General features: G+C 43.8%; 1 protein-coding gene, 1 long non-coding RNA gene and 1 pseudogene across 2 annotated transcripts in view; all 3 read right to left on the minus strand.

Moving 5' to 3' along the window:
* LOC122231228 overlaps positions 1-2,636 on the minus strand; it is a 29,940-nt gene extending 27,304 nt beyond the window's left edge. The window contains exon 1 of the long non-coding RNA XR_006208418.1: positions 2,568-2,636. This is a non-coding gene — a long non-coding RNA (uncharacterized LOC122231228). The remainder of the gene's footprint in view (positions 1-2,567) is intronic.
* A 20,503-nt stretch (positions 2,637-23,139) lies between these two features.
* Positions 23,140-55,267, minus strand: TRIM36 (tripartite motif containing 36). Its single transcript, XM_042982497.1, has 10 exons — positions 54,933-55,267; positions 52,643-52,877; positions 43,714-44,039; positions 39,412-39,558; positions 37,236-37,331; positions 33,221-33,474; positions 32,886-33,010; positions 28,481-28,771; positions 25,339-25,636; positions 23,140-23,582 (listed from the first exon to the last, which is right to left on the minus strand). Exons 1-10 carry the CDS (start codon positions 54,957-54,959, stop codon positions 23,231-23,233), a joined length of 2,151 nt encoding a protein of 716 aa, XP_042838431.1. The 5' UTR covers positions 54,960-55,267; the 3' UTR covers positions 23,140-23,230.
* Positions 55,268-56,393: 1,126 nt separating this feature from the next.
* On the minus strand, positions 56,394-66,064 carry LOC102963858 (annotated as a pseudogene).
* Between the last annotated feature and the right edge of the window lie 6,025 nt (positions 66,065-72,089).

A 72,089-nucleotide genomic window follows, 5' to 3' on the forward strand; every position in this document is an offset into this window, starting at 1 on the left:
AAGATAGTGAGTAAGTCAACAACTTATGTGTCTAAGGCTCAGGCAGAGGTCCAAGCCAGGGGTGTGAATATGGGAGCCATCATTTTATAACCAGTACATACAAGGATGAGGCAGGACATGATCACTCTCAAGAGTGAGTTTAAACAAGAAGCTGCCCGTGGGCCCCTGGGTGGCTCAGTCAGTTGAGCGTCCGACTTTGGCTCAGGTCATGATCTCATGGTTCCTGGGTTCGAGCCCCACATGTGGCTTTGCACTGACACCATCTGCTTTGGATTCTCAGTCTCCTTCTCTCTCTGTCCCTCCCCCGATTGTGTGCGCGCACGTACTCTCTCTCTAAAATAAACAAACATTGAAAAAAAAAGTTTAAATGAGAAGAAGCACAAATACCAAAACCCTGTGGCACAGAGTAGACAAAAAAGGAAGAGTCTATGACAAAAGAAAAACCTAGGAAACTATGAACTCGTAGAAACCAAGAGAAAACCTATTTCCCTGAGAAGGGCGTGACCCAGTGCTGATGAGTAAAAGCAGGACTGATAAATGGCCCCTGGGTCTGGCAATCTGCACAGTGAATAGTCACGCAGCAGAAAAGAGATGAAATTTGAAATATATTGGAGCAAGAACCTATCCATGCAAAATTCGTCATTATAAGCAAGCTATTTGTTCTCATCCACACATTGTCAAAATGAAAGTTCGCTCCTGTCAAGAGTAGATGTGATAATGTTGTGAATGTACTTATTAACATATGCCTTTTATGTCCTTTTGTATGTGAATGTGACTCATGCAAAACAGTTTGAGAGCTCCCGTGTTTGTTGGGTACAAACCTGCAGCAGTGATACTAAGGAGGAGGATATCTTTGTGTAAAGTTTTAGGTTTTATGCATCCCCATTATCAATAATCAAACACAATGATCAACGATGCTAGAGGAAAGACTAAATTATCTTTATGTTCTATCTTTAGAAGTTTATAAGATTTTATCATAGGAGGAGACCAAGAGAATGCAAAACCCACAGATGTCGGGGAAAAGTCGTGTAAAAAATATATGTCACTTACCTACTAAGATACACTGCTATTTTCCTGGAGTTTGTAATATTCGTGGTATTTACCAGCTTTGAATTCATAATTTGTCATCACTGTTTTCATTCCACACATTTACTTCCATACCTCCTTTTGTCTCATAATCTGATATTCTTTTTCTTACAGAGGTTTCCCCACCAAAGACACTGTACAGTAAAACCTTGGATTATGAGTAACTTGTTCTGGAAGCATCCCACAAGACGAGCAAACGTTTCTAATTTTAACTTGATAAACGAGAAATGTCTTCAATACGTGACGCCCAACGTCGCACGATCACAATTGAGCCAATGGTTCTTTAAATTCGGTTTGATATGCAAGTGCTTTGGATTACAAGCACGTTGCCTGAACAAATTATGCTCGCAAATCAAGGTTTTACTATGTAAGCTTCAGGTCCAGAAGACCTGCAACCATCTGTGAATGGAGGGGGTAAAAGCTAGAAGGCACCATGTTTAAGACACAGTTGGAAGAACAAAAAAATAGCAAGTATAGAAGCTCTTCAGCAGTGTGTTCTAGAAGTAAGAGAATGGGGGAATTTCCATCAAAGAAGTGAGTGAGAAACGATACGAGATAGTGTTTCACATATTTTTCTGTAGATCCTTGGCTACCCTATCTGGTGGAATGCTCAGTGATGTGATGGATGCTAAGGCAGTTAGGAGCTTGGGAGATCCACCAAATACATGGACCCTGTATCTCCAGAGTCTCTCCTGGGACCAGCCCTCTACTCTGATCTTGGGTGGGCACCAGGGATAAAGGGAGGTTTGCATCTTAACTACCTATTTACCTACACACTTCATTGGAGTCTTGCAACCATCTAACAATGGTACTTGTTTTTAAACTACAAGAGGCTGGGGCAACTGGGCGGCTCAGTTAGTTAAACGTTTGACTCTTGGTTTCAGCTCAGGTCATGATATGGTTGGTGGGATGGAGCCCCGAGTCTGGCTCTGCACTGACATCGTAGAGCCTGCTTGGGATTCTCTCTCTCCCTCGCTCGCTCTCTGCCCCTCCCCCCTCCCCGCTTGCCCTTGCTCTCTCAAAATAAATTTAAAAAGTAAAAATAAATAAAAAGTTTAAAAATGAAAAATAAAGTAGAAGAGGCTGTTCAATCAAAACCTCATTGGCACACCCAATATGTTTATCAGAGACAAAAACAAACATCAAGGAGATGCCAGATGTGGTGTTTAGGGGGAGGGCTGGCTTCCTGGTTCCTAAATAGCCATGTTCTTGCTGAGTCCCCACATGAAGGAGAGAGGGAGCTCTGTGGGGTGTCTTCAATAAAGGCAATACAGTCATTCATGAAGCCTCTGCCTTCTTAATCTATTCATGTCCTGCAGTCCCTACCTGATCATCTGCTAATGCCATCACAGTGGGGTGGATTTCAACTATGAATTGCAAGGAGGGGTCCACAAACATTCAGTCTAGAGCAGCCTCTTTCATGCATCATGCCGTCCCGCCTCAATGAAGTCATCATCCCCCTATAATTTTACTTTCCTGACCTTCACATGTCCTTCCCGCCTGTCCAAAGAGTTTCCCAGACCTCATCTCTGCCACTGGACGCCCTTGGCCAAGGTTACTTATGCATGGAGGGGGCTTTTCTCCACCATGAACCCATGAGGTTGACATCACAGAATGCTTTATTCCTGGGTGTATCCTCAGTGCCTGGCACCTGCGGCTTCACAGGGGCATGGCGGGCGGCGGTCATCAGATCCCTCTAAAGGCTCTGTGACACTAAAGATGGACGTACCGGGTCTGCAGTCAGTTCATTGACTCACGGATCCAAACCCACCCTCCATGGCCAGCTCCATGAAGAGAGAAAGGAAGCTGCGTTTTGGCTGTGCCAGCTGGCACAGTGTTAAGCTTCGTCAGTAGAGGGCGTGGGAGGAACACTGGCAGAGGAAGACTTTTCTTCCCTGCTCCTCGGTGCTCCTCAGCAAACCGTCCCCCCCCCCCCACACACACACCCCCACATAGCTGCCAGGGCTGTGGGCTCAGGCAGCATAGGTAGCAGGCAGCTGGCAGCCAGCAGCAGCTCCCTCCGACATCCGCTTGGGTCCCAAAGCCTGGTACCTCCCTCTGAACAGCTCCCCTTAGCATCCTAGAAGACCTATTTCTAGCAGGTTCCACCAATGTGGCACTTCATTGATTTATTCCTCCACCATGGAGTGGGGCCCAGCTGCACACTCTCCAGTGAGGTCTGGATCTCAGCCCAGAGACCGGACAAATCGGGGTGGGGAGGCAGAAGGGGAGGGGGAGGGATCGGAGGTCTTTCAGATTCGCTCCTCCCTGCAGTGCTCTCTCTCAGCCCTAGGGACTGTGGCTGCTTCCTAGAGAGGTTATTCCTGTTTTCTTTAACATTTTTAGTTCTTACTAGCCAATTCCCTGGTACCTCAAGCCCTGGTGATAGTTAATATTTATGCTTAACTTTTCCTTTTCAAATTCCTGTGTGGTTGTTGTCTCCTGCTTGGACCCTGACTGATCAGACAGGTGGTCAAAAGAAGGATCCATTTTTCAACATGGTTGCCCTCCCTAATAACAAAACCCGGATAAGCCTTTTGTCTGCCTTGACTGCTGAATTTAAAAAGCTGAATCCAGGGGCGCCTAGGTGGCTCAGTCAGTTAAGCACCCAACTCTTGATTTCGGCTCTGGTCATGATCTCACAGTTTATGAGTTTGAGCCCCACTCTGTGCTGACAGCCTGGAGCCTGCTTGGGATTCTCTCTCTCCCTCTCTCAAAATAAATAAATAAACTTAAAAAAAAAAAAAAACACCTGAATCTGGTACCCTGCCATTATATACAGAATTTGACACCAGCGATATTGAATACAAGGCACATAAAGAGTAATACGATTATCTTCCATGAAGAACAAAAGATTATATACTCTGGGGGCAAGATTCACACAGTAATCAACCCCTTACCACAAATGTAAAAAACAAAACAAAACAAAAACAAAAACAACAAAAAAACCCTGTGAGTCAAAACTAGTCACTGAAATGAGCTGTTACTTCTAAAGTTGCCACCATCTCCAACTATACTTAGTAAGATTACAGTCCCTGGAAACGTCCACATTGGTTCCCCAACCAGTGCCCAAAAGGGCAAGTTATTGTTAATTGCAGGTTTCTATCACACCAGGTAACTATCACGAATTCTTCTGAGAACCCACAGATAAACCAAAAATCAGGTCCACAATCGGGCTCTTGGGTGGAAAGTGTTTCAACTGCAGTTTGAGCTGAGGAGTGTTCCTGGCTGGGCTACATTCCAGCACTAGAGGGCAATATACTCACTGAGAATCTACTGTCCACTTACACACACACACACACACACACACACCCCACACGCTTGTTACTGTTGCTTTATTCCTCCCAATTACAACTGTCCAATTAAAGAAAAGAATCCTGGGCTCCTGGGTGGCTCAGTCGGTTGAGCATCTGACTTCAGGTCAGGTCATGATCTCACGGTTCATGGGTTCAAGCCCCACGTCGGGCTGTGCGCTGAGAGTGCAGAGCCTGCTTGGGATTCTGCCTCTCCCTCTCTCTCTCCGCCCCTTGCCCACTCATGCTCTCTTTGTCTCTCTCTCAAAATAAGTAAACTTAAAAAAAAAAATGAAACCAAATAGACTAGAAGGCTGTGGTGCTAGCTATTTCTTTGGGAAATTACAAGAAAGAAAGCGCAGGGGTGCCTGGGTGGCTCAATCAGTTACACGTCTGATGCTTGATTTCTGCTCAGGTCATGACCTCACAGTTCATGGGTTCAAGCCCCTGCGGGCTCTGCACTGACAGTGTGGAGCCTGCTTGGAATTCTCTCTCTCCTTCTCTACCTCAAAACATAAATAAACCTTAAAAAAGAAAGAAAACACATAAAACAAATGTATAGTTTAAGGAATAAAAGGAGCAAAAATGCATAAATCACCACCCAGGTCAAGAAATTACCATCACTTCAAAGACCCCTCCCCATTCATTCCTTCCCACTTATAACTTCTTCCCTGATCCCTACAGGTAATCCTATCCTATCCTGGCTTTTATGATTATGGTCTCTCTTTATATTTTGGCACCCACATATATATGCTTAAACAATCTGGTGAAGGTTATTCGATATTCATTGAGCATCTAGTACTTGCCAGGCTCTCTTCTGAGCACTTGAAATAATAGTAATAAGGATCCTTGCCCTCACGGGATGATGCTCTATTAAATTTAAGTTGTATCTGTTTTTGAACTTGATAAAAACATCATTCGAGACATAGAGCACCATACTTCTTTTGCATAACACTGTGAAATTCATTTGTTGTATGTAGGGGTTTTTTTTTGTGTTTTTTAAATTTTTTTAATGTTTATTTTTGAGAGAGAGAGAGAGAGAGAGAGAGAGAGAGAAAGAAACAGAGTGCAAGCAGGGGATGGGCAAAGACAGCGGGAGACACAGAATCCGAAGAAGACTCCAGGCTCTGAGCTGTCAGCACAGAGCCCAACATGGGGCTCAAACTCACAAACTGAGATCATGAGCTGAGCCTAAGTCGGACACTTGACTAAGCCACCCAGGCGCCCCTGTTATATGTAGTTTTAATTTTTGTTTTCTGTAGTACTCCATTGTAAAAATGTTTCATTATTTATTTATTGTTACTGATGAGTAACTGTGTGGTTTCCAGGTTGGAATGATGAGCTTTCCTTTTTTTTTAACTGTTGATTTATTTTGAGAGAAAGAGACAGAGAATGCCAAAAGAGGAGGGACAGAGAAAGAGAAACACAGCATCCGAAGCAGGGTCCCTCTCGGCTCTGAGTTGGCAGCACAGAGCCCAACACGGGGCTCGAACCCACAAACTGTGAGATCATGACCCAAGCTGAAGTCGGACGCTCAACAGACTGAGCCACCCAGGCGCCCCAGTGAACTTTCTTGTACATGTTTCCAGATGGACAGAAGCATGAAATCTCTAGGACATAGATGTAGGAGAACTGCTAGGTTGTTGGGTATGCAAATCTTCAAATTGACCAGATGATAAATTATCCAAAATTGCTTGTACCAATTTACCCACTAGCTAGCAACGTGCGAGTTCCTACAGATCCATAGCCTTGCAAATCTTGTTATTGTCAGACTTTACATTCTTAGTCAGTCTGATGTGTTAATGACATCTCAGCGTGATCTTGTTTTCCCTATCTCTGAACAGGTATTGGTCTTTTGGATTTCCTCTCTTGCAATGCATCTTTTCAAATCTTTTGCTCACTGAGAGCAGAGGGGTCAGGGGCAATAGTGGAAACACACAAGCAAACCTGATGCTGAGTATATATCTGATACCTCTGAGGACTGCCAGTCTATAAGTTAAGAGTCATTGTAATCTAAGGGTGCCTGGGTGGCTCAGTGGGTTAATCAACCAACTTCGGCTCAGGTTATGATCTCACAGTTTGTAGGTTTGAGCCCCGCGTGGGACTCTGTGCTGACAACTCAGAGCCTGGAGCCTGCTTCAGATTCTGTGTCTCCCTCTCTCTCTTCCCTTCCCCTGCTCATGCTCTGTCTCTCTCGGTCTCAAAAATAAATAAACATTAAAAAGTTTTTTTTTTAAAGAGTCATTATAATTTAGATGTTGATGTTCATGTGCTAACAGCTGCATCACAGTCTAACTGGGTCTGGAATTTGCAGAGCGGACATACGCCAATCAAGTTACAGAGGGAACTCCTTTCAAGAGGTAATTCCAAGGTAATTGTTCATAAAAGCAGTACAGAAATCTAAGAGCAAATTTTCATCACCTAATCCCATACACTGGTCTAGCTTGAAAAATAAAATATAAATAAAATTAAAAAAATAAAAATAGGGGCACCTGGGTGGCTCAGTCGGTTAAGCGTCGGACTTCAGCTCAGGTCACGATCTTGCGGTCCGTGAGTTCGAGCCCCGCGTCGCGCTCTGGGCTGATGGCTCAGAGCCTGGAGCCTGCTTCCGATTCTGTGACTCCCTCTCTCTCTGCCCCTCCCCCGTTCATGCTCTGTCTCTGTCTCAAAAATAAATAAACGTTAAAAAAATTTTTTAAAATAAAAATAAAAATAAAAATAAAAATAAAAATAAAAATAAAATGGTTAGGGGCACCTGGCTAGCTCAGCCAGTAGAGCATGCAACTCTTGATCTTGGAGTCATGAGTTCAAGCCCCATGTTGGGGGTAGAGTTTACTTAAAAAAATAAAAATAAAAAAGCATATTGTAAAAGAAAATAAAAAGAAAGTGGTTAAATTACTAGGAAAAAAATTTTCCTTTTTTTCTTCTTCTAACATATTCTGTGTTAACAGCACACTTACCACCAGAGAACAGACAAAACAGAAGGAAGGCAAAATATCTTATTTCCCCAATTGAACAAGATCTAAGAAATGCTCATGTTATCAAGTACAACCAAGATGTAAATTCTGCTGGGTAACAGAACTATAAAGAAACTGCTAGAGAACCTGCGACTGTGTAAAAGGTGAGAAGGAATTATTAACGCTCATTGAGTACTTACACACTAGGCATACGTTACTTCAAAACCCTACAAGGCCGGTGTGTTTCCATTTTGAGATGAGGAAAGTGGCTCTGAGGGTTCAGAAACATAGCCAAGGTCACCCCCTAGGAAGTAGCAGGTCTGCCGTTTGAACTCCAGCCTCCCTCACTCTAGACCAAGCTCTTTACATTGCCCTGGGATCCCTGGGCAGTGGCTCCAAAAAGCATGCCAAACAAAAATGCTGTTGGCAAACCTCCAGACAGCAACTGAGCCAGAATTTAAGTGGCACTGATCCGAGCTAGGGAGAGTTTACCAGAAAAGCCGTCGGCCTTCATCTATGACTTAGTAGGCTTTCAGAAGGGGCACAGTGATTTACCGACATTTTCTGGTGCACTTTGGTGAGTGAGTGAAGACACCAGAAGGACCTTCTACATGGGCTCTCTGATGCACTGTTCTACCTTTTTAAAGATTTTTAATAGCTCGACTTTTAGTAAGAACTGCCTAGCTGGGAGGGCAAGGGGTCAGGAGCCCTGGGAAATGGCACTTTATCTTCGAGGTACCATGGAGCCATCCAAATGTCCACATAAGGGTCTACACCCAATTCCAAGGGTCAGGGGGAGGGGTTCCTCATACATCCACCTGGGTGTACCACAATTCAACTCCATTCTGGCACTACCTACCCAGAGAGAGCATCTTCAGTTGAAGAAATTAAAATAAAATGAAACAAACGCCCACAGGCCCAAATGGTGTCACTTAGACCCCAGTTCCCAAACCAGTGCTTCATACATCATCGAATTGCAGGGAGCCTGGGTGGCTCAATCGGTTAAGCATCCGACTCTTGGTATCAGCTCAGGTCATGATCTCACAGTTCATGAGATCGAGCCCCACGTTGGGCTCCAGGCTGATAGTGCAGAGTCTGCTTGGGATTCCCTCTCTTCTCTCTCTGCCTCTCTCCTTCTCTCTCTTTCTAAAATAGAGATGAACTTTAAAAAAGAAAAAGGAAACACATAATTTAATTGCACTCTTGACCTCCCCAGGAGAGGGGGTGAGGGAGAAGTCAGGAAACTTTTCAGTCAGCGCCAATGAGTCTGCCAGTTGGGCCCCCTGCATCCCCCAAAGAAAGAGGAGGTCATCTGGAGGCTAAGAGCCCCTGCTATTCCCCCTAGAAAGCAACCTTGCCTAGAATAATCCTTTTATTCCACTGTTTTCCTTGCCCCACCCTCCTCCCATAAAAGTCTTCCATTTTGTACAACTCCTCAGATCTGCCCTCTACTTACTGGATGTGGTGCTGCCTGATTCATGAATCATTCAATAAAGCTGATTAGACCTTCAAAGTTACTTGCATGAATTTTGCTACTTAACAAAAGACCTCGGTCCTACAGGACTGCCTCCTCCCCGTGTCTGATGCCAATAGCAAGTCCAGATCGTTTCCTGTGCTTCTGACCAACTGGCCGTGAATCAGAGGTTCCTGCAACCCCTCCTTCCTTGGGTTAGAGGAGTCTGCTCCAGTGGCTCCCAGAACTCAGAAACATTGTATTTACTGGACCACCAGTTCATTATGAAAAGATGCAACTGAGGAACAGCCCGATGGACGAGATACATAAAACAAGGGGCGAAGAGGTTCCATGCTCCCTGAGCATGCCACTCTCCCCAAAATTCCAAGTGGGCACCAACACAAGGTCTCCAGACCCCCTCCTTTTGGGTTTTTATAAAATCTTCATTACGTAGGCATGTTTGATTAAACCACTGGCTACTGGTGATTTAACTCAATTTCCAGCTCCTCCTCTCTCCCTAGAGGTGGGATGGGGAGGAGCTAAAAGTTCCAACCCTTGCTGACTCCACCAGCAACCACCCCCTATCCTTAGGTGCTATTCCAAAATCATCTCATTAACCGAACACAGGACATCTTTGTTGGGCTCTTCACTTAAGAAGGTCCAAGAGTTTTAGGAGCTCTGTGCCAAGAGGGACGAAGACCAAATACGTACCTATTATAAACCAGTGTGACACCATGGCACGTTGGCAGCTGTATAAATGGAGTTGGGTCTCAGGGGCCCAGGGTGGAGATAAAGTGTGGAACCATTGGCAAAGAGGCAGTTGCTGAAATCATGGGCAAAGATGAGAACATCTGACTGAGAGGATCATGTGAGTTAGATCTCCATTATGTCGGAAATGTCAGTTAACAGACTGGAATTGCAAAATCCTGAAACCCCAAAGGCAAATACAGATGGTCTAAAATTACTCAAACTTCTCTCCCAGAATGTCAGTATGAGAAAAAAAAAAAAAAAAAGCAATGATCTAGATTCTCTAACCTTTCTCTACAGATTTAGCTAATCTGTGTAGAAGAGATCAGATCTGTGGGATGCCTGGGTGGCTCTGACGGTTAAGCATCCGACTTCTGATTTTGGCTCAGGTCATGATCTCACGGTTGGTCTTCATGCTGGGCATGGAGCCTGCTTGGGATTCTCTCTCTCCCTCTGCCCTTCCCCCACTCATGTGTGCACTCTGTCTCAAAAAAAAAAAAAAAAAAAAAGAGAGAGAGATCCCATCTGTAACACATTTCCTTACATTGGCAATCCAATCCTGGATAGCCAGCCTAATTTCAGTTATGATTTTTATAGCACATGTAAGGACCTAATGCTTCTGAGTTTGTCATTCTGGACCCACCTCTTCTATTAATAACATAAGGACAGATGCCCCAGAGGTCTAGGTCCAAATCAATAGTCACTTGAGGGGTGTCTGGGTGGCTCGGTCAGTCAAGCCTTCAACTCGTGGTTTCAGCTCAGGTCATGATCTGTTTTTAAGTTCGAGCCCCGAGTGGGGCTCTGCACTGATGGCATGGAGCCTGCTTGGGATACATTCTCACTCTCTAGTGAGATAATAGCCAGCTGAATACCAAAGTTATCCTAACGTCCTTTTATCACAGGGAACCTATAGAGGAAAGACTTGCAAATATCCTTAGGAAAATGGCCAGTTGAGAAAAAAAGGGTCAACCTCCTGGATCATCAAAATCTAAGTATATTACAGCCCATAAATTAAGTCTACATCAGTCAGTTACATTCCTACATTAAATGGGAACTGACATAATTGACTCAAATAATTGGACTTTATTTATCTCCATCGTCAAGATATTTTGGACTGGGGTGCCTGACTGGCTCAGTCAGGAGAGCGTGCAACTCAATCTCAGGGTTGTGAGTTCAAGCCCCATGTGGGATGTAGAGGTCAGGTTAAAATAAAATCTTAAAAAAAAAAATTTGGAGGATCGGGGTACCTGGGTGGCTCAGATCATGATCTCATGGTTCGTGCCATCAAGCCCTGCCTTGCACTCTGTGCTGACAGCGTAGAGCCTGCTTCAGATTCTGTCTCCCTCTCTCTCTGTCTGCCCCATCCTCTCAAAAATAAACAGTAAAATGAGGCGCCTGGGTGGCTCAGTCAGTTGAGCATCCGACTTCAGCTCAGGTCATGATCTCATAGCTTGTGAGCCCCACGTCAGGCTCTGTGCCAACAGCTCAGAGCCTGGAGCCTGCTTCAGGTCTCCTTCTCTCTCTACCCCTCCTCCACTCATGCTCTGTCTCAAAAATAAACATTTAAAAAAAAAAAATGGGGGGACCATGTTCAATGTGATTGTTTTTTCTACTGGCCCTGAATCAGATATGGAGAGGAGGTTAATATAGACTCTAAACCTTTCTAGTTTCCACAAATAACCTTTTCAAGTATCAAGTAACCTTAGTTGTCAAACTACATGCATGTGAACTGTGGATAGATTAAAACCTGGAGAGAGGTTATTGTGTCTCTTGGCTAAATTAAAATGAACGAAGCAAAAAAACTTTGGAGGGCAGGAGGAGTTCTCTGAAACAGAGCTCAAATGAGACTATTTGGGGTAGGCAAGCTGAAGGGACTCCATTTTAAGATGGTTCCATCTCCACTGTTTTCTGCTAGGCCCATTTACTCATGATCCCTATTTTGCCTCTGAGTAAGCCAAAGAAGCTATGTGCCCAATTCAAGGGGGAAGCGAGGAGGTTAATCATTTTGAGTTTTGTCCTAGGCCCTAAACACCTGATAACACCTCAGAAGAACCAGATCTCAAACATGTTCCAGGGCATGAGCTTCAAACACACCTTGGCTGACAATGGCATCAAGACCCCTGAAGACTCAGTTGGTTGAGCATCGAACTCTCGATTTCAGTTCAGGTCATGATCCAGAAGTTTGTGAGTTCGAGACCCACATCAGGCTCTGCACTGATGGTGAAGAGCCTGCTTGGGATTTTGTCTCTCCCTCTCTCTCTGCCCCTCCCGTGCTCATGCTCTCTCTCAAAATTAATAAATTAAAAAAAAAAAAAGATCCTACCTTTGGTAATTTATGGAATAATACCTATTGTTCACCTGACACTCGCCTCTGATCAGACCTTCCCCTGGATTCCTGAAGGAACATGTACCCTTGACCCTTCTCTATCATAAACCCCTAACCCCAAGCAATGATGAGACCTTTCTCTCGTTTTCCTAGTCTCCCAGACACTCCATCTATTCTCTGTCACTCGCGCTATTCAATAAACTGTCTTCACTTTCTCTGGCTCATGTTTGATGTCTATCCTGCCTGATGCCAAGGACCCTCATGTTTGGTCCGGTGGGACCCTCCCCTGGGCTCGCAGACCTGGCCTGCCTGCATCATATTCACACAGTGACATCTTTTTGAAAGGGGACTTGGACAACCTCCATTGTGACCTCAAAGTCAAAGTTGACCTCAAGTTCTTCTTCCCAGCTCATCTCTTAACTCAGACAGAAGACCCTAAGTGCAAAGCATCCCCTGATGGGAAGGAAACCACCTGCTCAAGCAATGAGGGCTACCCTGAGCCACCAACTCCCCCTCGGGACTGACCCCAAGACAATCATCGGGGTGACCTTCACTGCCCACCTGCATGTACTTGACCTTTGTCCCACATTTTCCTTATATAAACCTGGAAGTATTTTCAGTGCTATGGGGACAGTCTTTGAGAAGCCAGTCCACTATCTTCCTGGTGTTGGCATCACTGAAATAAATTCTTTTCCTGTTTCACATCCCTTCATCCCTCTGCTTTTAGGTTTTGTCAGCAGCAAGTGACTGAACCTAGTCTGTTTGGGACCCTGGAGCCAGGTGCCCTTGCACCCCTGTGCTCTGGCTACATTTTCTTTTCTTTTTAGGGTAAGCTCTACACCCAACGTTGGGGCTCGAACTCACAACCCTGAGATCAAGAGTCACACACGCTATCCACTAAGCCAGCCAGGCACCCCCGGCTCTAGTTTCTGAAGCAACTTATATTTTAGGGTAAAGGAAAAACATGAAGGGTACTAGAGAGTATGGACCAAGACAGATCTGGGGGCACAGTCACCAAAGTACACACGTCTCTGCTAATGACTGGACAAGACAGGAATGTAGATTATGGAATTTCCCCTAGGTAAAATCGAATAACCCCATCCATTTTAGAAGCGATCATCTCTATCCGAAAATGGCCTGTGAATATTTCTTACTGTTGCGGGATTTTACCACCTCAATACCCAGGATTCGTTGTCTTGCTGCTTCGAAGAATGAAGAGGTGGACACAGAATGAGCAGTAGGCAAAAGTTTATTAGAATATAAGATCAGGAAGGAAGAGTAATAGGAAAGCACTCTTTACAGAGACAGGACATTCCACGGTGAATGCCCGAGGACTATAGGCAAGGGTCCTTGTTTTATAAGGTTCTGATCAGCCCCCCCTTCTTCCCTTCCCCCTCATTCCTTCTCAGGTTCTACCGTTAATGGCTTAATAGTTCTAGGTGCTGGGTTGTCCATTCCTGATTGGCTCATTTCCATTGTATGGGGAGTGGTCTGTGGCCATATCCTTTCTGGTGGGTCATACGCTTTATGGTCTACTACTTACTTTGACTGAAGACCTAATTCCTGAGGGGACCCTCAGGGGGAGTAGGTGGGGTCTGTTACATTCTTAAGAGGAACCTTACGCCTGAGGGGGTTTGCCGTGGTCAGACGCTCCCAGCACTGTTCCAAAATAGGTGTTTTTCCCCACCAGGGACCTCAGGTCCTAACCTTTCCCCTCTCTGCCTAGTGAATCCTATCTTTTCCTATCATATTACCACCAAAATCCTTGACACATCATAGGCATTACCAACTTCACCAAGTTTCCTTGGAAGATACTTAGAGTGGAGTCTACTAAAGATAATGAAAAGATTGACAATTTCACGTCTTCCCAATTCATGATACATCCCTTTCAAAACCACGAGCCTGGGTGGCTCAGTGGGTTGTGCTTGTGCGACCAACTTCGGCTCAGGTCATCATCTCACAGTCCATGAGTTCGAGCCCCGCTCGCCGCTGTCAGCACAGAGCCTACTTCAGATCCTCTGTCCCCCTCTCTCTGCCCCTCCCCCACTTGTGTTCTCCCAAAAATAAATATTAAAAACAAACAAACAAACAAACAAACGACGAGCCGTGGGGTGCCTGGCTGGCTCGGTTGGTAGAATATGTGACTCTTGACCTCAGGGTTGTGAGTTCAAACCCCACATTAGGTATAGAGATTAAACAACAACAAAAAACAAAAAAAACAAAAAAACCCACACTCATGAGCCTTGAAAACCTCAAAGGCTTTCAGAGGGGGGGCAAGTCACAATGGTGTGCAGTGACCCTGAAACGGAAGCCCACATGCCCTGCCCACCAGCAGAAAAGCATTCAAGCTTTTGGGTTTTTTTTTTTTTTTTTTTTTTTTTTTTTTTACAAGATTTATATGTTTCCCACCTACAGACAAGGACACAAAACATATAGACACATTCCTCCAAGAGTGGTCACTTTGAAACCACTGTACCAAGGACACTCTTTGAAACATTTCTTATAAGAGCCAAGACTAAAAAGTCCAACAAACACAAAACACAAAAATTTTTAAGACTTTATGAAAAAACAGTATTTTCAATTATTGTCATTCTCCGTGGCATACATGGCACGATAGTTAAATAGGTTTAAAACAAAGGGTGGATAATGGTTCGGCAGTTAGCCCTCGGAATCAGTTTGGAGTTAAAATCCCAACTCTGTCCCGAGCAGGTTATTTCATTTTTTTTTTCCTAACGTTTATTTTTGAGAGACAGAGCATGAGTGGGGGAGGAGCAGAGAGAGAGAGGGAGACACAGAATCGGAGGCAGGGTCCAGGCTCTGAGTTGTCAGCACAGAGCCCGATGTAGGACCCAACCCACAAACCGTGAGATCATGACCTGAGCCGAAGTCAGACGCTTAATCGACTAAGCCACCCAGGTGCCCCTTAACATTTGATTCTATTTCCTCGCCTGTAAAATGGGTGAAATGTGCTTTAAAAAAAAAAAAAAAAAGTCACAGGTCCAAATCGGTGTCACTTAGACCTAGTTCTCAAGGGGCTTAATACCTAGTATAACTACAGTATCAGCCTCCCCTAGAAAGGTCTTACACCATCAGTCAGGAATCTTTCTTTTTTCCTTTTAAAAGAATTTTTTTTTAAATTTCTTTTAATGTTTATTTATTTTGAGAGAGAAAGACACAGAGTTCAAGCAGGGGAGGGGAAGAGAAAGGGGAAGACACAGAATCAGAAGCAGTCTCCAGGCCCTGAGTTGTCAGCACAGAACCCGACACGGGGCTCGAAATCAGGGACCGCAAGATCATAACCTGAGCCAGGGTCAGACGCTTAACTGACTGAGCCACCCAAGCGCCCCAGGAATTTTTCAATCAGTGCCTGTGAGTCTGACATTCTGGGGCCTCTCCATCTCCCCCCAAAAAGAAAGATGAGGTCATCTGCATGAGAAGACCCCTTGTTTTTCTTGATGGGAAAGCAGTCTTGCGGGGAAGAATCCTTTTCTTCTGCTAAAAACTTTCTTGTCCCGCCCTCCTCCTATAAAAGCCTTCTATTTTGTGTCTCTCCCTCTTCTTAATCCAAGAATTGTTTGATAAAGCCAATGATTCCTAAACGTCCTCGCTGGATTTTGTTATTTTAACAAATGATGCACTCTCCTTAGCAATATTCTGAGAATTTAACATAAGGTCTACACTAAGCAATTAGCATAGTTTCTGGAACACAGCAGTCAACGCATGGCCAACTTTTGAAATAATAAATCCTTATCTAAGCAACTCTTGTGCAGGCAAACCGCCTCTGGGTATCTTGCGCAACTCACACATTCTAGTATCACAAAGGACCAAGGGTCAGGATCAGGCAAATTCTACTCACGTTCTGAAAGATAACAGGCTGAGGTCGGTTGGTTTGCTTTAAACGGCCGAAAACCCCCGCATTGTTTTGGAAGCCTCAACTCCTATACCATATGACACAGTAGCTGGGGAGTTTCAATTAAATGACTGCCCACATGGCCAAGCTGATTCAAAACTGTATTGAAACAAAATTTGGGCCTTACCTGTAAATCTCAGGAGGTCTACCTCTCCGTCCAGTTGAGCCTGCTTCGTTTTCAGGGCAGACGAGTTCTGCTCTCATGCCTCCTCCCCCACATCCGTTCGGGTTTTCTAAAGCCCAGCTAACGCCTACTGTGAGCCAGGGTCAGCAGCGTGGGCTTTTCTGGGAGCTGGTTAGAAACGCGGACGCTTCAGTCCCCACTCAGACCTACTCAATTAAAATCACTTTAACAAGATCCCCAGGTGAACCACACGCATTTAACACCTGCTGCGGCTTGTTAATTAACAAGTCCATCCACAGACTCCTGGAGCAGGGAGAAATCTACCCCGAAGAACTAAGTCTCCCGGCGAAGCTGGTAACTTGACACGAAGTCCTTTTCCTCTGCGTCTTCCCAGTGAGCGCTTGCTCATTGCTATATAATAGCAAAGAAACACACCTGGACCATATTGTCTTGGTCTTTCAAAAGCTAGATTTAATTCTTGTCTGTCTGAACTATACGTCAAGTTATTCATGTTCACTTTTCCGTTTGGCTCTGGGTATTATAAGCAAATAATAGCACTTGAATATACTAGTACAATTTTGTACTCAAAAGACATTCTCATCATTCGTAAAAGAGATCTATGGAGTTAAATACTATGTTCAGAAATGCTATCGAAGGGGCGCCTGGGTGGCTCAGTCAGTTAGGCATCTGACTCTTGACCTCAGCTCAGGTCATGATCTTACAGTTCGTGAGCCTGAGCCCCGCGTGGAGCCCTGCGCTGACAGGGCAGAGCCTGCTTGGGATTCTGTCTCTCCTTCTGTCTGCCCCTCCCCTGCTTGTGCTTGCTCTTTCTTTCTCTCAAACTAAATAAACTTACAAAAACAAAACAAAAACGCTATCAAAAAGCAGAATGTGTCTGTGAAGCCCCCATATAGTGGGTATTCGGTATACACCAGATGCTGTGTTAAACATTTTGTATACATGATCTGAATTACCTGGAGTATGTAGCCGTAGAGATATTTTACAGATGAGGCTCACCGTTAATCACTTGTCACAAATCCCACAGGTATAAATGACAAACCTCAGGAATCCAAAGCAAAAAACCCACACCAACCACTACTACTCCATCCATGTGTTCCATAGAATCAAACAGGCAATAAAAACTGAGAATCCCTGCAAATATAAGACAAGTATCTTTGCCCAACAGGGAAACACCCCAATTTAATATGCTCTCCTTTCCCCCAAACCTATAAACGACTACTAGATCACTGTTCAGACATGTACTACAACGTACAACATTTTTAAAGTGTTTTGGGGGCCGCCTGCGTGACTCAGTCAATAAAGCATCTCATGATCTCGTGGTTTATGAGTTCGAGCCCTGCGTCCGGCTCTGTGCTGACAGCTTGGAGCCTGGAGCCTGCTTCGGATTCTGTGTCTCCCTTTCTCTCTCTGCCCTTCCCCTGCTCACGCTCTGTCTCTGTCTGTCTCTGAAAAATAAATAAACGTTAAAAAAAATTTTTTTTAATGTTTTGACATTTCCCTATCAACAATTTTAGGGCATGTCAGGTACACTTAAGAAGAAATCTAATGTCACATGTTAGGGGTGCCTTGCTGGCTCAGTAGGAACAGAGTCTTGATCTCAGGGTTGTGAGCTCCAACCCCACGTTGGGTGCAGGGATTACTAAAAAAATAAAAACTTTAAAAAAATAAGTCACATGTTAAAGTTATGAGCAGAACCGACAACCCAAGAAGTTTTACCAGGAAAATCATTTCTGGGATTTTGCCCAGAATATTGCCATATAGTCAGATGAGCTTTGCTTAAAAATGGAGGGGCAAAAGAATCAAAAGGGGAGGGACCAGATTAAGGTATTACAAAGCCCCTTAAAACGCTCACATTTTACCAAATATTGAATCCACTCACCATATACAATAAAAGTTCAATTCATAAGCGATTTTGCAAGAAAGTATCTTCTGCAAAGAATAAGGTACATCTACACCTTGTAACTCCATCATTAAAAAAAACAAAACCTTGCTTTGCTTAAGAGTCAAGGTGTTATAAAATGAACATCTGGAAAAGATACTAATTTTTATGGACATATCATTCCAAAAATAATACTTTCTAGTTTCAAGTTGGCAAAGTCCTATCTGCCTCTTTCTCTTGAAAAATCATCTCCCCCCCCAAAGAAAACACCCCAAAACAAAAATACATGGGAAGTGAGAAGCCAACTCCAATTTCAGTGCAACCAGGACACGTGTTAACTATTGTGGCATATGAGCAAATAAAGAAATGGCAAGTAAATGACCCCATGGAGGAAGCTCAAATCTGAAAGCTTGCACAGGGAGAAGCCCGTGACCTGCAAGCCAATTTGTCCACACAGATCCCAAGACAGGTTCTAGAACTGCAGAGACTGTGTGCATCAAGACGTAAGAGAATCATCAGGCTGGAAACCAGATTTTCAAGGTGTTGGGATCCAGCAGTGATAAAAACTGGATAGTTTCATGAGCTCGATCCAGGTTCGTGAGTTCAAGCCCCGCATAGGGCTCTGTGCTGACAGCTCAGAGCCTGGAGCCTGCTTTGGATTCTGTGTCTCCCTCTCTCTTTACCCCTCCCCGGCTCGCACTGTCTCTCTCCCCCTCAAAATAAATATAAAAAAAAATTTTTTTAATTAAAAAAAACATAACTGGATACAGGGTCACCTGTGTAGCTCAGTTGGTTAAACTTGTGACTACAGCTCAGGTCATGATCTCAAGGTTCCTGAGTTGGAGCCCTGCCATCGGGCTCTGTGCTGACAGCTCGGAGCCTGGAGCCTGCTTCTGATTCTGTATCTCCCTCTCTCTCTGCCTCTCCCCTGCTCAAGCCCTGTCTTTCTCAAAATAAAATAAACATTAAAAGAATTAAAATTAAAATAAAGAGCAGTTAGGGTGACCTCTGAAGAAAAGACAAAGGTGAAGGACTGTGTGGATATCTGGAACAGTAGGAATTAGCAAAAAGCTCACGCTTATTTTGCAACTGAGAAAAGTCAGCAGAAAGGCTTGAGATGGGCATTATCAGTGCTTGCCCACATCTGCTGGTCTCCCCACCTGGGCACTTGGAAAAAACAATTTTCTCACCCCCATGACTGCCAGCACCATGCGATCCATTCTATCTAATGAAACATGAATGCAGCAAACGACGTGCTGGGGACATTAATGGCTTTAAGCTCTTTTTCTAGAAACTATGTAAACTAGCAATGTTAGAAATGATGTGCTAACAAGGTGGCATCATAAAGCATAGGGAGCCTGATCCCTGTTTCGCTGGTGGACGGAAGCCATTGGTGATCTAGAAGAGATTAGGGGAGAGCAAAAAATGAATTTTGGTTAGCTCAGGGTTTATTAGAACTTAGCTATTCAACTCCTACGCGGCTGAAAGGGAGGTCTGACAGGCAGTTATTATAGTGATCAGGTGAGGTTGTGGGTGGTGGGGGAAGGTGGGAGAAAGTGGACTTTGGGTAAATTCTCAAAGTTGAGCCAAAGGGACTGCTTAAAGGTTAGTGTAGGGAATAGTTCACCACCACCCCCACCCACTTCCAGACATAGGAGGTGGAGCTTCTAAAGAAAACTGGAGAAGTAACTCAGGGACAGGAAGTACGTGCAGGAGACCTCCCAGGTACATGGCTTTCTAAGCCTTCGTTTTTGTGTGTTGTATTATTTCAGAACATTATAAACACCCTTATTTAAGCACTCAGCACAACAGCCAATAGCCTTTTTCCCCTCAAATACATGCAGCTTCTTCCCATTTGTGCCAGCTGTTCTCCATTTAAGCCACCGCCAGAACTACCACCAGATGCCTGCTTTCCCTTCTCCGCCCCAGGAAGGTGATCCCCACTGCCTGCATCCCTAGAGAGCCCTTGCTGGGTGGCTTCCAGTAGGCTATTCCGGTGGTCAATAGGCAGTACCAACAGATCCAGTGAAGGAGATTTCTGATTCCCTCCCCGTCTTGGTGCCACGTCTCAGGGACCTGCTGCCTCCCATGGTGAGCCCAACTCCCACCAAGCAACCCTTCCTTAATGTCTCACTCTCCCTGACATCTAGGAACACGCTTTCCCCTTGCCCTCCTTGCTCTGGAAGCACTAATGGCTTCTGGCTGTTGCTCATCTTTCCAGGGTCTCACCATTGCTTGTTTCTTCAAGGTCACTCACATCTTAAAGTACCCCTTTCATTCACTTTCCAGCTGAACCATCCAGGGTGAATGCTGTTTCCTGCCAAAACTCTGAGCAGGTCACGATCTCAAAGCCTTCTTGTGCTCCTTGTCCTCTCTACCCAGCATGCACCTCACTCGGCTCTTTGTACAGCCAGCTCCTTAGCAGTCCATCTTGGACCTCAGGGGTCCATCTTGTGCTGCCTCCTCAGAGGGGCCTCCCTCAGCACCGGGTCTAGCAGAGCCTCCTTCTCAAACACTCTCTAGCACCTTCCATTTCTATCACCTCCCCCCTCCTGCAAACAGAGCTCCTAAGAGGAAGAACCTGGCTGGGTGGTCTGGTTCACCTGAAACCCAGTAAGCACACAGCACGATGTCTCAGAAAGCACAACTTAAAAGCTTGTCCATCAGTGAAGTGGGTTCCAAATCGAACTTAACTAACTTCCATCGGGTTTGTTAAAGCAGAAGAGTCCCAAGGAGAACTTCAATTCTCAGCGTGTTAATCACCATAAACAAGCAGGTGAAAATCCTCTAAAATGAATGCACATCTGTGGCACCTGGGTGGCTCGGTGGGTCAAGCGTCTGACTCTTGATTTCGGCTCAGGTCATGATCTCACGGTTCGGGAGTTCAAGCCCTGCGTCAGGCTGTGCGCTGGCAGCGGGGAGCCTGCTTGGGTTACTCTCTCTCCCTCCCTCTCTCTGCCCCTATCCTGCCTGCTCTCTCACAAAATAAACAAAAACATTGAAAAAAATAAAACGGATGCACATCTGTCTGATAGAAAATAATTTCTTACGAGTATTCTTGGCTAGAACACTTCTCCATTTTGTGTAGCAATAGCACGATTGATCATATTCCCACATGGGACATGCTCCCGGGATCTAATCAGATGATGGACCATGGCAAAATTTCACAGACCCAGACGGTGTTCAGTGCCCAGGAGATCGCTCCGACTCCTACTCCTTTCCCCAGAATGCAACTGTGAATATGAGGCTAAGTTATCATACACTATCACGGGACAACACGGAATTGACTTTTTTTTTAAATTAAAACCCATGAAGCATAAATAACAATTCATTGTGATGCACGACTATCAGAGCCCCAAGGCCTGAGAGTATGAATGTGAACTGAAAGAACACACATATAATCAATATCTGATCTATTATGGACCAGAAAAGCAACATCAGAGAATCTGATCAGTTAGCCGAAGAAAACCAGCTTCACGTCAAACTTTTCTAATGATCCCTTCGGCAAGAATCAGGCTAGTAAGGACATGCCCAGAATAACTTTATGTAAAACCTTCTCTCTTAAGCTAATATACTCGGCAAAACATCTCTTCATGAAAGATTTGTTTCCATTTTCCACAGAAACATAACTGAGAATTTCCAGAATGCAGTTCAATACTTATACTTATTTTAATTTTTATTCAAAATGAAAGAAAACACGGAGAACAATTTCTATACAACTATACAATGTTTTAAGTGGCTTCCCTATCCTATTAAAGCTTTATATTTAAAATGCTTACATTACATGATATGTGCTTACACAAGCTTGAGGCTCAAACTTGACCACACACGTGACTCTAGCAGTCTTACTGCACAATGATCCACATAATACTGCATATTTGTTTAGTTCAGCCTATGTCGTAAAGTGCTTATTCATCGGTAGGAAGGTACAAACCTACTAAACACTCAACTTCTCCATGATATTTCCTACTCCGGGTAGGGGGGGGAAAAGGCCAATTTGATGCTACCAGCCTGAATAACAGATTTCCACTTAAAAATATATATTAAAAACAAGCAAACAACAAGGAAACCAAATCAGGCCTAAGATTTTGGTGGGTCTATTAAGAGAGATCAAAAGCATTTCAAAATCATTAGCGCTACAATGTGTAACAGCTTAGTTTCTGAACATTTTGACTTCTAAAAAATAAGCAGTTTAAGTAAAAACCCTTTAAAGGACATCTTTCAAAAATGAATGTAAAATGTCAAAGTATTAATTCTTCACATTAGAAGAACTTTTAACAGGGTACACACAAAGTCAATATGATTTTCATTATTATTCCTAAACTAGACTTGTAGTTTTACTGACTTTTACAGATGCTTATTGCCAAACAACAGGCCATAGAAAATATCATCCAACTGACCAGTAAGTTACTCTACATTTTAGAACATATTTAATGACATTAAAAATATTTCATGAACTTTCCAAACATGTAAACATAAACCAGGGCAATGTGATATGTAATATTGGTGCCAAAAAATGAAAATCACAGGACACAATAAGAGGGCAAAGAACAAATATGTTAAATATCAGTGCAGCTTCTCTAATATTTGTGAAAAATAAATTATTTGATACAGACGCAGGTATTTTCAGAGTAAGAAAAACTGAAGACAAAATTTCCAAAAAAAAAAAAATTACACCAAGTGAAAAGCTGCTTGTGCTAGCCAAGAACTTAGTGTTTCCTGCAAAAACAAGAAACAAAAAACAAAAATGTTTACACACGATCAGGTATGGGCATTACAGGTAAGCGAACTCTTAAAAATATCCTTAAAAATACAATTTTCCGTCTCAAAAGAAAAAAAAGCAGTATTCATTTTCTGGGGAATATACTCTGAATATTAGTTACGCACTTCAAAATACATAATTTCCCATTTAAATATACTACCATTTCTCTGGCCTTTATACTAACTATACCTTTGTTTTCTTGTGAAAAACATACACAAGACACAATGCTAAGTACTAATTTCTATCCATAAGGCATCTAAAAAATAGCTTAAGACATAAACATGATACCAAATGAAAAACCAAACACAAAAGAAACATAATAATAAATAGTTTTGTATCCCTTCCCCCTCAAAAAAGAAGCATCAGTATCAGCAACACTGACATAAATACATTAGATTTCCTGTTCATAAGAAAAGAAAGACAATCCAGTTACAGTTTAACCATTTCAGGGTTAACCAGGAGAGAGCGTCTTTACTCCCGCAGTTTGTGAAAGGCAGGATGAAGACAGGAAAGAGGCAAGACTGTTTAGGTTTTTCCGATTTAAGAAGAAACACACACAAAATACAAGTGTGGCCACAGACTACTCAGATGATGTGTAATTAGTTACGAAGGTTAACACAGAGCCGTCGTTTTGCTCCCCTTTTTCACCCTAAGTCACATCACGTGCTTCAACTACATGTCCTCTTGGTATTCTAGATATTTTGCTGTGATGGGTTCCTCAAGCTGAATTCCTCCACTGCCCATTAATGCAAATGCTGGGTACATCGTGTGCGAACAGTCCACCTGGCGCTCGTAAAGGCATTTCATGTGATCCATGTCATAGAAAGCCACTCTGCCTTTGTCATAGTCGAGGAAAATCCCTATACTTGTTGGCATCGGAAGAACTCTATTCTCAGGTTCACTGGCGGAAGTGGCTGACTTGGGTATGAAAAACTTCTTCATGCCTATGGTGACTAACGTGAAGGGCTGTGAATCAAAGCAGGCATCTTCACTTCCGCTGTCATGGCCACTGTCTTGCTCGTATCTAGAACACAATACACACACAAAGCAGTCTTAGCTGTGGCGCCATCCACAGGCCGTCAACTATCCTCAAAACGTTTTCACATGATAATATATGTTGCTTTATTTATTTTTTTAAGCTTACATATTTTAAGAGAGAGAGAAAGCACAAGCAGCAGAGGGGCAGAGAGAGGGAGAGAGAGAATCCCAAGCAGGCTCTGTGCTCAGTGTAGCGTAGAGCCTGACACAGGGCTCGAACTCATGAACCAAGAGATCATGACCTGAGCCGAAACCAAGTGTCGGACGCTTAACCGACTGAGCCACCCAAATGCCCCGACATATGTTGCTTTAAAATGAAGTTGTGGCTCAGTGGGTTAAGCGTCCGACTCTTGATTTCAGCTCAGGTCATGATGTCATGGTTCGTGGGACTGAGCCCCATGTCAGGCTCTGTGCTGACAGTGAGGAGCTAGCATAAAACAGCAGCTTATAGAGATTTTTGACACAAGCGTCCTTCCTTCATTTTCCGATGCATACTTCACTTTTTATGTATTTGTGATCATACTATATTGACGCTTTTAATCAGGTCTCACTGATATTTCTGATGTCACAAGCCTTTTAAACATTATTAATATCAATATTCTATCGAGTGGTCATGGCACCATGTTTAATTAACCATTTCCCCGATTACCACAGTCACTGTTTTGTTAATTTCTCACCCTTGTGCAAAAAACTTTTCCTGTCACTCAGATTACCAATTTGGGGTTCTGTTCACACAAGAGGTCATAAATTATTTGTGTGGGCTAGTATACATAATACCACGTAAAACGACAAAACCACACAATCCCCATTAAATAATCAATCTCTTTACAAACCGGAATTCTTTGATGTGGAAACCTGTTTACCGTGACCCAATTTTGTAAAGTACCTCCAGGGGAGTTTAAAGAAATTATGTCCCATTACAAAAGAACAATTTCATACCAATTATGAGGTATGGCAGTTGGAAGCATTTCACTATACGTGTGACTAATTTTTATCACAGAATTAAGGAAATGGATATGAAAGATGTTCAAAATTTAAAACTGTGGGGAGCTTGGGTGGCTCAGTCAGTTGAACTTTCGACTCTTGATTTCGGATCGGTCATGATCGCACAGTCGTGAGATTGAGCCCCACATCAGGCCCTGTGCTGACACTGTGCAGCCTGCTTGGGATTCTCTCTCTTTCGCTCTCTCTCTGCCTCATCTCCCCTCTACCTCCCCCCACCCCCGCACTGCTCTCTCTCTAGGAGAAAAAAGGTTTAAGAAATTTTTAAATTAAAAAAAACTTTTTTTCATGTTTATTTTTGAGAGAGAAACAGAGTGTGAGCAGGGGAGGGGCAGAGAGAGAGGGAATCACAGAATCTGAAGCAGGCTCCAGGCTGAGCTGTCAGCACAGAGCTTGAGTTGGGGCTTGAACCGACAAGCCATGAGATTATAACCTGAGCCAAAGTTGGATGCTTAACCAACTGAGCCACCCAGGTGCCCCTAAAAATTTTTTTTACTTGCAAAGCTACAGGACAGTCGAAAAGTACCCAAAACAGGCTTAGATACTTGAGATTTGTATCCCAAGACCTCCTGACTCCTTTCTGGAGCCAGCCACATCCGCACGGCCAGAACACCTGAATCTAAGGAATGTATTCCAGATGTAATAAGCAAACCCACATCAATTTCCAGTCTTACCTGGCCAAACAACGATGTGTACCTTTAACAGAATCACTAAGTTCTAGATCAATAAAAACAGCCTACCTTGGACTAACTGCATCCCGGGGAGAATGGAGCCATTCTTGTAGTTTATCACTGGAAGCGACTCCCACTTTTACCAGGTATGAATACGGTTCCACGCGGAAGGCCCAGAAGTGCTTCCCCTTGGTAATTCCAACGTCTCCAATGATGTAGTCTAAACTGGTGTAATAACCCACTTGGATACGCTCCGCAGCAAGCAGAAGATTAAACCCAGCTCTACTCTCAACACGGTCTCTCTTCAAGTTCAGCAAGAGGCGTTCGTTATTATAGCCACATTTTTCATCAAAGAGGAAACTAAAAACTGTAAAGAGAGCTTAAGATTAGTCTCATCATTATCGGTGAGCACTTCTATAACTGACAGTTAAATAGGATCTGTTTTTGAACTAGAAATTAGTGAAAACAGACTTGAAGAGGAATGTGTCACATGACCCTAGACAAAGTATTACAAACCGAATCCCCAATTGGGAAATCACTTCCAGTAGATTCTCTATGCCTGAAAATCTCTAGGAATATCAAACGGCAGAAAAAGTATTTCAAGTGTACAAGAAAACTTAACAAACGTGGTTCCTGGGAAGAGACACAGCAGATCTCTTCTATTTTACACTACTGGATCTGTCCCTTTTCCCTTTAATATAAGGGGATGTACTTTTTCATAATTACCTGTACAGTTTTCTAAATATTTATTCTAAATATTAGCAACTTCAGTAGGGGCTTTTCCTTATCAATCCACAGGGCAGACATGAAAAACTGTACAGTAGTTTTAAAAAAAAAAAAAAAAGGCACACGTTTTGGGTTTAGAGAGACCAGAGTTTTAATCCCTGGTGAGGCATTTTTGTTTGGTTTTGAGTAGGGTGGAGGGGCAGAGAAAGGAGGACAAAGGATCTGAAGCGGACTCTGTGTTGACAGTAGAGAGCCCAATGTGGGGCTTGGCTTGAACTCCCAAACTCACAAACTCAGGAACCAGACCCGACCCTTAACCAACTAAGCCACCCAGGCACCCTCCAGCTGAGGCATTTAAATGGAGTTTAACTTAACCTTTGATTTCCTGACTACAGAATGGACAGAATACCACTCTCTTAAGTCTCTATCAACTCAGATCCATTAAGCAGAACATTGGCTCAAAAGTGGAAATGACCCAAATGGTCATCAACAGATGCACAGATAAAGAAAACGTGGTCTATCCATACAGTGGAATATTATTCACCCTAAATAAGCAAGGAGATTCTGGTACATGCTACATCAAGGATGAAACCCCAAATAAGCCAGGCATAGGATTATATCCATCCACTTATATGAGGTATAGGCAATTCATAGAGGCAGAACATAGAATCAAGGCTCCCAGGCTCTGTGGGGAGGGGGGATTTGTGTTTAATGGGCACAGAGTTTCAGTCTGGAAAAAATGAAAATGTTGTAGAAATACGAGTGGTAGTGGTGGCACAAAAATAGGAATGTACTTAATGCCACTGTCCACTGATGTGCACACTTAAACGTGGTTAAGACAGTAATTTTTGACTATACTATATACCATGATAAAGAAGAAATTGTGTACTAGTAAGCTAAAGCCATTCTCCATATGTAGGCGGACCATCCTCTCTGGGAATGCCTATCGCCCTGGCCTGGTATCTTCCCGTCAATCTCAAAAGTCTCCCCGTTTGCAAAATAAAAATTGTAACAGTCACCCTGGTCACCTTATTCCCAGAGGAGAGAAACCCAACTCTGGGGATGCGTGGCTGACTCAGTTGGTGGAGCACACAACTCTTTATCTCGGGGTTGTGAGTTCGAGCCCCCACTGGGTATAGAGATTACTTAAAAATAAAATCTTAAAAAAAAAAGAAAGCAAGAACTTTGAATGTGTCCTTTCTTCCTTCCCCCTCCACCAAGTCACTGAAAACCCAGCAGCTACTTCCAGGTTTCTTTTTAATTCCACTTTCAGTCAGACAAGAAAAGAAAGGGGAAACTGCCTAAAATGTACAAATATTTATTTCATACTTGCAAATCCACCCTAAAACTATCAGATTTTATTCAAATTGAAGTTAACCAATTTTCGCCAACCCTACTTTATTTGTATTCTTTTTTTTTTTTTTTAATTAGCCACAATGTGCATGAAAAACAAGTAGTGGCTAGTACACTTTGGACAAAAAGGGAAGGAAGGACAGACTGTACAAAATATGGACACACAAGCCACTAAAAACAGGCAGGGGCTGTGGGGTCTAAAAACCAACTGCAGGAAACTCAAAGGCAGTGAGCAACAGGGCACAATGTGTGCCCGCTATAACCAGAATGAACCCAGCACTGGTTCTCAGCGTCCCTGGTCTGTGGAGACACTGCAGGGAAACCGCTCACCTGCAGATGATTCTTTCTACAAAAATCTATGGGCACTCTGTAAGTAGCACCAGTGGCTTCAGACCTGGGAGTGGGGGGGGTGGCTGGGCGAGATGAGCTTTTAATATTGAGGGGGGCAGGAATCACCAAGTTCTAGAGAACATCCAGACACGTCAGAATGAGGTTAATCAAAATATTTCATATTATGCCAATAATTTTTTAAAAATCTCCCAAGATCTATGTTGTAGAGATTTCTATAAACCTATCAAAAATACAGAATTATACCATGTAAAAATTGTACGGCAGCATATTTATGCTATTTTTCATTTCAAATGAATAGCCCTCACTCAAATGTCTTCATGTTTTTCTCCATCTGATGTCAGTCCACATTCTAATCCTGTTCCCAGCCTACATGGTGAAATTCAAGTATTCGTCTATTTCCAAAACCTAGCTGGGGATGGAATGGGTTTTCTAGAAAACTTTTTTTCAAACCAATGAAAACTGGTTTCAATGTAAAGCTATATAAAAACAGTGCCTAATTTATTTATTATTTTTTAAAGTCTATTTTGAGAGAGAGAGTATGTAAAAGAGCAGAGGAGGGGCAGAGAGAGAGAGAGAGGGCGAGAAAGAATCCCAAGCAGGCTCCGCATGGTCAGCACAGAGCCCAACTTGGGGCTCGAACTCCTGAACCATGAGGTTATGACCTGAGCCGAAATCAAGAGCTGGATGCTTAACCGACTGAGCCACCCAGGTGCCCCTAGTTTATTTTTTATCAAGGTCTCTTCCAACTCTGTGGTTTTTTTATTCCCAGTCTTCCCAATACCTGGAGCTGGAGGGGTGTGAAGAATCAGCTCCCTGCTGCAAGGACTACAGATCGAGCCCTTGTAGGCTCTTACTCTGAAAGCATAGTTACAATTGCTTTCCAGATCGGAAATGACTTTACTTGTGCCACACACTTCTATCTCGTTCCAAGACAGCATCTCTTCATCTCTGTTAACCTTCCGATATTCAAGGACATAGCTGTCAGCTTTGTCCTTTTCTGGATGGTGCCAGTTGATCAGAGCATTGTTATACACCTTGCTCTGCTCCTCATTGATCTCTGGCACATCTACACCTGTAAGAAAGAAGAAACCAAACAGAGTTAAAATACTGTTATTTCAGAACCTATATGTTCCTCGATAAAAATCATGTATTGAAAATACTTACATCATTTCTATTTTTTTTTAATGTTTATTCAGTTTTGAGAAAGAGACAGAGCATGTGTGGGGGAGGAGCAGAGAGAGAGACACACACACACAGAATCCGAAGCAGGCTCCAGGCTCTAAGCCATCAGCACAGAGCCTGACATGGGGCCCGAACCCAAGAACCATGAGATCATGACCTGAGCCGAAGTCAGAAGCTTAACCAAATGAGCCACCCAGGTGCCCCTTAAATCATTTCTGTACTAAGAGTTTTCTAAATTTGTAACACTATGTATAAGAGAAAGAATAACTCCTGTAGTGAACAACAACATGGGCGGACCCTGTGGACATGCAAACTGAAATAAACCAGACACAGAAAGGCAAATACTGACGCATGATTCCACTTATGTGAGGAATCTAGAAGAGTCGAATTCATAAAATCAAAGACTGAGATTCTGGCTCCAGGGGCGGGGAAGGGACAAATGGGCAGTTATTAATCAAGAGGCATAAAGCATCAGTTACCTCAAGTATCAGTTAAGCGAGACGTATAAGCTCTAAAGATCTCAGTACAACACTGTACCCAGAGTCAACAACACTGTATTTCCACACTTAGAATTTGTTAGAACAGATCTCAAGGTAAGTGCACTCAACACAAAATTTAAAATGAGAAAGAGGGGCGCCTAGGTGGCTCAGTCAGTTGAGCGTCCGACTTTGGCTCAGGTCATGATCTCACGGTTCACGATTCGAGCCCCGCATCTGGCTCTGTGCTGACAGCTCAGAGCCTGGAGCCTGCTTCTGTGTCTCCCTCTCTCTCTGCCCCTAACCCATTCGCATTCTGTCTCTGTCTCTCTCAAAAATAAATAAACATTAAAAAAAATTTTTTTTAATGAGAAAGAGTAAGCAATGAAGACTTTCAAAGGTATATTTAGGTGTGTAACTAAAAGGGAGAAGAACAAAAAAATAAGACAGACCAAAAAAAGACTTTAGCTTTAAGCATTATATTAATTCTGAAACACCGTAAAGTTTTTTAACAATATGCCTTTCAATTTCCACCTACTAAATAGTAATGCTGGGGCTCAAAATATTTAATGTGCCCTCCTGTAATTATATTTTAAAATCAGGGGTGCCTGGGTAGCTCAGTTGGTTGAGTGTCCAACTCTTGATTTTGGCCCAGGGTCGTGGGATCAAGCCCCACGATCTTAAGCACGCAGCCTGATTAAAAGTGTGTGTGTGTGTGTGTGTGTGTGTGTGTGTGTCTCCCTCCCTCCACCCCCCACCTTTGCCTCTCCCCAACTCACGCTCTCTCTCTCTCTCTAAACTAAAACAAGATAAAAATAAATTTTATTAAAAAAAAATTTTTTTTAACGTTTATTTTTGAGAGACAGAGGGACAGAGTGCAAGCTGGGGAGGAGCAGAGAGAGAGGGAGACACAGAAGCAGGCTCCAGGCTCTGAGCTGTCAGCATGGAGCCTGATGCAAGACTCGAACCCACAAACTGTGAGATCATGACCTGAGCCAAAGTCAGATGCTTAACTGACTGAGTCACCTAGGCGCCCAAAATAAATAAATTTTAAAATCTAAGTTTGGTGACTATAACAAAATTCAATGAAACATCACACAATTTTCTTTCATATTTTCCTCCACAGAGTTGCAAGGCAATTTAAATGAATTTTTCTTGGTATAAACATGATACTAAGATTTCTTTTTTTTTAATTAAAAAGAATTTTTTTTAATGTTTATCTATTTTTGAGAGAGAGAGACACAGAAGAGGAAGTGGGGCAGAGAGAGAGGGAGACACAGAATCCAAAGCAGGCTCCAGGCTCTGAGCCATCAGTACAGAGCCCGATGCGGGGCTGGAATTGACGAATGGTAAGATCAGACCTGAGCCGAAGTAAGACGCTTAACCGATTGAGCCACCCAGGTGCCCCAATACATAATATTTTCTGTAAGAACATCAGAAACTACACAAAACACACTTCAAGCAACTCCAAGATAAGCACTACAACAATTTTTTATAGATCCTGCCAGTATTTTTCTCCCAATGGCAATTCCACTGCATGGTCATGTCAACATTTAACTGTTTTCAGAAACTCAGAAACAGGTTTCTAGTTTTTCATGAAAAACACAACACAGAAGTATCTCAGCTAAATCTCTGTGCATATGCATAATCCTTTCCATACAAGGAACTCCCACAAGCTTAACTGCCCAGGGGTAAGCTATACAAGTCACACACACATACCACACATTCGTCAGAGAAGTATATGAATTGAAAATAAAAGTCTCCCTCTTGTCCTTCTCCCCACGTATATATAAGCAATGTGTAAGCATGTCCGTATAGAGTACATTTATGCAACTGTATGTTCTACAGCCATGATGAGATCTGGAAAGTCATTCAAAATACATTTGGGGGAGAAAAAAAAAGCTAGTTATAAAATAACATGACTAGTATACTCCACCCCCCCACACACACCTTTTTTTTTTTTTTTTTTTTTAAAGCAAAACAGGTGCATGCAGAGGCGCCTGGGGGTTCAGTCAGTCGAGCATCCGAATTTGGCTCAGGCCACGATCTCATGGTTTGTAGGTTTGAGCCCCGCGTTGGGCTCTGTGCTGACAGCTCAGAGCCTGGAGCCTGCTTCAGATTCTGTGTCTCCCTCTCTTTCTGCCCCTGCCCTGTTCATGCTCTGTTAATGTCAAAAATTGACATTAAAAATTAAAAAAAAAAAAAAAGAAGAAGAAGAAGAAGAAACCAACTCTATCAACACGTTGATCTTAGACTTTCAGCCTCCAGAATTGTAAGAAAATACATTTCTGTTGTTTAAGGCATGCAGTCTATGGTATTTTGTCTCAGCAGTCCTAACAAACTAACATAGCAAAGTAAAGACGAAAACATCTTAGAGTCAGTTGTAGCCTGGAGACATCATTTCTAGGTTTCTGCCCTAGAGAAACTCACACACATGTGCACAAAGAACACTGATGAAGATGTTCAATACGGCACTGTTTACAACAGAGAAAAAACAAAAACAAATTGTCTCTCAGTAGGGAAATGACTTATAAAATGAAATACTATAAGCATTTAAAATAGCTTTTTTTAATGTTTATTTATTTTGAGAGACAGAATGAGCAGGGGAGTTCATTTGAGAGACAGAGAGTGAGCAGGGGAGAGACAGAGAGAGAGAGGGAGATAGAGAATGTCAAGCAGCTTCTATACTACAAGTACAGAGCCCAACATGGGGCTTGAACTCACGAACCATGAGATCATGACCTGAACCCATATCAAGAGTCAGATGCTTAACCGACTGAGCCATCGAGGCAGCCCTAAAACATAGCTTTGACCCAGAACTTTGTGTGATAATATCTTAAACTTCACGTGTTTAAAAAAGCAATTTACAAAAAGGATACATATACAATGTAATGCCATTTATACAATGTTTTTTTTTAATGTTTCTTCATTTTTGAGTGAGAGAGAGAGAGAGAGAAAGAGCACCTGAGCAGGGGAGAAGCAGAGAGAGAGGGAGACACAGAATTCCAAGCAGGCTCTAAGCTCTGAACTGTTAGCACAGAGCCCAATGTGGAGCTTGAACTCAGGAACGGTGAGATCATGACCTGAGTCAAAGTCGGATGCTTAACCGACTGAGCCACCCAGGCGCCCCTATTTCTACAATGTTTAAAAAACACATGAACCAGAGCACCTGGGTGGCTCAGTCGGTTGAGCATCCGACTTCAGCTCAGGTCATGATCTCACGGTTGGTGGGTTTGAGCCCCACAAAAGGCTCGCTGCCGTCAGGGCGGAGCCTGTTTCAGATCCTCTGTCCCCCTCTCTCTCTGCCCCTCTCCCGCTCACGCTCTCTCTCTCAAAAATGGATAAACTTTAAAAAAAAAAACTTTAAAAATAAATAAATAAAATAAAAAATAAAACACACAAACTAACAGAATATACTTTTTGTGCATAAAAACCTAGTTTTCATAATGGCAAACCGAAGCATTTGTTGTTCCCATACCTTCTGAATTCCGACTACAAGAGTAAGGCTCTGTCATCAGTAAAACTTACCACTAGAGAAGAAGGACAATTCCCCAAGAAGTTCTGTTTGTTTAGATGTATTAACAACATAGTCTTCAAAAGAAGTCTGAGCCGCAGGTCTAAAGCTCTTCAAAGATTCTGTAGCCTTCTGTATTCTGCAGACAGAGATTATTTTATATAAAAACGATTTTTTAAAAGGCCAATCAGACTACATATCTGCCATGTGATTAAAAAAAAAAAAAATACTTCCGTCAACTTTCAGGTGAGGAGTGTGGCCGTGCCTTGCACAGGACACAGCACCAGGAGCCACTCGGAGCTCAAGTTGAAAGATACTGCCAAGGAGATCTAAATTCAAAGCAACACACCTGAGGTGGAGTTGTTTCGCCGTCTGTACAAAACAAGACTGGTCCGTCTCCTTAAGCACTTCTTGGGCATATCCCACAAGCCCGTTGTTCTCTAGAAGCCCCTGATACTCCTCCACTTGGGTCTGAAATTTGTCTAATCGCAGTTTCTTAGAAGCGTCAATTGCTTTCAAAACAGACGATTTCCTCTCTTCTAGAATCTCATAGAGCTTTTCAAAATGTGTGATTGCTTCTTCTTTAGCTCTCTCTCCATTACACTATTATAAAACAAGCAACACGTTACCTCATCTGCTAAATCCAAATGTCTTTCCTCAAAATAACCAAAATTCAATTTTGAATGACTCTGACATTTTCAGAACAGTAATTTGGCACTGAATACACTTAGCAAGGAACGATGGCCAATTTTTATTTAGACGTACTTTGTAATTTTATAATACTGTGTTTTCCTTAAGCTTTAATCTCCAAAGCTCAGCAATAAATAATTAAGTAGGGAAACAGCCTTCAACTTATATACAAAGGAACTTGAGGAAGAAATTAACTGATTTAACCAAAGACACAGGATAATATAATCCTGGAGCTTTTTTTTTTTTTTTTTTTTTTAACGTTGATTTATTTTTGAGAGACAGAGCATGAGTGGGGGAGGGGCAAAGAGAGAGGGAGACACAGAATCCAAAGCAGGCTCCAGGCTCTGAGCTGTCAGCACAGAGCCCAACGCGGGGCTTGAACCCACACAAACCACAAGATCATGAGCTGAACCAAAGTCGGATGCTTAACCAACTGAGCCACCCAGGCACCCCCTTTTTTTTTTTAATTTTTAATGTCTATTTATTTTTGAGAGAGAGAGAGAGAGACAGAGCATGGGGGGGAGGGGAATACAATCCCAGAGCTTTTAATTCATTTCTAATTCAGGCAACTTTTGACCCCTTCTATCCTATTCCAATTTTTTACGAGATGTTAAAACAGTTAAAACTCAGGAAGATGACATCCTTTACTAAGATATCAGAATGTAACTCTTCTCTTCAAATTAATGTACTTTAATTAAAATTAAATTTTACATGACTTTATGCAAATTATTTAACTTCTGAACCCCTGAGTTTTTCTCTTCTGAAAACTGGGGATAAGGGAAATAATTTGCGGTTTTTTTGAAGATGGGAAAAGATTATTTACATAAAATGCCCACCACAATGGTACATAGTCTGTACACACAGAGATTATATTCCCTGTACATGCAGCTCTTCCTCTACTTGGCTATAAAATGATCCTATCTGCAGTACTGACTGAACATTTTGAATGTCTGTAACATCAGAGACCAACTTGATTCTGAAAACAAAACCAGCAGAGCACACGTATGCAGCCATCATTATAGACCCATAAGTAGCAGCCATCAGAAAAAATGCTTCAAACACATTCTTAAAAGCTGACATGTGGAAGAACTACACTGTGCATTTCCCAGTGTCTTCTGGCCAACATTTCTAATGAAAGGAAATTTTTTTCCAGATTCCTTTCTCTGTTTCCTAAACCCAACAGGCAAAAAAATATTTTTAAAGGATAGGGCGCCTGGGTGGCTCAGTCGGTTGAGCGTCTGACTTTGGTCATCATCAGTCAGGTCACAATCTCACGGTCCATGAGTTCAAGCCCCGAGTCAGGCTCTGTGTCAACAGCTCACAGCGTGGAGCCTGCTTCAGATTCTGTGTCTCCCTCTCTCTGCCCCTCCCCAAATCATGCTCTGTCTCTCTCTCTCTGTCAAAAATAAACTGTAAAAAAAAAAAAAAAATTTAATAAAAATTTTTTTTTAATTTTTTTTTTTAACTTTTATTTATTTTTGAGACAGAGAGAGACAGAGCGTGAACAGGGGAGGGGCAGAGAGAGAGGGAGACACAGAATCTGAAACAGGCTCTGGGCTCTGAGCTGTCAGCACAGAGCCCGACGCAGGGCTCGAACTCACGGACCGCGAGATCGTGACCTGAGCCGAAGTCGGACGCTTAACCGACTGAGCCACCCAGGCGCCCCTTAATAAAAATTTTTAAATGATAGGCAGGAGGGAAGGAAGGAAGGGGGACAGAGGGTGGTGACATTTTGGTAGTAGTTCAATGAGAGATCACAACATTAAACTCAAAAGATCATTACACATAGGTAAAAAGGGGGATTTTTTTTTTCCAGCTAAGTGTAATTATAGAAAAAAAGACCATGTCACAGTCCTCACTGAGCAAAAGTCAAGAATGCAGACAAATTGTCCAATGGGAAAGATTCTTAACTGACGAGCTGACCAATGCAGCTTAGGTCAAAGGTATAAGAAGCTAGGTAATTTCTCCAGGATCCCAAGGAATGAGCATCTGCATGAACAGGTGACGTGAGAGTTCCTCCGTTTTCAGCCTACTGAATCACAAACTCAGCAACGGGTCCTGGGTATCCCTTATTTCAGAAATAAGGCCAGGGGCGCCTGGGTGGCTCAGTCAGGTAAGCGTCTGACTCTTGGTTTCAGCTGAGGTCATAATCTCACGGATCATGAGATGAGGCCCCACGTCAGGCTCTGCACTGACAACACAGAGCCTGCTTGGGATTCTCTCTCTCTCCGTATCTCTCTGCTCTTCCTTCCTACATGTGCTCGCTCTTTCTCTCTCTCTCAAAATAAATAAACATCAAAAAGTAACAGGAAGTAAGGGCAGCATGACTGAGGACCAGTAATAAAACAAACCTAAAATGACCAAAGATACAATCCCTGAAGCAACCTACCAGGTAGGTGATAATTTACCAAGGATTGGAGGATTATATGAAACACAGAGAGTTTTTCAATCAGACAAAAATAGGAGACATAAAATCACACTTTTCAAGTACGTGGAAAAACAACTTACTTAGGGTGGGGAATGCAATCAGTGAATATCAGGGGAAAAAAATTAGAAACAAAGGCAGTGATGGCGATAATGCTGCTCATTTGCATAATTTCTCAATTTTCGAGCCCATTTTGGGCAATAAAATCTCAAGAAGTAACAGTCTCACACTAGCTAGGATATTGTTATATTGAATCACAGCTTCTACAGTGATCAGGAGTAATGGCCCTTCAGTTTATTTTAAAGAGGAAAAGAAACACACATCAAGATCGGTGAACATTTGGAATTTTAAAAGAACCCAGTCCTATCTTTATTTTTTAAATGCTACCAATTCTCTTCACTTGTTTTACTGAAGTGTAATATACAAGCAGAAAATGGTCTACGTAAGCGTGGAGATCAATGAACCTTTGTAAACACGTCCATGTAACCCGCATCCGGATTAAATGGAGGAATGCTACCGGATCCCAGACACCATCCCTATAACCTTTCCAGGCACCCATCCTTCCCCTCCCCACCCTTCAACAACGCCTATCCTGAATTTTAACCAGAGGCTCCAGCTTCCCTTTTGTTGGTACTTTTTACAGAAGGAATGGGTTAGTTTGTACCCCTTTGTCTCTGGCATCTTCCTTTCAATACTATTGCAAGATTCAGCTACACTGTTGCATATAGTTGTAGATACTCACTCTACCTCTGCTTAACTTCCACTGTTGATGGATGTGTGGGTAGTTTCCACTTTGTGGCTGTTCCAAACAACACAGAGATGGAACATTCTGATACGTATGTTTTGGTGAACGTATGTCAGGTATATATACTTAGGGATAGCCGGCATTTTAAATCAACCTGGTCCCAAGAACACATAGTATGTATTTCAGATGCATTCTGTTCATTTTGTAAAATGCCGATAATTGGCAAAGCGATCATTTACCTCACGTGACTACTTCTGACACCGTAACCGCCACGTGAAGGGGGAGTCATCCTCTGCCCTGTGCTTCAATATAATTTAATCACTGCCCCTATCAGGAGCTGATCACACATTGTAACTTAGTTCTCACACGTGTTTTCCTACTCCCAGAAAAGCAGGGGTGAAATCCAACACGATCCTGTAAGCCCAGCACCCACTACCCTCAGGGTTTTGTGAAGGAACACATTCTCTAGATGAATAAAAACATGCAAACCAGGTTAGCACTTACCTCGGTTTCTTTCATTAACAAGTTCAGTTCAGAAATTTGACTCTTCACCTGGCTCTCCTTGCCAATAAGGTAATCAATATCCTTTGAAAGCTTTTCCTGTTAGAGCATATCAGAAACACAAATAAACAGAAGCAGGAGTTTAACAAAGGCCTCGCAGGTTTTTCCTGCTTTTATTTTTTTTTTTTTCACACAATACCCATCTTCTTCTTTAGCCTATGATGAGAACTGGAGACTGTCATTATATATATATATATATATATATTTTAATGTTTATTCTCGAGAGAGAGAGAGAGAGAGGGTGAGTGAGGGGCAGGAAGAGAGGGAGACACAGAATCTGAGGCAGGCTCCAGGCTCTGAGCTCTCAGCACAGAGCCTGACATGGGGTTTGAACTCATGAACTGTGAGATCATGACCTGAGCCAAAGTCAGATGCCTGACCGACTGAGCCACCCAGGCGCCCCTGGAGACTGTCATTATTAACTCGGAGTAAACAGTTACTGGCCTTGAACACTGAGGTCCAAGGACACAGGAGACATTAGAAGCAGGCTGGATAAGAGAACAAGGCAGTGATGCTCAGACTGGTATTCAAAAACCTGGAATATATATATAATACATTTTTGTTGTCTCCTCATCGCTCCCAAAGGTCTTCCTCCTCAGGCTTCTGAGTAAATGGAAGAATAGCAAACGGGAGCGTGTCCTCCATCAGATTTTATAATTCATTCCCTTGCTCTCTCGTTCTCTCTCTCTCTCTCACACACACACACACACACACACGACCCAAACAGCAACAAAGACCCTTCTAAAATAAACTTCACAGCCTAGCCCAGGTGAGCTATTCATTATATAATTACACATACACGAAAATGAAAATATAGATGTATAAGAGTAGAGCTCATTAGGGGCACCTGGGTGGCTCAGTCAGTAAGTGTCCAACTTCGGCTCAGGTCATGATCTCACGGTTCATGGGTTCAAGCCCTGTGTCAGGCTCTGTGCTGACAGCTTGGAGCCTGGAGCCTGCTTCAGATTCTGTGTCTCCCTCTCTCTCTGCCCCTCCCCCTCTCACACTCTAGGTCTCTCTCTCTCTCTCTCAGAAATAAACAGTAAAAAAAAATTTTTTTTTAAATAGAGCTCATTAAGCTACCAGAGCTCGTTAAAGAACGTCTTTATAAAGGAGTGATTCTGAAATTAACATGCTTATTGTAGAGATAATATAATAGGTGTTGGAGAGATCCCTCATTTAGCCCAGAAAAAATAACACGTAATATGACTGAAGTATATTAAAACACAAACAAAAAAGCCTTGAAGCACCATGGGGTTCAAAGTTATGAGAGACAAGTGTACTCAGAGTCTAAATATGCATAAGAATATCCTGAGCTGTCTCCCTAAGAAGAGGATCTGAGGATTTCTCAGTCACTGCTGCTGACCTGAGGGGCTCAACAAGGAACAATTCCAGGAGCTAACTCGAGGCTGGGAGAGCCCTGTGCCTCACCAGCCAAACTAAACAAGCAAAAAAACAAATTAAAAAACCCTCAACATTCATGGGGTGTCCAGAAGAGTAAACCACGTAAGGTTTTGCTTCAACGGTCTGGTAAAACTAGTCCCAGAGCTAACTGCCGCTCTGTCCTGGCAACAGAAGCTTAAAAGCAAGTCAAAGAAGGAGCAAACTGTGTCGAAGTAACTTACTCACACGCTAGAAGAAAACTCAAGAACATCTGTAGGATACAGATACAGTGCTCAACAAGGTAAAATTTACAATACCATACAAATCACACTGAAAAGAAAAATCAGCCACAACTGAGCTTGTGAGGTGCCTGGGTGACCCAGTGGCTTAAGCGTCTGACTCTCGGTTTTGGCTCGGGTCCTAATCTCAAGGTTTGTGAGTTCGAGTCCCACATCCGGCTCTGTGCTGACAAGTGCAGAGCCTGCTTGGGATTCTCTCTCTCTCTCTCTCTCTCTCTCTCTCTGCCCCTCCCCATCAGTACCACAAAGAACTACCTGGTTAAAAACACTAACAACCTAATATCAGTAGAACACTGAGTGACTCTTTACATTGTTAACTCATCAGTCAAACAAGACCACACAGGAAGCTAGGATCTTATGAAGACAAAGTTAAAGGCACAAAGTAAAACAAAGTTATAAAGACCCAGAATCGAGTTCCAAAACCACACAAATCCTACCTTTAAGGTCTTGTAGGCACTGCTCATAGTGGTTACCCGGTGATTGGAATGATTGCCGCCCAGCTTACAGAGGTGACAAACCGGTCTCCGACACAACTCACAGTACATGTTTATTCTCTCAGTTTCATGTTCTGGGCACATTAAAATCTATGGAATAAAGAACCGAAGTGCAATTAAGGGTCAGCAGAGTTTGCCAGATACTCACAAAGTCCCTAAGGTACAAAGACGCGCTTTACAAAATCACCAAATAAAGCCAGTGAAATACATAAAAGTGTGAAAAGAAGAAGCGTAAAAGCATTTGGTATATCGTATGAAAATTTTCTGTATTACAATTACTATTTTTTGGTTTGAGAGTTCAAATGGTCAGTTAAATATATAGATGTTATCGCCCTTAAACTTGGTGGCAAGAAGATGAAACTTTCATTCCTATCAGACTTGCATGCTTAACCAGGCCAGAAAGGCCCTCTAGCCACACTGAGTAGGCAATTCTTAAGGACCATGACCCATATTTTTGTAAGGTCCAATAGCAAATGGCTGATGGGAACCCTGGCTTCACCATCCTCATAAGCAATTTGCACCTGGCTGACTCAGTCGGTGGAGCAGGTGACTCCTGATCTCAGGGTTGTGGGTTCAAGCCCCACGTTGGGTGCAGAGATTACTTAAAAATAAAAAAAAATAAAAAAAATAAAAAAAAAAAAGGGACGGGGCGCTTGGGTGGCTCAGTCAGTTGGGTGCCCAACTTCAGCTCAGGTCATGATCTCACAGTTTTTGAGTTTAAGCCCCACGTCGGGCTCTGTGCTGACAGCTGGGAGCCTGGAGCCTGTTTCAGATTCTGTGTCTCCCTCTCTCTCTGCCCCTCCCCCATTCATACTCTCTCTCTCAAAAATAAACATTTAATTAATTAATTAAAAAAAGAAAGAAAGAAAAAGAAATCTGTTACTGAGGAGTCTTAGAACACTTTATGATACGAGCCTCCAGATATTTGCTTTTACATATTAATCATGCACACAATTACCAAACTTAGAATTGTTTTTTTCTTTTGTTTTTTTAAGATGTAAGCTTCTACCTTCTTTTTTACTCTGAAAATTATCATCACAGGTATGTCTGAAACTGTACATGAGATAACTGGGTTCATTTGCAAGAAAGCGGAGATTCCTTTAGTGTGTCAATGAAATTAAACAGTTATCGGGGGCTCTGACAGTTCAGATTTTGTGCCACTATAACTGGTTTGGTAACACTGAGACAAAAAGTAACATCCGATATGAAAAGTCTTAATACTAATGTGCAGGTCCAGGAGAAAAATAGAGGAAAAAAATTCAAATTCTTCAGCAGGTCCAACTGCCTACATTCTCAAAGCCATTACATGTATTTATTTAATCATTATCTTAATTCCAGCATAGTTAGCATACAGCGTTATATTACTTTTCAGAGCCATTTACATTTATTATTTGTATCTTTTAAATGTTTCTTTTTTTTTTTTTAACGTTTATTTATTTTTCAGACAGAGAGAGACCGAGCATGAACGGGGGAGGGTCAGAGAGAGAGGGAGACACAGAATCCGAAGCAGGCTCCAGGCTCTGAGCTGTCAGCACAGTGCCCGACGTGGGGCTCGAACCCACGAACCGTGAGATCATGACCTGAGCTGAAGTCAGACGCTTAACTGACTGAGCTACCCAGGCGCCCCTAAATATGTTTCTTAAGTAATCCCAATGTAGGGCTCGAACCTACAACCCCAAGATCAAGAGTCGCACGCTCTACTGTCTAAGCCAGCCAGGCCCCCCAAAAGCCATCACCTTTAAGATAAGTTATAAAATTTGGCTTTCTGCAAGGAATGATGACAAGAACTCAAAGTTACTGGCAAATACTTTACCTTCGTAAAATTTTTGTAAAATTTGTAAAATTTCGCTATATTCAGGAACACTAATGACTTGAAGGGAAATAGTTTCTTCCTCAATATAACTTACCCCTATATCTTCAGTTTCTTTCTTACCAACCTTTCATTATATTTGTAAACAGAATTAAGTCTGCAATACTCTGAAAATGTTACTCAAGATTTCATGAGTTTGTAAGTCATAAAAACCCAAACCTAATAGAATTCATTTAATAATCAGGTTCTTTCATAATGGAACAGTATTAATCAACTTAATTAATCTGTGTCTGATTAAAACACAAAGCTTATGGCATGCCTATGTATATATGTGTATATATATAATTTTTTAAGTAGGTTCCATGCCCACTGTAGGGCTTGAACTCATGACCCCAAGATCCAGAGTCGTGTGCTCTGCCAATTGAGCCGCCAGGCATCCCTGAAGGCATGATTTTTTCTAAAAGTATACAACCTGGAGCATTTAAAATGAGATAAGGAACATAATAGGGGGTTAAAAATCATTTGATAAATCTATTGCCACAATGACATAGTTTGAAAAACAAGCACAGAAGTTTAAAAAGCATACAAGCACAGACTGTTTTTGTTTTAATCTACTAGCCCTGCACTTAATAGGATGTAAGAGGGGGCGCCTGGCTAGCTCAGTCAGTGGAGCATGTGACTTAGGATCTTGGAGTCGTGAGTTCAAGCCCCACACGAGGTGTAGTACTTTAAAAAAAAAAAAAAAAAAATGATGGGCACACCTAGGTGGTTTGGTCAGTTAAACATCGGACTTTGGCTAGGTCATGATCTCATGGTTCATGAGCTCAAGCCCTGCGTCAGGCATTGTGCTGACAGCTTGGAGCCTAGAGCCTGCTTTGGATTCTGTGCACCCCGACCTCTCTGCCCCTTCCCCACTTCCTCCCTCCCTCCCTCCCTCTCTCTCTCTGCGCCCCCACCTTTCTGTCTCTAAAACAAAACAAAACAAAACAAAACAAAACAAAACAAAACAAAACAAAACAAAACAAAACAATGATGGGGACACCTGGCTGGCTCAGTCAGTTAAGCTAGTCTGACTTCAGCTCAGGTCATGATCTCCTGGTTCGTGGGTTCGAGCCCTGCATCAGTCTTTCTGCTATCAGCAGAGCCCGCTATGGATCCTCTGTTTCCTGCTCGAGCACACACACTCTCTCTCAAAAATAAATAAATATTAAAAAAAAAATGATACAACAAATACTCAGCTCATAGTTTCAAGATAACTTTGGGGATATTTTTTTTCCATTTTTTTATTACAAATTAAAGAGAAAGTTTTGGGCTCAAGAATGCAAATAAATTTTCATACACAAGTTACTAAGTTGTAATGAATAAGAACTTTAACCAAAAGAATCAACTAGTTTTTCTAAATCTGCATAAATGAGAAAGCAGTATTAGTGAAGCTATCCAAACATTCTTCTTGTCAGTCACAAAGCAAGGCAAACAACAATGCATAAAGTTCTTTTGAGCATGACCATAGAAATTACCCAGAAAGGTTAAGAAATATGACTTCCACTTCAGATATTACATTAACATTATACCACAACCTTCAAAATATTAGGCTGTACTTACTCTTACTTACTTAGAGCACAACTGTAGCTAACTAAAAATGTCAAAAAAAATGTTTCCCAATCAAAATCTTTTACACAACTGTGACCCTAACACATTAAAGCACAAAAGCTTTTTAACTTGATAATCATTTCAATCTTGGAGAGAACTCAACTTTTCCCCTATTTGCAGAGGTTTCGTTACAAACCTTCACCGTTGTGCATTGTGCTGCATTACACTGTTGTAACCCGGTGAACCAGAATATTGCCTTTAGGCTGCGGGGATGTTTAACAACAGACTAAATTAACTCTAAATACCAGGGCTTGGTTTCTGGTACAGGCTTTTTTTTTTTTTTATGTTCTCATTTTAACATACACATTTCTACGTGCATGTACCATCCATTTTACCTACGGATTTATTTTTAAATAAGCTCTATGCCCAACGCGTAGCTTGAACTCTAGATCCCGAGATCAGGAGTCACATGCTCCACTGACTGAGCCAGCCAGGTGCCCTGCACCCCACCCCCCATACAGGCTTTTCAAGTTATTTCCATTCTTGCTGTCAAGTTCTTTTTTTTTTTTTTTTTAATGTTTACTTATTTTGACAGAGATAAAGAGAGTGCACAAGCAGGGCAGGGGCGGAGAGAGAGAGAAAATCCCAAGCAGGCTCTGCACTGTCATTGCAGAGCCTGACATGGGGCTCGAACTCAAGAACCATGAGATCATGACCTGAGCCGAAATCAAGAGTTGGACACTGAATTGACTGAGCCACCCAGGCGTCCCTTCCTGTCAAGTTCTAGTCTTGTAATAATTCCTTTTGTAATACTGATATTCTAACTAAATCAGAACTTCTCTTACCTTGGGCCTGAAATTCGTGGTTGGGCCCACGTACTCATGCTGAGCTTTCACGGTACCCCACGGGTGGTAAATTTTGAAGCACTCATTGCAATAGCTCGCGCTACAGTCCATGCAACTTTTTGTGGACTCCTGGGGTGGGGGTTTGCAGAGGTCACACATGATGGCCGTGGCTGCCCTGGCTGCCTGCCGGTACCTCTCGACAATGGTCTCCAAAGTGAAATTGCGAAACAGACCATTGATTCCTCGTTCTCCAAGATCCACGTCATGCTCACAGCCAGGGCAAGGAAAAGTGGTGGTCCTAGGGGTCAGGGAGCTGCGCTTCCAGCCTGTGTAATTGGAAGTCCTTGTTTAGTTACGGCAGTAGGAAAACCAACAGAATGAAGACAAAAGAAGAGAGATTTTGGAAAGAGAAATCTACAAATATATACCCACTCCCAAACTAATACTCAAAGTGGCTCCGCTTGAATTGGTCTGAATTCTGAAAATGCTTCACGCTTGTTTTTCCTTGGTATGCAAAAGACAAGCCCAAATTGTTAAATAGGTATTAAATCAAAGCAGAAAGGAAAATCCTCTATAGTAAACCCCACACAAAACCACATCAAATCAAACAGATATAAGGAAAAAACATGTAATACAATACTACACGGGGTCAGGATTTTTTTGAAATCATATAATTATACATAATGACTTTTATATGTCACCTCCAAAGTAATTTCGTTTTCATTTAAATGAAGACAGCCTTCCTTGGCTGATGACTAGGAAATGAGTTCAGACATAAATGAACAAGAGTCCCTAACCAGTGCTCCATGGATAGGCTCCAGAAGGATCCAAATCGTTTGGCAAACTCTTCGAAATTGTACGCAAGATTTTGCATCAATATGCCTATGCTTATTTCCTGGTTCAACAATCCATAGCTATGATCAGATTCTCAGACATACGTAACCACAAAATGGTTAAGGACCACTGCAAAAGAGAGTTTCCCACGGTAGTATTGTTTTATCTGGGTAGGCAAAATCATTAGTTAATGGAGTGCAATCTATAAAAGAGTGAAAAGCCCATCCATAGACCTAGAATCTAGTGACTTTAAGAGAGACCAACCATTTAGAATCTTCTTATGACCTGAAAAAAAAAAATCATTAAAATTACTTAACTCATTAAGCCAAAAGCTACCCAGAAAGTATTACAAATAACTTTCCAATCTATACATAATACACTGAATGACCTTAAATAGCATGCTTTGGTTCAATATTATCTGGATTTTAACGAATCAAGAAACCAAGACACGACCGTCCTTACCCACAGGTTCACGAGAATCCAGGGGTTGTCTCTTTAACACAGGTGTATGCATGCCATTAATTCCCCGCTCTCATTTATAAATCTACTCTTAGAGTATGTAGTCTTGATTGCCCACAAAATCACCTAAACATAAACACAAACTCCTTAACCTACAGCCTTCCTTCACTCTGCCGTGTATCCAGTATGGAAAATGAATGGTGCAACTCAGTAGATCCCATTTAGAAAAGGTCTTTCTACAGCTACATTAATAATGTCTTGGCATATTTATTCTCCACTGGAAGTGACTTTACAACATGCTAAGAGTGCACTGGGTCCCAAAAACTACTTACTTAACAAACATGCAGAATACTTATATTATCTTCTTTTAAGGATATTTTAACCTTTATATTTCTAAACATACAGAAAAAACCACATACCAAAAAAAAAAAAAGTTTCCCCATAACAGTTTGAAAAGTCTATTTAAAGTATATTCTAATAATTCTCAAAACATGCAACACAGTCCAAGCGAGATATTTCACAACACAGCAGGCACAGAACGAAATAAGCAGCAAAGCCACTTTTAAGACACATGCCAATGAAAAATCTCAGTCAGTGAAACAAAACAAGCCACATAATTTTGGAAGTGATCTAGTGCAGTGGTCAAGTTGAAAGTAATGGAAAGTCACATTTAACTGCATGCTTCCACATGTGAACCAGGTGACAGAAATTAAAATGGAGAATCCCAACAGACAATGTTTAACAAAAATGGGTTATTTATCACTGGTTTTATGAATTGAAGGTTGCTATCAGTTTAAGTGACAGGATCAAACCAAATTAAATCACGACAACAAAGTCATGCTTTAACCTGTATACTGGTGACACCCAGATTGTGGTCTTCAAGTTCAGAAATTTCAAAAAAGGTGTTGTGTCCCTTTTCTGTAAACCTCTTTTAACTTTTAACAAAAATAAGGTATCAAGCATCACACTAATTTTCATAAATCAGGCAAAATATTAGATCAATAAATCTTAGCTGTTTTCCTAAACAGATCTTTAAAAAATTCTCATATTTTTTCACAAATGTGAAGACATTTATCTTTTATTTCATCTGTCATGGACTTCTACCACTGTTTTCAAAAACAAACAATAGAACATATGTTCAGGGCAACAAGGAAACAGAACACATCTAAAGATATTCTGGGAAGTAAATCTAGTAGAAAAAAAAAAATCAAGACAGGGGAACTAAGAATAAGATGTAATAGAGTCAACTTTTTCCTGTCTAGAACTGTGCTGTCTACCATAGTAACAATTTAGCCAAACATCACTATTTAAATTTAAATCAAAGATTCAGTTCCTAGGGCACCTGGGTGGCTCAGTCGGTTAAGTGTCTGCCTTCAGCTCAGGTCATGATCTTGCACTTCGAGCCCCTATCAGGCTCTGTGCTGACAGCTAAGAGCCTGGAGCCTGCTTCAGATTCTGTGTCTCCCTCTCTCTCTGCCCCTCCCCCACTCCCTCCCTCCCTCCCTCTCTCTCTCTCAAATAAACACTAAAAAAAAAAATTCAGTTCCTCAGCTGCACTAGCCACATTTCAAATTCTCAAGAGCCACATGTGACTACTGGCTCCAATACTGTACAGAGCTGGGTCAAACAAACATTCCCTTGAACTTAGAATGTTCCATTGCATAATACTCCTCAACAGCATGACTTAATGAAAAAGAAAAAGTAATGATGGCTTTGAAAGGTAAGAAAGCAATGCAGGCCAAGCAATGCAATTATATATGTCAAACTGTATTTATGGGGCCAATTGTTCAGGATTATGTGAACACTGTCACTTTGCAGAATCCATTCTTTTCCCCGTATACCTTTATTTCAAAAACATATTAAATGAGTATGAATCATGACACAGTTTTAAAATGAAGACTCCAAAAAAACGTCTTCAAATTGATTTAGAGCAAATCTCCCCCCAAAATCAGCTTTGGTCACTATGATTTCTCATTTAAACATCAAAGAGAAAATGAAGTATTTCAAAACCGAGTCGATTTCATGACAGGTTCAAAACCTCTGCGAGCTGCATCCTGTCCCATATTCTGGCTACAGACAACTTCCCTACTGTTACCTGCTAGCCAGGTAGTGGACCACCTCCCACTATCCTGCTGGACTTCTATGCTTGAAAATGGGCTGACGGATGGTACTGCCACCTTAATGTTTCTTGTAGCACATTGTAACCAATCTGACGGCCAGGCGTTACCATTACCCTTTGAGTATTATGGGCACTTTCGACCTGCAGAATCTTTTTCTCAATGGCTGCCTGGGTAAAAAACAGGAAGTAAGCAGTGAACTTTTTTTAAACAAACTGCTCCTACCTTTCCTCCTATTTACTAAATCTCAAAATGCTTAAAATTCTCGGGGACTCACTAAAGCCTGTAAGAGAAAGGATTACATGTGGCTTTTAGAAGTAACGAGAAGGTCTGTAAATGGAGGCATGCAGACAGGAAGGTAAGGAAGACAGAAAAGGGATAACATTCCAGATGTTTATTTTCTCCAATAAGATATATGGTATCACCAGCATTCTACAAGAAAAGTAGCCAATTTTACTTTAAAGGTCAACTGGAATAAAAACACGTGCTTTTTAATAAGGTAGGTTGGTCCGTCTTTCATTCGGAGTCAGATACTTTGGAAAGCCTAAAAAAGCAGTTTATGTTATTTACCCACAAGTGGGTAAGACCTCAATGTTAAAACTCAAATACTTTGAAACATTAATAAAGGAAAGGCACCATAGGCATAAAACAAGCTAAGCCTATATAATTAAGTACAAAAAAAATTACCGATACCTTTAAGCAAATTTTTAAATACAAAAGGCACTGGCTGATTTAAGATCTTCACGGTAGCAACATGGCTGTGAATACAAGTTTGTTCCACTAACCAAACTACACGTAAAGGATTTTTAAGGTGATCCGCAAGAGTACGTCATTTTCTTCAAAAGTATCTTGTCACGCGGATTGACAAAACGGAAGCGCTAATCATCAGTGCTCCCTTTAAAAACACCAGACCTCGCGTGGAAATTTAGTCCTGTTGACCTTTAAGTCACTCAGCCCAAATGTGTTCACGTTCTACAGAATTTTGAACACTTGACCACTGATGTTTAACAACTTTACGTATACACGGTTACTCAATTTAAATCTAACACTATACTGCCTGCGGCCACACAAGCAATAAAAGCATTTTCTACCTCTCCACCCCAAAGATCTCCGTTGTGATGCTGTGAACAATGAACAGAAAGCTGGATTTAGGATTTAATTTCAAAGAAAAGATTCACAACTTGTTAACAAAAGATAAAGCAGCAACTGTGTCCTGCACATAACACAATTCTTGAATTAACACTAAGAAAATGTGTTTCTCCTTGGCACACGTGGTATTTATGAAACCATCATTGTAAAAAACATTCATCAGGCTGATCCTGGAGCCCAGAATTAAATCATTGTTGGTGCAACACTTAAGAGGCCTAAACTTTATCTTATAGATTTGCGTTTTTAAGCAATCATATTTCTGGTAACTGTTGAAAATACACAGCAATATCAAGCATCTTTTGTTTGATTTTTTTTTTAACCAATGTATTATCAACACTGCATATAAACATTGCTAAAGTGGATTTTATCCTCCTGACAAAAGGAAATACAAAATGCAGGAAAAGCCTTGCATACGTGTGACCCAAAATGTAGAGTAAAATGGCTATTTTTACATCACTGAATGTGTTACTGTGTTATACACACAAACCTTACCCTCCTTTCAGGGCACCCTTTTAAAAATCTGTCCAATCTCCAATGCAACAATATCCAAAAGGGATATGTGAGCCCAAAAGCATCAGCCACATATGCCATTTTAAATGTTCTAGTGGCCAGATTAAAATGAAACAAGTGAAATTAATTTTAATCATACATGCTATTTATTTCACCCAATATATCCAAAATACTATCCCATCAAAATGCAAACAGAGATAAAAATCATTAGAGACATTTTATATCTTTTTTCATTCTAAGTGTGTGACATTCAGAGTATATTTTTTACTTCCAGCAATCTCAGTTCCAGCTGGCACATTTCAAGTGCTCAATAGCCACATGTGGCTTATGGCTACTATACAGGACAGTACTGGTCTAATTAATCCCTTTGGCAAACCAAGAGCAAAACCAATTTTTAGAAATCTGCTCCTCCCACACCAATTGCTCAGAATAGGATTTCCTCCCCGAGTATGTCCAAATGATGAAAACATTTTTTAAAATCTGCCAGAAGGGAAAGGGGGGGGGGGTGCATTACTTCCCTATAAATTTCTCTTTCAATCTCTCCGAAGAGAAATTAGAGCCAAAGGCCCCATAACTGGAGGGTAGCATTATATTTGTGATACAGTAACTTCTATTAATTTAGAACTGGTATCATGAAAAGGAGGACAATCCTAAAATCTGCATTCATTTGAGAAGTGACTACTATACTTGGAGCCTCCCCACCCTGAGTTCTTCATCTGTATTTGTTAATTTGCTCTGTACACTCTTCTTGATGGAGGACTGTGTTCTCCATGTGTACATGAAGACTCTGTACAATGCTGGACTATATGCTTCTTAAAAAGGAGCGGTGGATCTATCTTGTTCATGCCTCTTCAGCATTGGGCCATGTCTGGCAACCAGCAGGTAAATTAAGTATTTGTTGAGCGAAAAAATGAAATGCAGAAGTTCTCTGTACTGGCTGCTCATGTACAACGGGCTTGACCCACCACCCAAGGCAGAAATCCCCTCTACGGGGGGTCAAATGGTGGTCACACAACCAGTGTTTAAAATAAAGACTCCAGGGGCACCTGGGTGGCTCAGTCGGTTAAGCATCTGGCTTCGGCTGAGGTCATGATCTCGTGGTTCATGAGTTTGAGCCCCACGTTGGGCTCTGTGCTGATGGCTCAGAGCCTGGAGCCTGCTTTGGATTCTGTTTCCCTCTCTCTCTGCCCCTCCCCCACTCATGCTCATGTCTCCCCCCCCCCCCCAATAAATAAACATTAAAAATAAAAAAATAAAAAAATAAAAAAGACTCCAAATACTGATGGCCCAAACACTGGATGGGTCACAGTCAAAGATGTGTTTTGGCTGCCCTATCCTGTTGAGGTGGCGTGGTTTTTAAATGATTTAAATTAACTACCCACATGTAAAAGATCACATGTCAAACCCACCATCAGGCTCTTGTGCGGGGGGAGGGGGAATGTCTGGCATCCCCAAACCCACTAGTGCCAAGTGGCTACTGCCCCATTAGACAAGGCGTCCATTCTAGTCTACGGTCCGGAACCATGCGCCACTGTCTCTAACAGGGGAGGCCTGGAAGACAGCTGGCTGCTGATACCTAGGCTGCTGGTTTTCCTATGGCAGCTGAGTTAACGGGAAAATGAAATCTCGTCTATCTCCATATCAAGTAAGATGAAAGGCGTTCCTGTATTTATTATGCCGGGGGCCTGCCTTGCTAATGTGTTCACTGGGCCCTGCAGCATCTAAATCTGAGCTCTTCCAGTGACAGGGATTGACAATCTCATTTTGGGAAAGCCTGTGGGGTGTGTTTTCTTACGCACCGAGCTGAAATCTGCATTCCTCTTTTACCATTCACTGATCAGGAACCTCTGTGTGAAGATCCCCAGCTTACTGTTCTCTTCCGCAAGACCGCCATCATATCCTGCGCTCTCCCCTTCTCCAAGTTAAATACTCTGACTTCCTGTAATTGCTCCTCCCAGAAGAGTTTTCTCGCTTCCCCCCCTTGGGACATGATCCCAACTGTAAGTTCTTCCTAAAGAGGGAGGAACATGTCACTAAGTCTATTTCTCATCTGGACACTATCAAGTATGATGGAATGGATCTCTTGTTCTGGACAAAAACACCACTATTACAGAATAAAAGCCACTATGGCATGCTTTGTAGAAATCCCACAACATTCAACAACCACTCCACAAGTATTTATTAAACATCCACCAAGTACTGTCAGATGAGCTCTTAAAAACAGCCATATCTCATCTTGCTAGACACATACTTCATCTGTATTTCATTCATTCTCCATATGAATCACATATAAAAACCAACCAAGTACTAAGATTAAAAACCCGCAGCAGATACAGGATTTCGTAAAATATGTACATAAGCTCAATCTAATTACAGAAATATTAGTACGTGACTAAAATTCCTCTGAATGTTAAGTACTAATATTTAATAAATACCTGCTATATATTAATATACAAAAAGTGAATTTCTCTTGGTCAGTAAGGGATCCCTAATTAGCCAGGGAGGATCTACCAACAGAATATCTCCATTTTATCTGGTAGGTGATTTCAAGCTATTGAAATGTCTCTCCTCCCTCCTCCGTGTGACAGCTAGCTCCTAGCAGGGAGGGAAACATACAAGGGATGACTTCACAATAGGCAGGACCCTCTCTGACCTCATACTCCCTACATCGCCCCACCGACTTCATGCTCCTCTTTTTATATAGGCTTCTAATTTTTTTATGTGTGCGAAATAATCTTCCGAGGAATTCGTGATTACCATTTAAAGTAAAATACATGTTTTTAAAACAGCCTAATACGACTCTTAGAACAAATCCCCTCTTATCCAGTGTCTGATGGAGCACAAGGACACCAACATTGCTCTAAGAGATTCCCCATCACAGTGTGGACCAAAAGGGACAGCATTTGCTAAATGCAAGTAAGGAGGAGGAGGCTCTCTTCTGATATGTTTTTTTTAACACATAAGATTAAAAAGTTATTCCTACACTGTAAGAGGGAGAAGTAAACACAGTGGCCTAAAGGATCAAAACTAAAACCTCGAAGTCCAACAGTCTGGTGCCCAGAGCCACTCAAGGACTCTCCTCCAAACAAAGGGCGAACCTAACGTGACACTGCGGTATTTCTACCCAAAGCTCTGCCTCCCCTTGGTCTTCCCTCACTGCTGATTTTGGCCCTGAAATTCTCAGTGGCCCTGTTCCCAATGATTTCAAATTAGTTTTGATCTACCTTAATCCTGCAATGGATGTCCAGAAGAAAGGAACACCATCCCAAAGGGAAACAATTTACACTCTGGCTGCATAATAAGGACTCTGGCTGTATAGACAGATGTGCCACACATCTAGATCTACTTCTGTCATTACGACAGAGTTCCGCCACTATTTAGTTGATATTCAAAATTCTTCTTCTAAAACATGGATTAAAAATGGCTGAAGAAAACAGAATCCTCAGGTAGAATAAAACGATACCAAATAACCCATCTAAAAAGTCTTTTAGGAGTAGTCACTGTGGAGTCTCATCCTTTAATCGGAATATTTATTTACATATTACCAGAGACAGATGTTTCCCTAGTAAGTACTTCTGGGGTCCATTACTCCATCCCTCGTATAAAGGACACCACAGGGTCAGAGCATCCCCTAAATACAGTTAATAAGGGGTCTAACACAAAGCTGGTGTTCAATACCCGACTTTTAGTGTGTACCAGGACAGTGAGGAGTTCATTTTGACATTTTCAAAGAGGGAAGGGTTCCTTTACAACTAATTTTAATTAATTCACCTGGAAAGATCAACCCTCAAAGTGCCAACAGTAACTTCCCTTCCACAGACACAGCGGAAACTCCCAGACCCCAAGCTTCTGGCACGTACCTGGTCTGCTAATTCTGTCAATTTTGTCCATGCTAGGAGAGGGGAGCCGGAGTCGAGGACTGCTCTGATTGGAGTTGTCCGATCCCACATCGTTGAAGGAATCGTCGAGTGTCAGCAAGAGTTCTTTTACACACTTATGACAGATACTGTGCTGACAAGGGAGAATCAACGGATGGGTAAAAAGCTCCTTGCATGCGGGGCAAATGAGCTCTCTTTCGATATTCTTAATGGTAACCTGGAGTTGAGGAAAAGAAATCAGAATCAAAATAAGTGCCTGGACCCCATTAAACATGTGTGTTCACCCTTCCAAAAGAATTAAGAATTCAGGTGTTTAATCTGAAGTCCCTTTTTGGCAACGGAATTCCGTACCATCAACCCTTACCCCCCACCTCCTAGAACAGAAGGGACACTTGACATGGTTAAAACTGAAGTATGAGAATAATCAGCACAAAATATTGAGGGGCCCATAATACTTCATCTGTTACGAAGTTACTCAAATCATCATGAATTCACTGATTTAGGACATCTGAGAAATCCTACAAGTAGATCACTACAGTAAAAGGGAAGAACATGGCATACTGAGAATGAAACCATGTTCCTCCTGGGCACACGAACTCTGTGGCAAATAACAGGAGCCGGCAAAAGCTGGGTTCGCCAGTATGTTCGTGGAAGCTTCCTTGAAATCTATTTACGAGCTGTACCATCGGCAATTTTCTACATTAAATGTGACCAATTTTCATAGGCTGCAACTATAATGTAGCTAAAATGCTTCATCTCCTGGCGATGGGTATGGAAGTGGTTCTCTTAAAAGCACTTTATGAATATTGAAAGGGTGGGGAGGACTACAAAGCACCATTATTTAAGTGCTCTCCATACTACAGGCGTGCATTATTTTCCACGAGAAACACGGAGTCTCAAAGGTTAGATGACCTCATACCAGTTTTCGCAACCTTTCATATGTAGTTCCTGCGAGCGCGCGCGCGCGCACACACACACACACACACACACACACCCCTCCCAAACTGCAGGTGCTATGAATCTATATTCAGCCTCCCTACCATTTTACAGTCAAATCTGAAAGTACTCCTAGACCTCGTGCAATCATTTCAACTACTGGAAACACACAGAACGTCAACATCGAGTTAATTAATTTAGTTTAACTAATTAAAAACGTATTCCCCCTAAAGTGACACTGAGTGCTTTAACAGTCCGTGACAACAGCACCACATTGAAATGCCTTTATCACCGTGGATGGGTCTTTGAAGTGTTTCTTGCTGCATCATTCAATAAATATTTAATAAAAGCCCACATCATGTCACGATTTTTTCAAATTTGGAAGACAGCCACACTTCATGGCAAAGAAAATAGAATATTCACGTCCTATGTCATTTCACCAAGAACGTGACACCCAACTGAGCCTCCAAAATAGATTCAAAGGGGATTATTCTGGGTGTCCAAAATAGGCTCTCATTTGATGGGAGGTTTACCTCCCGCTGGAAGATCTAAAATCATTTCCATCTTCCTGGTCCATAAAGCGATACGTAAGCTTTTTACCCACGACAGATACAAGACAATTCTTATCCAACAGAAAAAAATGAGTTTTCCGTTTTTACATCCACCGAGGGAAACACCCTGATTAAGAGAAATGGGATGTGGCGGCTCCCACAATGAAGCTGTCTGAAAATCACTGGGGGTTCGACCGGAAACTAACAAGTTGGAAAGAACTGCCGATCCGACCCTTTCAGACAAAAACACTTTGCACCCCGACAGCTGCCAGGACAAGCCCGCCCCCCGCGCGCAAGCTGGCGAAGCCGGGGAGGAGCCTCTCCGCGCGCCGCGACCGCGAGCCGGGTGGGCCGCGCCCGCGGGGGTCCGGGCGCCGGCTCCGCGACGCTCCGGGACAAAGGACGGCCCGACACGGGCGGGGCATGCGCCCCGCGCCGCGACGGGCACCCGACTCCCGGAGGCGAATGAAGTCTACAGCCTGGACCCCATGAAAGAGCCCCTCCCGGATTGCCCGAGGTGCTCAGGTGGGCGATCGCCGCACCCGAGCGGCGCCCCCTCGCGGGCCCAGGAGACCCGGGATCCGACCCTCCGAGGCGTAGAAAGGGGGCGCCCCGGATTGCGGAACCCGGGGCGCGGAAGGCGAAGAGGAAGCGGGGCCACCACACGCCGGCCCTCGCTCCTTGTGAGGCGAGGCTCCCTCTGGCTCAGGGCGGAGGAGAGAGACCCGGGCGTCCCGGCGAGCCGCCAGGGAAGCGTGAGGTGGAGGCCCCTGTCGCCCACTCACCAGCGTTTCGGAACCATCCCCTTCCATAGTAGCCTCCTGCCAGGTGTCATCAACGGCAGGGTCCAAACAGGCAGGCGGCCCCGGCAGGGTCTGGTGGGCGGGTCCCTGCGGCGGCCGGGAAGCCTGGGTTCGGAGCCAGAGGGCGAGCTGGTCGGCCGGACCCGGCCAGCGGACCGACGCGGCGAGGAGCGGGGCGGGCGAAAGCACACGCGCGGAGAGGCGAGCTGCGCTCCCTGCGACGGCCCCGGAATCCCGCCGCGCGGCCGGCTGCGGCGGCGGCTCCTGCAGACTGCGGCTGGGCTGGCGGCCGCGCGGAGACCGGGACGCGGACGCCGCCGAGGGGCGGGACCGGGGCGGGGTGGCGCCGTCGCCCGGGCAACAGCGCCCACCGCACAAAGGGGGCGGGGCCGCGGGCGGCGGCGGGGTGGGAGTGCGGCGCGCGCCGAGGTCCGGGCTCCCTCCGCCTTCGCCACCGCCTGGGCCCCGCCCCCTCGGCCGCTCGCCCCTTCCCGGGTGGCCGCCGCCTACGCGGCCAGACGCTGTAGGAAGCCTCGGAGGGGCGGAAGTGAGGGGGCTAGGGAGGCGGAGGGCGGGGCCGGGGCGGGGCCGGGGCGGGGCCGGGGTGGAGCGGTCGGCAGAGTATCCGCGGACTGCAGCTCTGGCTGCTGGCCGGGCACCGCCCCTCTGCCCTTCATTTTGCTTTCCCTGCGCTTTGGTGAAGCGCGATGTGAGGCATCACCTACAAGCCCCGTTTCCCGACTCTGGACGGCCGGCGGGGGCGAGGGCGGGTCCGGGCCGCCTTCCCGGTGCCATAGCACGGAGCGCCGCAGAACAGAGCGCCGGAGGAGACGACCGGAGCGAGACCCGCCCGTCCCACCCCTTCCCGGGCCGGGGGTTCCCCTAGCGGGTCCCCGTCCCCGCCCGGCTCTTCCTCCTTCTCTTCCGGCCCAATTCGTCGGGTGAACTTCACATCCCCTAACTGGTCACGAATCACTCATATTCTCCTTCTGCTTTGGCACCCCTGGGCGCGGCGCTGGCACGCACACGTTGTCGCCAAGTGGCGCGGGATAGGGGTCCAGAGCCGGCGACGCGGGAGCGCCCCTCCCCCGCCCCGGCAGCCGCCCTGCGGCTCCCCCTTGGGGACGCGGGGTGCGGGGCGCCGCGGGGTGCGGGGCGCCGCGGGTCCGGGGCGGCTCCGGCACCTGCGCACCCTCGCGGTGCCTCGCCTGCTCAGCGACCAGCAGCGCGGGTTTCACCTTCCGCGGCTCTCCAGCGCGTTTCTTCTGTCTCGTTTCACGGCGAACCGAAAACGGGTTAACCTGGGGTGGTTGGAAGCCGTGTTACTGGATCACGCCACTGCCTTCCCAGCCGGCTATTTCCATCCTTACGTAGAGACAGGGAAAACGGGCGCCCTAAACAGCTGGGTGAAGGGACCTTGGAGCTGCAGCAGAGGAATCCCGTTTAGGTTTTGAAATGCTTCCCACGTATTTTCTATTTGGGAGAAGTCTCTCCGTGTGAAAAGTTCCGCCGTCTTCCCACAGCACGGTCAGCAGCGGTAGCCTCTTCTCCAACCCGGCGATTAAATACTGGGGTGGCAGTGTAGACAAGAACAGCAAAGGGCTAGAGCGGTTGTCTTTAGTGGAAAACCCTCAGTTTACAGATGAGGAGGTGTAGAGAGGATGAACGCCTTGCCAAGCAATGCCTGGACTAGTCTGATCCGGATTAATGCCCTGTCTGTGGCCCCTCGTGCTTGAGTTGAGACTGCTTCGTTCCCCCAGGTTGTGAAGCGTCCTAATCAGGAGGGAAATGAGGAAAATAACAAATACCCGCGTAATTTGGTTACCTACATCATGTACCACACCATGTCCCCATATACTTTTTAAAGACTCAGCCATTAAAAAGCATAAATCAGTGTTTGTTTTTAATACTGTTCTTTGCGTTAAATTATTCTCCTCTGGCTGTAACCTCACATCAGCCCACTTGAATAGCACTTTGGTCCAAAACGAACTAGTTAACTGAGTAAAAGAGATGAGAAGACTTCATTAACATGAGCTAAAGATTAAACTTGTATAGACAATATTTGGCCACAAATAAATTTGAAAGCTCTCCATTATGCAAATCAGACTTCAATGACATAGCATTTTCCACCTGATTCTCAAAGTTCAAATATAATCTTTTTAAAAAAATGTTTAATGTTTATTTTTATTTATTTATTTATTTATTTATTTATTGACAGAGAGAGAGCACGAGCAGGGGAGGGGCAGAGAGAGAGACAGAGACACAGAATCCTAAGCAGACTCCAGGCTCTGAGCTGTCAGCACAGAGCCGGTCGTGGGGCTTGAACCCAGGGTTGGGAGATCATGACCTGAACTGAAGTTGGGCTTAACCGACTGAGCCAACCAAGGTGCCCCAAAGTTCAAATATAATCTTAATACATTTGGCAAGAATGTGGAGAAGTAGGTACATTCAAGCTTTTTGTGTGTGACGCTGTAGACTGGTACAGCTTATTGGAAGGGAAATTTTGCACATCCTATCAAAAATGTCAAATGCGTATACCTTTGACTAAGCAATTCCACCTTTAAGAATTGTCCTACTGGGGGCGCCTGGGTGTCTCAGTCGGTTGAGCATCCATCTCTTGGACTCTTGATTTCAGCTCAGGTTATGGTCTCAAGCTTGATGGCATCGAGCCAGAGTCAGATTCTGCTTGGGATTCTCTCCTCTCTTTCTGCCCCTCACCTTCTTGTGCACACTGTCTCTTTCAAAATAAATAAACTTAAAAAAAAAATTCCTACTGAAAGACTTGCATGTGTGCACAAAAACATGTACAAAGTCCTTGTTCGAACCTTATTTAAAGAAATATCTATATTATCTATCATCCATGATGTACAACCATACCGTAGAATACTGCGCAGCAGCTGAAATGAACGTACTGATGAGGAAGGATTTCTAAAAATTGTATTACAAAAGTAAAAAGCAGGGGTGCCTGGGTGCCTCAGTTGCTGGCTCAGTCGAAGTCGTCTGACTTCTGCTCAGATCATGATCTCACAGTTCGTGGGTTCAAATCCAGCTTCAGGCTCTGTGCTGACAGCTCAGAGCCTGGAGCCTGCTTCGAATTCTGTGTTTCCCTTGCTCTCTCTGCCCCTCCCTGACTCATTCTCTCTCCCCCCCACCCCCTCTCTCTCTGAATCCAAAGCAGGCTCCAGGCTCTGAGCTGTCAGTACAGAGCCCGACCTGGGGCTCAAACCCACGAGCTATGAGATCATGACCTGAGCCGAAGTCAGACACCCAACCGACTGAGCCACCCAGGCGCCCCCAATTCTGGAAACTTTTTAATGCAATTTACATAATTAATCCATACAGATTTTGATCCATATTCATTTAAACCATTAACCCATAAATTTTGAAAAGCTTAAGGGGGGAGGGGGTGTATTAGTAGGAAGATAGCCAAATATGAAAACCACCATTCTAAACCATTCTACCCACTTTTCTAGTCATTTGTACCCCACCCTACCCACCCCCCCCCCCTTGGCCCATACATTCTAGCTTCCCACTTACCCAGCATACCAAGATCTCTCCCAGTTCCTCAAGTTAAAATTCTGTGGGCTTGGTTGGTTTTTTGTTGTTGTTGTTGTTGTTGTTTTTAAAGCCTCCTCTCTCCTTCCCCTCTACCTCTGGTCAGGCTTCAAATCCTCTGGTTTCTTCTCAGATCCCTGTCCTTTCTCATCCTTACAGCCAATTCCCCTGCCCACCCTGAGTCTCTGCTACCAGTGCCTAGATTACAGAAACAGCCTATCCATTAAGTATTTACAGATGACTTTCCATTCAGGTCTCTCTGTCCTTATTGCTCCATTTGCCACAGGGACAGCGTAAAGCTGTGGTCCTAGACCCTGAGAAGCGTAGTGTAGGACCATAACAGGAGGGGTATATGTGCATGCGAGTGAATTTAAATGTTTGTGTGTTGGGGGACAAGGGTTACGGGAGGGGTGATAAACTTGCAATAATACAAAAGGAGTCTAGTATACCTGAATGCTGTGCATCTTTTCTGCAGACTTTGGGAAGCTTTTGAAGGCTTTTAAGTGGGAAGGACATGAGTGATCTGTATTTTGTTTTTTAAATCATTATTCCCCCGATTTGCATTGCACATACCATCCTGTGGGTACCTACCCCTTCCTAGTTTGGAGTATCCTAGCACCTCCTTTTCCAATACTTTATCTTTTAAATTAATTAATTTTTGAGAGAGAACACAAGTGGAGGAGAGGCAGAGAGAGAAGGATTGAGATAGAATCCCAAGCAGCTCCACTCAGCACAGAGCCCAATGCGGGGCTTGAACTCTTGAGCCCTGAGATCATGACCTGAGCCAAAACCAAGAGTCAGGCTCTCAATGACTGAGCCACGCAGGCACCTCCCCAATACTTTCTTTCAAAATATAGGTCAGGGGCGCCTGGTGACTCAGTTGGTTAAGCAACCAACTCTTGGTTTTGGCTTAGGTCGTGATCTCACAGTTGGTGGGACTGAGCCCCACACTGGGCTCTGCACTGACAGTGCAGAGCCTGCTAGAGCCTGCTTGTGATTCTCTGTCTCCCTCTCTCTGCCCCTCCTCCCACTCTCTCTCTCTCAAAATAAATAAACACCAAAAAATTAAAATAAAATACAGGTCAAAGTTCAACACAAGGAAGCCTACTCCATACCTATCACCGCCTCCACCAAGTTCACAGACCTTCAGCACTCTTGCGTACATTATCTCATCCGGTGTTGCTTAATGGCTCTTCTATCACAGAGGCATGAGCTGTCTTGCATCTATATATTTCATCAAGCCCAAAAGGTCAGGGAAGGATGTTGTCAATTTTCCCCTAGTTCAGCTACCAGCAGTTGCCACTCCCAAACACACACACACACACACACACCACCACCGCCACCACCACAATTCAGGTTTGGTAAAGGAGAGAGGCTCAGTAAGTGTTCATTACCTGACATTTAAAATGTAAACCTGTTACCTTTTAGGCTATCCACTACACTTGACCTGGTTGGTCTCTTTCCATACCGACTCCTAATACCCAACAGGAGATTAAGTTCCTGGCACAGTCAGGTCCTAATGACCATGGTGCATATTTCAGTCAGTGCCGTGCAACACCACTGGCTCTTAATCTGTTTGGTCTGAGATCAAACAGCCAGGGTGCCATTCCATTAACGTGCTGAACAAGAAGTCGCAACTAGGCGATACGGCCACCTCCTCCTCCACCTTGCCCCTTATTGGGGACTCCTAGTCAATGGACAACCTGGGTACAAAATGAAGAGTCCCTAGGAACAAGACAGCAATGACGTAAATCACAGGGCTTCCCAGGAGATTGGCACATGCACTATCTACGCCAGTGGGCATCAAGAGGTTACAGGCAAAGGACAATGAATGGCAGTTATCAATCATTGACCCAAGCCTGTGACAGGCCAAGCTTACCTGTCAGAAAGTGTTTCTATGGGAACAACCTCGGGGGAGAAGAGCCAGGGAGGCCGGAAGTTCAGATGTCCATTGCCCAGCCAACGCCTCCTCATCTTTCAAGCTGCAGATCTAGAGCCTTCTCCCTCCTTGGTCTCGTTTTCATTGATCAGCTCCTGACTCTGAACTCCTTTGGCACTTACAGTCTTTCCACTCAGTTTAACACGATTACATACTCTCATTTCGTACATGAATGTTTGATGTCTTGTAAGCCTTATCTTCCCTCCCTTTTAAGCTTTTGTCTGTTTGAGAGAAAATCCAATAGACACTTCCCTACTAAACAGCACCAGCCCAGTAATTTGAAATTTGATGAGAAAAACACAGCATCTCTCTGGCAGACATTTTTCCATTAATGGCAGGAGTGAACTGGCTGGTCCCCCTTGGCCAACTTGAGGTGAACAACAATATTTAGACATTGTTAGCAGGTCCCCTTGGACTACACGTTATTCCTACACTTGGGGTTGCTAGGTTTAGCAAAAACACAGGGCACCCAGATAAGTTTGAATTTCAGACACATAATTAATTTTTTTTAGTGTAAGTATGCTCCATAAACAGCAAGGGACCTACTTCTATTAAAACAATCATTTGTTGGAGCACCTGGGTGGCTCAGTGGGTTAAGCATCTGACTTTGGCTCAGATCATGATCTCACAGTTTGTGGGTTCGAGCCACATGTCGGGCTCTGTGCTGACAGCTGGGAGCCTGGAGCCTGATTCGGATTCTGTGTCTCCCTCTCTCTCTGCCCCTCCCCCACTTGTGTACTCTATCTCTCAAAAATAAATCTTTAAAAAAATTTTAAAAACCAATTGTTTGTTGTTTATCAGCAATTCAAATGTGATTCTATATCCTGTATTTTATCTGGCTGGCAACTCCCCATCTCCACTTGTTAGTAATCACAGTTTGGATAAAGTTGTCTCAAAACCAAACTCTGCTGTCATGGCAGCTAGAGGTAATAACTTTCACTTAACAGCCTACTGTGTGCCAAGAACAGTATTAGGAACTTTCTGTAAAATACTCATTTAATCCTGGCAATAACACTGTGAATAGGTATGATTCCCTTCAGACAGGACAGGGCTCTCCACCTTTAACCAGAGATTAATACCCTCAAGGTCACATGACCAGATACCAAAGAACCTTGAGATTCAAATTTGAGTCTCCCTCCAGCATCCCTATTGCACTGCCCACAGATAAATATACAACATGTAATTCACAGTTGCACAAAAAAATACGATTTAAGCATTATATGACTAAGTAGTTTAAGATCCTTTTTTTTCAAATTATCTATGGAACAAAGTAAAAAAAAAAACAGGAAAATTATATTTGTGAAATTGGCTACTTTGCAAATATATTGCTAAAGTCTGAATTTTCTGTTTGCCTTTCCTACCCCCCACAATGCACACATTTCACCCTATCCCAGGATATAAAAAAATATTTTAAAGAATACTTTGCAGTGGACCCAACCTTAGCATTATCACCCAGTTTAGATTTTGGTTGTGTGAGCAAGTACCTATTGAGCCTTCTGAAACAGATCATTTGGTGGTATTTTTGTTTTGGTCCCGGGAGAGGTTTTAAGACTTTCCATTAGTCTAGATTTGAGGATTTTCTAAACCTAATTCTTTCTGAATACAAGTATCTTCTTGTTTCACAGTAAATTTTGTGCTTATGAAAGTTCTTGTAGTTTTTATGCTTCAGAGATATTCAAAATTAAAAGTAATAATTCACCAGATAATGGAATCATCTCCTGTTTCTCTATCAAAGTTAAATAGTAAGCTTTCGAAAGCTGCTTTTATTCTGCTCAAACTATTATACTCCTTAGCGGTGTCTGAACAGGAACTATTGAACTATGGGAAAAACAAGTAGCATTTTCTAGGGGCACCTGGATGGCTCAGTTGGTTAAGCGTCCAACTTTGGCTGAGGTCGTGATCTCACGGTTCCTGAGTTCGAACCCCACGCCCACATCGGGCTCTGTGCTGACAGCTCAGAGACTGGAGCCTGCTTTGGATTCTGTTCTCCCTCTCTCTGCCCCTCCCCTGCTCATGCTCTGCCTCTCTCAAATCTCAAAAATGAATAAACTTTAAAAAAACAAAAACCAAATAGTACTTTCTATTTATACGTAAATATAAATGTGTTAAATTGTCTAAATATAAAGAGGTACCCTAAATATAAATTCTTCCATTTGTATGGACAATTCTTCCACTGTCATCAAATCTTCATTATATGGTTCCAGAGTGTGTGATGGTGTGAAGGGAAAAGGTGAATGAGGATGATAAAAAAAATTAATAAGCCAAACCCTTCTAGAGCCCAAAAGTTTTGAAAATATTGCTTTGAGTAATCCTGGACGTGGACCACAGATTTGGAAAGGTCTATTTTAGTCCAAAGGGATGAGATACAAAAGAGACAAAAACAAACAAACAAAAGCCCAAAAAGTATCTCCCAGAAGTGGCACAAATGTCTCTGAGAGTGAAATATAAGGCGGTCCATGTACGTTGATTTTTAAGCCTCCTGAGAATTATCACAGGCATCAACTATACTTCCAGGTCATGGTTTGCTGAGCAGAAAGACCACAATGGTAGAGAATCCTGTGTCCATTAAATATTAAAGTCGTCATCACAAGAGAGTGAAATAAGCTGATCAAAATAGGTTGATCAAGTTTGTGATGCAGGTTTTAGGTTACCCTCAGATGAATGTGGCCTCACTGCCCACCCCCCACACACACACATTCAGAGAACACACAATAAGCTAATTTAATTGGAAAGAGACACACAAGACACTGCAGCTCCCAGGAGGAGGGGGGCAGGGTTTTGGAGGTGGGAGTGAAGTGCCATTTTTTTTACTCTGTAAAACTTTGTGTAAAGTCTGTTACACTCAAACAAGCACGTATTAATGTCTTAAAGCTGTAAAGCCATCAGAGAAAAGCAAAAGCAATTAGAATGACGGTCAAGCTGTTGGTCTCAACTTTGAAGGAAAGGAAGGGAAGGGAAGTGTGGTGGGGAGGGCAGTGGAGGAGAGTGATGGGGAGGGGAGTGAAGGGGGCAGGAAGATAATGGGCCTCCGCTCTCCTTTAACTTGGGAGACTTGGTGTCATTAGCGCCATTTCATAGTATCCTTTACACTATAAGTCTGAACTCCAAAGTGGGGTCTAACTTCCCAAAGGAAAAGAAAGCAAGTGAATCTCAACGGTCTGCTATTCATTGGCTCATGCTCACAGAGGTATTCAGTGTCCCAATCCTGTGTAATCACACACATAAGTGGGGGCGGGAAGTATGAGGACAGTGGGCAGAGAATAAGCTTGAGGGGAAATGGGTAGGAGGCTACTCCTAATCCCCCACCCCCACCCCATCAAAAAAAAAAAAAAAAAAAAAAAAAAAAGGCCCAGGGCGGAACTGTCCTGAGTTCTTACAGCAAGAGCCTGCTTCCCAACCTCAGAGATTTTCAGAGAGACACCCACGCCTCTAACCTTGGAAGTCGGTGGAGAACGCTGCTCATGTGCTTGCTGCAGGTGCTTGGCGGGAAGCCTGGTGTACAGGGTCGGCCTAGCGAGCGGGTGAGTGGCTACTGAGCGATGCAGACACCGTGGATGAAGCCAGGTTCTTCTGCTCTCCCCGTTTCATTTCAGAAAGAACAGTGTGAACACGTGGCTCACTCTGAGCGTTTGGTTTTGGTTTTATTGTAAGTGTTAAGGATTCACTAATGGTGCTGCCTTAGTTGCCCATTTGGTGTTTATGGGAAGTTCATCCGTCTGCTTCATAATCACCTGGGGTGTCGACACGCAGATCCCTGGGGCCCGCCCCAGAGCTATTCTCTCAGAACTGCAAGTTTGGGCCTGTACTGAAGGAAAGTATTAGCCAATGAATACAATTCTGATTCCCTCTGAAGAACTCCCCTCTCAATCACCCCACTCCTCCCCATCAAGAGCGGTCCATTTATTTTGCAATCAGCAAAAGTCATCCTGCTTCCTCCGCACCCCCAGCCCCCCAGAGATCATGGACAGCCTGGATCCTGCGGTGCACTTAAGAAAGCCGGGTTCTGACCCCTTGGCTGCAAGTCTCCTCCTTCCAAGCGGCGCTTCCTTCTTTCTGGCCCTCTCCTTTCCTCCCAGGGTGGGCCCTCCAAGGGGTGGAGCGGGCTGTGGTACGCACCCTAGGCCCAGCGGGTGGCCAAGGTTGAAGCTTCTTGGGCGACAGAAGCTTGGATGTGGTGGCCCGGGTGTTCCCACGCACGCGCCGGAGGCCCCTTCCAGGTGCAGGCTAGAGCCCAGGGTAGAAAGAAAAGTGGAAAGCGGGTCCTCCACGTATACTTCTGGGCCCCGGGTGTCAACGGTGGGGGGCGGGGGGCGGGGGGCGGCCCGAAGCACAGCTTCTATCTTGGAGATGTTAACCAGCATTCTATTTCAGATGAGTGTATTCCGTGTTTGCAGAACGGGAGAGAGAATCCCGGGAGGCGCGCGGTTCCCCCGGGACGCTTTCATCTGGGAGTGCGGGGACCCGCGCCGGCGCGGAGCCTTGGGACTGCCTGCCCTGAAAGCTAAAACCTGGCGCAGTTGGGGCTGGTGAGGTGTGAGCCCGAAGTTTCAGATGCTCACAGCAGGGCTGCGGGATCATCCTCCTTTCTGAAGACTGCGCGCAGGAAGTCCTTCTCTCCCTCATGCCAGCACCTATCGAAATTCCAGGTGCAGAGGGCAAAGGCAGGCGCCGTTTCTCGCTCTCTCTCTCCGGCTGCAACTCCCGGCTGAGCGCGCCTGGCTCAGCTTTGCATTTCCCGACACCGCCGGCCGGCAAAGCACTCAGGTGCCTCCCTGGGCAGTTTCTCGGCTGCAGCGCGGAGGCCAGCCTGCCGCCAAGCTTTCTGCCTAGGCTCGGCGCCACCGGGGCCGGCCGAGGGCGTGGTCGCGAGGCAACACCGACGGCGCCAGCCCGGGTTTCGAACGGGCTCCCGGACAGGTGCCTGCCTGAAATCCGGCTCCTTGGCATTCCCCACACCCCCCCCCCCCCAGCCTCCCCTGCAAAAGCAGACTGCTTGAAATGCTCTCGGCCTCGGGCAGCGCCTACGGACCTGGAAAGAGGGCTGACAACGCCAAGGGCCTGCGAACTGGGGTTCTGCCTTTTACCCGCCTCACGGTCGCACTGCGCGCTGAACCCGGTCCCGCCTCCCGACTGTCCACCCGCTGGTCCGACCCTCCGCTCCGCTCCGCGCTGCGCGCCTGGACGCTCGAGGTCACCTACTCGAAGTCACCACGACTGGGCAGTCCTGGGGGCGTCGAGGAGCGCCCCCGAAGGCCAACGCCCCGCCCTCCTTTCCATCTCCCGGAGCTGAGCTCGCGCCCCTCGCCGTCCCAGGAGCCCCAGCCGTCGCCCAGCTGGCCAAGTCCCCTTGGCTCATTTCAGAGATGCGGCGCGATAAAGAAAAGGCGGCTACTTTGCATTCTGCAGCTGCTGGGACGCCCTGGCTGGGAGCGCGGACCCGGGGTTCCGGCCCCCGCCCTCCGCGGGCGCTGGAAGGGACCGGGACGCCCACAGTGACAGGCCAGGTAGTGGCCGGGGTGGGGGCCCAGGCCGCGACACCGCGCGCCCCAGCACTTACCTTGCCTCTGGCTAGCAATTCCATGATGTAGCCAAACTCACTTATCTCCCCCGACTCGGTCATGGTTACGACCCTTCACAAACTCTGGAGGACCCGGACGGGTGCATCGAATTTGTTCTCCCCCCACCCTCTCTTTTTAGTCTGAGTTTTGCCAAGCGCCGCTCCACGATGCGGTTAACGAGGCAAAACCAGCAAGCTCGGGGAAAAGCCCAAAGCGGGGTTGGGCGGGCTCGAGGCCCGGGAGGGATCCGGGCGGCCGCGTCCTGGGATCTGGGTGCAGCGGCAGGGGCAGGGCGGAGTATCTGAACAAACCAGGGCGGCGGCGGCGGCAGTGAAATGCACACCAGGCGGAGCCCCGCGCCGAGGCCCCGCCTCCTCGGGGGTCGCGGCCCGCGCGCCTCCAGCCCGGGGTCGAGCGGCTGCGGAGACAAACAGCGACACAAAAGCGGGTCCGCTCCCGGCGTGGCGCGGTCCCAGCCCAACGACACCCCCCCTCCGCCCTCGGGATGGTGAGAGCGGTGCCTCCTCGGATGCCGGGGAAGGTGGCCTTCCGGAGCTCCTGGCGCGAGGACTGGGGGGAAAAAAAAAAACCATCACACTGTCTGGAGGTGCGAGGGCAGAGAGGATGAATGCAGAGGAGGCAACAACAAAGGATCAGGCTGCCAGCGCCGGAAAAAAAAAAAAAAAAAAAAAAATTAGTGAGAGCCCAGAAAATGGCAACGCCGCGTCTCAAGTCAGCCTTCCTGAAACCCAATAGGTAACAAAGACCAAGCCCAGCGCTTCCGAGATGAGAACAAATACAAGGATTGTATTTTAAACACTCTAAGTGTGCAAGGGCGATTGTATCTCTATATCCTCCTGATACTCGACTTTCCCATAATTAAAAAAAAAAAAAAAAAGCATCATTTTTGCCAGCACTGCATGAACACCCTTAGTTACGACTCACTCACTTTTCCAACAATTCGTTTCATTACCCGAGTTAAGCCTTCAGCGCATGTTTCTCACATTTTATACTTCTTTTTAAAATAGCAGCTCCCCCAGGAAGCGGGGGCTGAAATGGCCTCCCGGTCTCCTCCCTGCTTCATTCATACCTGACAATCTTTGCTTCCCTTGAAAAGAATACTTGGCTTAACAAGTCTGCCCTGGTCTATTACTCCCCTGTGGGCTGTCTCTTATCTTCCTCGGAAAGGAGGAAAGCGATAAGGGCTTGAGTTTTCCCCCAAAAACAAAATCAGCCAGCGATAATTGGATTAGACACAAACACAAGATTTACTACAGGAGTGAAGCCACTTTCCTTAAGCAGGTTGGCATCGTGCTGAGCTTGGGCTCAGCACCAGTGGGCAGGGTGGTGTATGGAAAGGACCCATTTTGCAGGCACAGGGCAGCTTTCGAGGCTCCATAATACACGGGGGGGGGGGGTGTCCTCTTGGGCTCTTCTGTTGTTGGTCATGTTCTGACTTCTCTCCTCTGGCCCAGAGAGCTGTGTTTCTTCCCCCACCCACCCCCCACCCCGGTCCCTACACACCTCTCCTTAAAGCTTCAATAATGTTGCTCCTTAACTGTTCTAATCATAACTTTCCTACTTCTTCAATGTGTTACATTCCTCTATGAGCTGATGCTGATACTTGATTGGAGCAAAGCAGCAAAAGATAAGGCACTAGGTGTTTGGGGCTGAGTAGGAGGTCAGACACAATCATAATACTTCTTGCTTGGAAGCTTCTTGTCCTCAAGTTCTGGAGAACCTCCTGTGTTCTCTTTGCTTCTATAATAAAACTAGCAGGATTCTTTAAAAAAAATTTTAATGTTTATTTTTATTTTTGAGAGAGAGAGAGAGAGAGAGAGCACAAACGGGGAAGGGCAGAGACAGAGGGAGACACAGGATCCAAAGCAGGCTCCAGGCTCTGAGCTCTCAGCACAGAGCCTAATGCAGGTCTCGAACCCATGAACCGTGAGATCATGACCTAAGCCGAAGTTGGATGCTTAATGGACTGAGCCACCCAGGTGCCCCAAAATACTAGCAGGATTCTAACACATCCATAGCATTTATGAACAGATTCTTCCCTAACATTAGCAATAGCCAACAGATTACCAGAAAGAGGCACTGCTCTAAAAGTGAAAGTTTTTCATGCCCCAGAATGGAATCTGGCACATAATAAAAACCACAGTGTTAGAACTGAACTAGTCTTCCGTCTGCATGAAAAGCAAGAGGGAGGAAAGTTGAGACAAAGGGGCATACAAGCCAAATGTTTCCTCTTAAAAAGCTTTCCCCCAAACCCCATCCAATGACTTCCACTTACATATCCCTTGTGAGAACTGGGTCATATGTCCACCCCTAGCTTCAAGGAAGGCTGGGAAGGTGATTATTTTACTCTGGGAGCATTGCCACTGTAAACAAAATCAAGGACTTGCTAGTAAGGAAGAAGAAACAGATATTGGATAGGAAATTGTTAGTTTCTGCTATCCCTTGGGTAAGTCCATTCAATTTTCTGAGTTTCAGCTTTCCCTTCTGTAAAATGACCAGTTTGGAACTAAACAGTCTCTAACCCTCCCTGATCTTAACGCTAAGATCTCTGATCTAAGGATCCCTTTGCCATCTGGCAGCACCAGCACTTTTCCCTGAAAAAAAAAGTTGCTATTGTCAAAGGTCTGTCCACCTGACCGCAGAAACACCCCAGGCAAAATATCGTTCTCAGTTGCCTGGATTCCTACCCAAGACCAAGATAGTGGTGGAGGCAAGGGTCTTAGAATCAGTTGCTCAGCAACAAGCAGAAGAAGTGCCCGTGAGAGTCCAGATCAGTGTTCAGAAATTACAACCTGGGTTAGATCCTGGAGTTTACTCCGACGCCTGGTGGTATTTACCACTCTTTATGGTTGGCAGTGTGTGAGGCACTATGGAGCATTCAAAACCTTTCAAAGTGGGGCACCTGGCTAGCTCAGTTGGTAGAGCATGTGACTCTTAATCTCAGTGTCGTGAGTTTGAGCTCCACATGGGGTGTGGAGCAAAGACCTTTCAAAGATGACAGGCATACAAAATAAAGACCACAAAAATCTCTCCTGAAATTCTAAGCATGAACCTCAAAGACACAGGGACAGACAGTCAACAGGTACCAAACAAAAGTGTGGTTTATCATTGCTTTTCTAAGAACAAATGAAGATTAATATGATAAACACTGATATCAATTAAACTTCATTCCCCAAAGGAACCAAAATTAAGAAGAAGATTAACTGGGGCACTTGGGTGGCTCAGCCTATTAAAGTGAACGACTCTTGATCTCAGGTCATGACCTCAGGGTTCACGAGTTCAAGCCCCACATCCAGTTCTACACTGGCTGTTGGCTCAGAGCCCGCTTGGGATTCTGTCTCTCCTTCTCTCTGCCCCTCCCTCACTTGTGTACCCACACACTGCACTTTCACTCGCAAAATAAATAAATAAATTTTTAAAAAAGTTAATTCACATTTCTTAAATATCATGAAATTAACATGACAGATGCTGCTTCACAGGGAGCTTTCCTACCTAAGAGAAAGGTATTTAACAGTGGGATTATGTAATGTGTGAATTTTTCACACAGAGAGGACTAGCGATGCTAAATGGGTCACTTGCTGTGGGAAACCCTCTAATTGCCAACCTCCATCTAACAGAGAAGGACTTCAATGCAACTGCTCCAATACCGTGCCAATTACTGAAGTAAGCATAACGCATATGCAGTCTTGACTTCATTTTCACCCCTAACACCCTACTCTCTCCATCTGAGGGTAAACAACATGATACATTAAGAGTTTTAACAAATACTGACAGAAAACATATTTCAAGTTTTTCTTAAACCATGGACACAAATAGGTGTGGAGGTTTAGAAGGTTGAAATCTATGATGATGAATACGTAGCAGTTTAAGAGTTAGAGGCTGGAATAAGAAATCTAAAAAGATCTCGGTTTTGGTAAACCCTTGGTTTTTATTTCAAAAGTACAAGCAGAAAAATGTGGCTTTCTGACAAAAATGCATCCTAGCACCTGTACCCAGAAAGGTCATTTTAAAAACCCAAATCTTTTTTTTTTTTTAATTTTTTAATGTCTTGTTTCTTTTTGAGAGAGCAAGAGAGACAGAGAGTGAGCAAGGGAGAGGCAGAGAGCAAGGGAGACACAGAATCTGAAGCAGGTTCCAGGCTCTGAGCTGTCAGCACAGAGCCTGATGTGGGGCTTGAACTCACAAGACGTGAGATCATGACCCAAGCTGAAGTTGGATGCTTAACTGACTGAGCCACCCAGGTGCCCTGAAATTGTTTTTTTTAAACAGCTTTGTTGAAGTATGATTTACATTCTGTAAAATCCACCAATGTAAGTGTCCACTGTAAGTGGACAGTTTTTTAAATTAAATTATAGAATTATGCAAGCATCCCATAATCCAGGTTGGTTTTTTTTTTTTTGACATTTATTTATTCATTTATTTTGAGAGAGAGAGAGAGATGAAGCGCTTGATCCCATGAACCATGAGACAAAATCAAAAGTCAGATGCTTAACTGACTGAGCCATCCAGGCACCCCCCACAATCCAGTTTTAAAACACTGGAATATCTCTCCATTTATTGAGATTGTCTTTAACGTCTCTTAGCTATGCTTAATAGCTTTGGGTGTTGGAAGCACTGTACTCCTTTTGGTACATGATTTCTTAATTTCATTTTTGGGTTGCTCATTGCTTGCATATAGAAATACAACTAATAATTGCATAATGAACTTGTATCTTGCAATGTTACCAAACTCATTTATTAATTCTAATAGGTTTTATTTGTAGATTCCTTATCATACTATGTATAATTAAACAAGTTTTACTTTTCCCTTTCCAAACTTTATACCTTTAATTTATTTTTCTCACCTTATTGCTCTGAATAGCACCTTCAGCACAATATTAAGTCAACATGACAACAGTTGCCTTATTGCCTTATTCCCAATCACAGAAGAGAAGCCTTATTGCCTTGCCTTATTCCCAATCACAGAAGAGAAGCATTCTGTCTTTAACCTTGCCTTATTCCCAATCACAGAAGAGAAGCATTCTGTCTTTAACCAATAAGTACTGATTTACCTATATTTCACAAATTTTCATATGTTGTGTTTTTGTTTTCCTTCAGTGAGAAATATTTTCTAAATTACTCATGTGGTTTCTTCACAAATTCCAAACTCCTAAATATTTTAGATTTCTCATGTTTCTATACTGACTTCCAATCTAATGCTGTTTTGAACAAAAACCATCCTTTAACTGATTTCTGTTTTTAAAATATATTGAGGCTTGGGGTGCCTGGGTGGGTCAGTCGGTTAAGCATCCAACTCTTGGTTTCAGCTCAGGTCGTGATCTCATGGTTTTGTGAATTCAAGCCCCACATCAGGGTCTGCGCTGGCAGCTGGGAGCCTGCTTAGGATTCTCTCTCTCCCTCTCTCTCTCTGCTCTTCCCCCACTCACACTGTCTCTGTCTCTCTCAAAATAAATAAATAAACTTAAAAAGACTTTTTGAATATATTGAAGCCTTTTGGTGGTCTAACATGGGAGTTAGCAATTTTTTTCTCAATGGGTGAGATATAATTAAACATTTTATACTTGTAGCCATACAGTCTTTGTGAATACTGCAGTTACAGGATACGAGCCACCATCAACAATATTAAACAAGTGGGTAACGTTATGTTCCAATAAATATTTATTAAAAAAAAATAGGGAGTGGAATAACCACATGAAAAGATGTTCATCAGTGGGGCAACTGGGTGGCTCAGTTGGTTAAGTGGGTCTTCTCTTGATTTTGGTTCAGGTCATGATCTTGGGGTTTGTGGGATCAAGCCTCATGTCGGGCTCCAAGTTGACAGCATGAAGCCTGCTTGGGATTCTCTCTCTCCCCCTCCCCCACTCATATTCTCTCCCCCCCCCAAAATAAATAAACTTAAAAACAAGATGTTGAACATCATCAGTCATTAGAGAAATACAAATCAAAACCACAATTGATTCCACTTCATATACCTCTTAGGAGAACTATAATTAAAACAAACAAACAAACAAAACTGGAAAATAAGTGCCGGTGTCAATATGGAGAAATTGGAACCCGTGGCTGCTG

This window comes from Panthera tigris, chromosome A1, assembly GCF_018350195.1.
Source record: "Panthera tigris isolate Pti1 chromosome A1, P.tigris_Pti1_mat1.1, whole genome shotgun sequence".
In the NCBI taxonomy this organism is placed as follows: Eukaryota; Metazoa; Chordata; class Mammalia; order Carnivora; family Felidae; genus Panthera; species Panthera tigris.

What these genes read in the sequence shown, in the direction of transcription:
- TRIM36 (XM_042982497.1), bottom strand. Translation starts at nt 54,959, where the DNA reads ATGGAAGGGGATGGTTCCGAAACGCTG. An exon ending in TGACAGAATTAGCAGACCAG is followed by an intron (nt 44,040 to 52,642) that starts GTACGTGCCAGA and finishes CCAATTACACAG; the next exon opens with GCTGGAAGCGCAGCTCCCTG. An exon ending in GTGCCTACAAGACCTTAAAG is followed by an intron (nt 37,332 to 39,411) that starts GTAGGATTTGTG and finishes ATGCTCTAACAG; the next exon opens with GAAAAGCTTTCAAAGGATAT.